The sequence below is a fragment of the Lycium barbarum genome, chromosome 5 (assembly GCF_019175385.1).
Source record: "Lycium barbarum isolate Lr01 chromosome 5, ASM1917538v2, whole genome shotgun sequence".
In the NCBI taxonomy this organism is placed as follows: domain Eukaryota; kingdom Viridiplantae; phylum Streptophyta; class Magnoliopsida; order Solanales; family Solanaceae; genus Lycium; species Lycium barbarum.
The window spans coordinates 13,027,373-13,099,461 of NC_083341.1; the positions used below are offsets into that span (position 1 = coordinate 13,027,373).

Consider the following 72,089-nt stretch of genomic DNA (forward strand, 5'->3'; position numbering starts at 1 on the left):
ACCACCTCATACGTTTCTTCTTCCACTGGACTCACATTTTGAATAAGTGATAACATGCCTGGTCTCTTACTCTGCCGGAACCTGATATTAAAGGAATTAAATAGAAAGATTAAGAAAGTCAATCACCTTTATATCATAATTACGCAAGACGCAAAATAATATATAATCAAGGACTACATATACATGTACTACAGAATTCCCAATTTATAATACTGAAAATTCAAGCAATGAAAAGTAAAAGAAAATAGAAAGCTATGGTTGGTGGGTAAAAGTAGTGATATGGGTATTTATCAATCCATCTGCTTCGTAACTTCCCCTACAATCACTCTTAATTAACTTCCCTTAAATATTTCTTAAATCTAAAATTAGTTTCTTTTAAAACTGAAAGAATAACAAAAAATGTGTGTTTAACCGTGGGAGAATGCATAAAAAATTTACGGAAAGTGGGATCTAAAATTCAGCAATTTGAAATCTAAATCTAAAATAATGTTTTTTAAAAAAACATAAAGAGTAAAAAACAAAAACTTGTGTTCTAATAAGCAACATCAAAAACCAGTTTTTGCTAAACAAATAAAAAGTGTTGATGTATGTAATTGTTTTTGATTAATTTTAAAAAATGATTATCTAAATTTAATTAATATTTAAATTTAAAAACTTAATTAATTATTAGATAACCTAAATAATACTTTTAATGATAAATAGATATCCACATAGATATAGAGTATCAGGTTAGGAGGATAAGTGATTCCTATATTTTCTCCACATTAGATTAAATTACGCGGTTAATTTGAAGAGAAACTGATTCCTATATTCTCTCCACATTACTTTTATCAATTGTAGTTTTTATTTTGTTATTTTTATTTTGTATTTTTAAATTTGAATTTTTCTGACGATGACACTTGCATCATATCGTCGTTTGCCTCTCCTATTTTATATTGAAAGATTTAATAAAGTTATATTTTAATATAATAATTCCATGCTCGAAATTTTTGAGTCTCTCTTAGTCATTTAAATTGATTGTTACTCTAGAATAAATGTAATAACTTTGAAACATATACATTGCTAAGAATTTTTTTATTGTGAGTACTTTATAAAGGAATTCCTACTGTTTTAAATATGAAAAATGGAAATGATTCCTTGCTTTATGCGCAAATGTTTGTAAGCAACCCTTCAAGCATTTATTGGTTTCACATTGAATCTCAACTGAAACATCAATATCAAGATAAACTTGATAAAGCTTGTCTAGACTCCTCTTCTCTGTATGTCCACTACAGCCTTATGTCTAGCTTCGTCCTTAAGATTAATCCATCTTTCATGAACTAAATTTGGTTTTGCACTTTCTCATGAAATTACCTTCTCATCACTTCATCTGTTAGTTTCGTGACCAATGCTTATCCCTCCACCCATAACATGCATGTATACCTCCAAACTGAAAGTCAATACTTCACAGGCAAAAACTTTAACTTTCATATTAATAATGGTCGCATTTTTTTACAAAATGGACGGAATAAAAAAAATCGAGAAAAATCAACAACGTAAAATCTTTAAGCAAAAGATACCAACAACAACAACAACAACAACAACAAGCCCAGTATAATCCCACTATGTGGGGTCTGGGGAGGGTATAGTGTACGCAGACCTAACCCCCACCTTGAAAGGTAGGGCGACTATTTCCGAAAGACCCTCGGCTCAAGAGAGGAGACAAAGAGAGGAAAAGACAAAAGGTTAGATATGATCAAGCGTATCGAAAACAATATGAAAGCAAGGAATAACAAAGCAAGAAAGTCATGGTAAAAGGAGAATTAACTGCTATAGATAACTATGAAAATGAAAACAATGAAAGTAAATAAGTCATTATAAACCAACAGATACTCGCAGAAATCAAGAGACAAGAAACTATAGAACAACATAACTACTCTTAAGGGGGGATAGACGCAACTACCTACTATCCTTCTACCCTAATATGAGTCCTCCATACCCTCCTATCTAAGGTCATGTCCTCCGTAAGCAGGAAATGCGCCATGTCCTGTCTAATCACTTCCCCCCAATACTTCTTCGGCCTACCTCTACCTCTTTTGAAACCGTCGCTGGCCAATGATAACGTCCAAATACACTCCTCAAAGAGAAAATGTACACGGTTGTATGAAATATATTTACCCAACTATGAGTCGGGGTCGATCCCACAGGGAACAATATGCTAGGCGATTAAGAAAGTAAGGAACTTTCACCAACTACGCTAAAGCCAAACGATGGATAATATTTTGGGTTTTTGAGAAAATTATGACTAATGCGGAAATGTAAACTAGCCTAGAAAGCAAGTAAAATGATCAATGGCCACAAGTTTGGATACAAAGGAAATTACACTCAAGTAACGATCCAATGTATTTCACGATTTTACAACTAAGAACGGGTTTATGTCAATAGATAATGATATCTAAAATCTCATTGAAAGGCTTCCAACCAAATCAATGAATTTCACTCTAAGCTTTTCCAAGCCTTAGAGTGTGATATTAGGCACAATCAATTTAACCTCAAGTAACTATCCTCTTCCGAGCTCAAGTTATTAGATGAGTTTAATGACCCAAATTCTTGTTAATTAATCTTTCCCAACTTAGATTTCCTTTTCCAAGCTCAATCTAAGTAAATGGGTGAGTCCTAGGGTTATCTAATCCCTTTGGAAACATTCAAGAACGAGATTAATTAAATCAACAAAGACCCACTTCAATAGCAATAAGAATCATTCAATACATAAGCAAAACAAGAGTTTCAATCCAAACTTTAATCAAGAATATTTTCATAAACAAGATTCAAGTCTAGAAATGAAATACAACACACTAAAATATTCAATACAAAATAAGGAATTGAAGAAAGGTTTAAGAATTATCTCATTAAAGTGCTCCAATCTTCTCCTCCAATGGTGTAGGTGAAAACCCTAGCCTCCAAAACTTGCAAAATGGCAAAAGATGTGTTTAGAAAACCCTAGTTTTCTTTTTATAGGAACTGGAATGGAAGAAATCGTCAAAACCCAAGTTCTGGTCGAACTGGGCAAAAATTCCTTCTACGCGAACGCGCCACGTATCTGCGTGAACGCGTAGAATCACGCTCTTCCTTCAGCGCGGTCGCTTGTCGTTCCTGCGTGAACGCGTCGGCGCGAACGCGCAGAGTATTTTTCCACGAATTTTTCCAGAATGTCCAATTGTTTCCAGTTTTGCAGTTTTTTTGCTCTTTTTTGCTTGTTTTCCACACTTTGGCTCTAGGGACCCCGTATTACCTGAAACATACTAAAAAACACGTAAAATAACATAGACTTGCTTAAAAAAAAGTTAAACTTATAGCCGAAAAGCGTCGATTGTGGCGTAAAATCATGCCACATCAACACCCCCAACTTAAAGTATTTGCTTGTCCTCAAGCAAGCCATACAAAACAACGACTCAATCTAATACCTAGATATCATAGAGTAACAATGTCTACATTGGTTTTGACTCTGAACTACCGGCATGCATGTTTTCCTTTACACGACCACCCTAACTTTCTACTTTGAAGCAATATGCACAACTCAAGAACACTACGACTAACAATGAAGCTTCAATGAATGACATTACATTATCGAACATATTATGGTGCACACAAACGCTACTTTAGGCGGTTATTTTATTTTGTTCAATTCTCATCCTTATGCCCTCACATAGACCAAAGAATGTCCCAACACACATATATACGACAAGAATGGGACGAAGATGAAAGAGAAGAGAAAAACACTCAATACTCACAAAGAATTCATATCTACACATGCAAATACCATAGGCTTGCCCTTATTTTCTATGTTCTCATCCTAGGCTCGTTCGGTTGTGATCACGTTAGGACTTGTTTCGGCTTGTAATGTAGGTTTAGGGACGGGTCGGATACTTTTTGGATATTAGTGACTCACCCTCCTTGAACACTACAACATCTTGTCACCTTAATTCGCCTCTTTTCTTTCCACCCTTTTATTTTCTTTCAGTTTTCGACCTCGATGTGGTTTTACTTCTAACCAACTTACAAATCTTTTTGTGTTACAATTTTCTGATTTTTTTTTATTATATATATATATATATATATATATATATATATATATATATATATATATATATATATATATATATATATATACGCAACTACCACATCGAATCTCCACTAGCAAACTCCACCACCCCCAACTTATGTTTTTAACATCTACTCCACATTTTAATTCACCCCCAGCTTAGGCATTTTGCCTCTTCTAACTAGTAGCATCAAGGAGGGAACGGGTGCGAAGATGGATTAATTGCACAAAGGGTAAAGTTTCATAATTTTCTAGCCAAGAAAAAGGTCAAAAGGCTCAAAAAGGGAAACTAGGGGTATGTAAAACTTTTGGTAAGGCTTATTTAGGCAAAGTGACTATTTCAACAAAGAAAGCCTAAGATCATCTCACAACCAAACTAACTTTCAGATTTCATACAAGACCAACCAGGCAAGTTCTAGATTATACATGCATAAACAGAATCAAACTAACAGCTCACACACACATTGGCATAAGGACAATTATTTTTACACTTGTGACCTCCTAAGTAGTCATTTGTCACACACAATACCCCAATAATAATAATGTCATATAAAGAATCAATCATGTTAATCAATCCTGTTCTAAGTATGCATTTTTCAAAATTTTGAGGGATCCAAAATTTCCAACAAACCACAATACATGCTATTAGTTACCAAGTAGTACCAAATAAGACAAAATTACTCTACTCAACCTAAGTAACATCCTAAACATGCCAGTTTCAACAAAATAAAACCCCCCTCAGGAAAAGAACTTTGGCAAAGAAAAGCCGAGGAGGTTCCTAAACACCTATTTACCATACAACGATACCAGGTAACCACCCCCAACTAAAAAACTTGCAGTGTCCTCACTGCATTACATCAACATACAAAAACATATTTTTTTAAGCCTACCTGCCAGCGCGGAATGCTACAGTCATCTCTGCTCCTCCTCAGAACTGGAGCTGCTGGGCTCTTGCAGGACAAAATCTTCCTCATTTTCCTCCTCTTCATGCTGTGCTCCGTACACACTCCTCAGAATACTCATCATCTTGTTCAAAAATTTGCTTTGCTTCTTGGCGTGCTCTCTTGCCTTTTTCTGCCTCCTCTCTATCTTACCCTGCTTTTCCTTTATATGCTTCATGTCCTCCACCACACCTGCTAATGTCGGACCACCAGGACCAGAGGGAGCTGTAGATGTGCCTTCTCCATGTGGGCCCGAAGGGAGACTAGCCACTAGCTGTTGAATCCTATTGTCCACCCCATGGACCTGGGTGGAGATATACTGAAAAGGCCTGGTGGCTTCTTGCAGTGGTGGCAAGATTGGTATACCCATGGGAGGAGCAGGTGCCCCACCAGTCGAATCTGATGCAGTAGAGGTGAACTGCCCAAATGACGGGGCTGCTACATCAATCCTCCTTTTCTTCTGCACATTCCTGGGCCCTCTCTTCTTCAATGGATGAATCGGTCCACCGGGGCCCTTTTCTTTGTCACCTGGCCTTGTGGGCACCCCATCAGTGGCGCACAAATAAGTGATCAACGACGGGAAGAATAGACTCTTAGTCCTTTCAAGCACCACCTCCCGTATTTCTCGCATAATAAGCCTCCCCACATCAACCGGCAATCCTTCCATCACAACACAAATTAACTTAGCCCTCTCAAGGGGCACCTCTTAGTCATGTTTAGAAGGCATCACCCTGGATGTCACAATATCTAGCCAAGTTTTGGCCTCAGCAGTAAATTCTGTGGAGTCAATCTTCCTTTGGATTGTGGTCAACCACTTTGGTTGCTCCCCACCGTGAAGGTGGGTCACAAACCATTGTTGCCTCATTTGTTCATACCTCTGTGCCATCTCACTGTTGTCACCATCCTGCAGATTGTAATAGGCATTGATTCGAGAAGAATTGCACAGGATATCTACACCTCTGACTTTGACAATTGCCCGATGTGTAATGTCTGCCTCTGCAGCATTTGCATAGAATTCTCGCACAAGGGTATAATTTGCCTTGATTGGTTCATCTGCAAAGCGTATCCATCCGCTTGTTACCAGCCATTCATAGAATTCGGGCATCTTTTCTTCCAAATTTTCTGTTACGATGCCCCTTTCTTCGATGAAGCTCTTTCCCAGCAGTCTATCATAGAGCTTCGAACATTTTGCTGACTGAAAGGTGGTGGTGTCGTAGTATTCAATCAAGGGCACTTGGGAAACATCGGATGTTGAAGCCATTTTTCAAGCGTAAGTACCTACAAAACAAAAGCAATACATATGAATACCTAGAACGATGTATAATGAGGCAATTAGGGCAAGGAAATTGGTCACAGAAGTTTTGAGCAGCTCTGTGCAAGCATTCTGATTGTGAGCTGCCATATTTTCTTCAGCGCGTTCGCGCAATAAGGCGGCGCGTTCGCGCTGTTTCACCTTTGTTTTTCAGCGCGTTCGCTCAAATAATGGACGCTTTCGCGCTACATTAATTCATATTTTCTGCGCGTTCGCGTAATGTGTCAGCGCGATCGCGCAGTGGCGTTTCAAATTCTCAGAAGCATTTTCACAAACAGGTTATGGGCATGATTTTTGGGGTTTCGATTCAACGATTTTAAGCCTGTATTTTTCCCCATCTTTTTCATATATCAGCACCCAACTCTCAACTCACATCCCTCAACAACAAACAACAATTTATATGACAAGAAATTTCAACAATTTTATCAAGTTTTTATGGTTAAACAAGTGAAAGTCAAAATTTTCTTCCACAAATCTAACATGAAGAGATGATAAAAACAACCCTATGAACAAGAGAATGAGAGAATTACATACCTTGTGGTTGCAAGTTGAAGAATTTTTCTTAAAATTTTGAAGTTGGGGTTGAGAGGAAAGTTAGGGAAATAGGAGGAAAATGGGGGTTTAACCCCCTGGTCTTCTATTTTGTAACAGAAAAACGCGCGTCTGCGCGTTCGCGCAGAGTATTTTTTTTTAAGCGCGTTCGCGTCATTATATTGCGCGATCGCGCAGAGGTAATTCAGACCCCTTTTTTGCAGAATCAGAAAATAAGTGCAGAAACTAGTCTAACAAATTATAACTCATGTTTCAGCAGCAGCTACTGGTTTGTGGCTGCTCTGAAAACCCAACCTGCTCAAAATAATTCTAAAAATTTTGAAACTTTGCAGATTAGTCACAAATCATGAACTAAACTATTCTAAAAAATTAAATTTCAAAAAAAATGATTTAAAAATTTTAAAACGATGGGTTGCCTCCCACCAAGCGCTTAAGTTAACGTCGCGGCACGACGGTTACTTGTACCACTTTTCCTTCCATTTGGAAGATATGAATTTGCGCCCCAACTTTGAATCAAGATTATGATGACGCTCATGGGGCAACAACAACAACAACAACAACAGCCCAGTGAAATCCCACATCTTGGAGTCTGGGGAGGGTATAATGTACGCAGACCTTACTCCTACCAAGGTAGGATGGCTGTTTCCGAGAGACCCTCGGCTCAATAGAAGCATAAAAAGGGGGTCAGATAAGGTTAAAAGATTTAAAACGATATTGCAATGAAATAATGCAAGCGACACAGTAAAACAGGATAATCAAGGAATTCAAAGCGATATGGAAATGCAAATCACGAAAGCGGCACAGATAAAATAGAGTAATCAAAGTACAGAAAGTAGCAAATAATAACATAAATCAAAGCACAAGAAATTATAATGCGCTAATGCGCCTACTAATAAGGAAAGATAACGAGACTTATATACTAGCCTTCTACCCTAATGTGGGTCCTCCACACCTTCCTATCTAAGGTCATGTCCTCGGTAAGCTGTAACTGCGTCATGTCCAGTCTAATCACCTCTCCCCAATATTTCTTTGGCCTACCCCTACCTCTTCTGAAACCATCCATGGCTAACCTCTCACACCTCCGCACTGGGGCATCTATGTCTCTCCTCTTCACATGCCCAAACCATCTCAGTCGCATTTCCCGCATCTTGTCTTCCACCGAGGCCACTCCCACCTTATCCCGAATAGCCTCATTTCTAATCCTGACGCTCATGGGGTGGTGGTAGAAAAACAAAGAGGCCAACTCTCGAATGTCGCATTTTGCACTTTTTGGCCTTTGAGTGAGGAATGCAATTTTGTCTTCTTGGCATAGCAAACTTTAAAATAAAAACGCTTTTTTCTTCATATCCAAAATTCTCCATTGGCTTGTTTGGTTCAACTTCCATATCATCAACCAAGCACAATGTTGAAAAATGGTTCGAATGTGGTCCAACGCGCTCAAATTTCAAATTTGCATGAATTTTGACATCCTTACCCATAAATGAACTAGAGTCTTCAAAAATGATTTCATGAACTTTTTTATGCAACTCTAGTATCATTTCTTCAATCTCGGCATCATTCACTATTTTTGGATTTGTTGGTTGGTAATTTATCATTAGCTCTTGAAAATCACTAGTGATCACTTCTTCATTGGAAACCAACTTAAAATTATAATCCATGGCCCTTTGATATTGAGCATTAGATGCTTCAATCTTTGCATTCAATTCGGCCTCCAATTTCCGGATATCAATTTCAAGTAGCTTCATTTCTTGACTTTGCTCAACATGAATTTTTAGAAATTCTTCCATCATCCATGAAATGCCTTCACGGTGATTTCCATAGGCTTCAAGTTGTTGAGCTTGATTCATTAGCCAATCTTGGCTCAAAATTTCCATTTTGTCAAGATTTTCTTCATTGTGAGAGTCGTCCAACTCTTGTAAAAATCCATCCATGGTGAGATACACCTTTTGGACAGTTTCATCATCTCCATGTTGTACTTCTTCCCACAATTTGGTCAAGACTTGTCCATATTTTTCATTCCTCCCCATTATGCTTTCCAAGATTTTCTCAATTTCTTCTTTTTGAGAATTGGAGATTTCTTCTTCAAGATTTTGCTCTTCTTCTTCAAGTTGAACCATTTCTTCAATTTCACAACTTTCGTTGTGGTCACAAGAACTTTCGGGCTCATCGTGAAAATTTGAAATCTCTTCTTCAACCAATTCATTTTGAGGAGTAGACACTTCCATGACAATTGAGGAATTGGCATCCTCAAATGAATCATTCATTCTTGTCAAAGCTTCTCCATTTTCTAAAATGGATTGTTGGACGAGCTTTCGCTCTTCCTCCATTTTAGCTTCCCGATCTTAGTATGTTTGGAGCATTGCCATGATGCCTTCATATCCGGCACTTTGTTCTTCATTTGCCATGTCATTGTCCCTGTCAAGCTCAAAAGCACAACTAGCATTTTCGTTAGAACAACTTGGGGGAGGGGAAGCGAAATAATTGGGACAATCACCCCAATGTCCACCTTGACCACCACATATATTACAAATACTCTCATCATAGGATTGAGACGGTGCACACATCTCTCTCCCGGGAGCATATTCACAATCTTGCCAAAAGTGGGGTCCTTCACAATATGGACATGGGTCATCAAAATATGGATTGCAACCATCAAACCCATTTTCATTCCAAGATGCCATGTTTGTTTGTTTTTTAGATAAAATAAAGCAATGAAAGTTTGACCCAAAGCAAATTAGCTTAAATCCCAAACTAACTCAAATACGCCAAATTGCTCCCCGGCAACGGCGCCATTTTTGATAACGTCCAAATACACTCCTCAAAGAGAAAGTGCACACGGTCGTATGCAATATATTTACCCAACTATGAGTCGGGGTCGATCCCACAGGGAACAATATGCTAGGCGATTAAGAAAGTAAGGAACTTTCACCAACTACGCTAAAGCCAAACGATGGATAATATTTTGGGTTTTTGAGAAAATTATGACTAATGCGGAAATGTAAACTAGCCTAGAAAGCAAGTAAAATGATCAATGGCCACAAGTTTGGATACAAAGGAAATTACACTCAAGTAACGATCCAATGTATTTCACGATTTTACAACTAAGAACGGGTTTATGTCAATAGATAATGATATCTAAAATCTCATTGAAAGTCTTCCAACCAAATCAATGAATTCCACTATAAGCTTTTCCAAGCCTTAGAGTGTGATATTAGGCACAATCAATTTAACCTCAAGTAACTATCCTCTTCCGAGCTCAAGTTATTAGACGAGTTTAACGACCCAAATTCTTGTTAATTAATCTTTCCCAACTTAGATTTCCTTTTCCAAGCTCAATCTAAGTAAATGGGTGAGTCCTAGGGTTAGCTAATCCCTTTGGAAACATTCAAGAACGAGATTAATTAAATCAACAAAGACCCACTTCAATAGCAATAAGAATCATTCAATACATAAGCAAAACAAGAGTTTCAATCCAAACTTTAATCAAGAATATTTTCATAAACAAGATTCAAGTCTAGAAATGAAATACTACACACTAAAATATTCAATACAAAACAAGGAATTGAAGAAAGGTTTAAGAATTATCTCATTAAAGTGCTCCAATCTTCTCCTCCAATGGTGTAGGTGAAAACCCTAGCCTCCAAAACTTGCAAAATGGCAAAAGATGTGTTTAGAAAACCCTAGTTTTCTTTTTATAGGAACTGGAATGGAAGAAATCGTCAAAAACCAAGTTCTGGTCGAACTGGGCAGAAATTCCTTCTACGCGAACGCGCCACGTATCTGCGCGAACGCGTAGAATCACGCTCTTCCTTCAGCGCGGTCGCGTGTCGTTCCTGCGTGAACGCGTGGACTTAATAATGCGCGTCGGCGCGAACGCGTGGGATACCTGCGCGAACGCGCAGAGTATTTTTCCACGAATTTTTCCAGAATGTCCAATTGTTTCCAGTTTTGCAGTTTTTTTGCTCTTTTTTGCTTGTTTTCCACACTTTGGCTCTAGGGACCCCGTATTACCTGAAACATACTAAAAAACACATAAAATAACATAGACTTTCTTAAAAACAAGTAAAACTTATAGCCGAAAAGCGTCGATTGTGGCGTAAAATCATGCCACATCAGCCAACCTCTCGCACCTCCGCACCGGGGCATTTTCATCTCTCCGCATCACATGCCTAAACCATCTCAGCCTCGCTTCCTGCATCTTGTCTTCCACTGAGGCTATTCCAACCTTGTCTCGGATGACTTCATTCCTAATCCTATCACTCCTAGTGTGCCCACACATCCATCGCATCATTCTCATTTCCGCCACTTTTATCTTCTGAACATGAGATTTCTTGACTGGCCAACACTCCGCCCCATACAACATAGCTGGTCTAACCACCACTTTGTAGAACTTGCCTTTAAGTTTCGGTGGCACCTTCTTGTCACACAACACTCCGGAGGCAAGCCTCCATTTCATCCATCCTGCACCAATACGATGTGTGACGTCATCATCAATCTCCCTATTTTCTTGTATAATAGACCCAAGATACTTGAAACTATGTTTCTTCTGTATGACCTGGGTGCCAAGCTTCACTTCCACGTCAGCCTCATGTACTATATCACTGCACTTGCACTCTAAGTACTTTGTCTTGGTCCTACTTAACTTGAACCCTTTAGACTCCAGAGTTTGTCTCCAAACCTCCAGCTTAGCGTTAACCCCGCTGCGAGACTCGTCAATCAGGACTATGTCATCTGCAAATAACATACACCATGGCACCTCACCTTGAATTTGCCGCGTCAATCCATCGATCACCAAGGAGAATAAAAATGGGCTAAGAGTTGATCCCTAATGCAGCCCCATCACCACTGGGAAGTGCTCTGAGTCTCCTCCCAAAGTCCTTACCCTGGTCTTGGCCCCATCATACATGTCCTTGATCGCCCTAATGTACGCCACAAGTACACCTCTAGCCTCCAAGCATCTCCATAGAACCTCTCTCGGCACTTTGTCGTATGCCTTTTCTAGGTCGATGAATACCATGTGCAAGTCCCTCTTCCTCTCCCTATATTGCTCCACCAGTGTCCATACAAGATGAATAGCTTCTATAGTTGAGCGCCCCGGCATGAATCCGAACTGGTTCTCTGAGATAGACACGCCTCTCCTCACCCTCATCTCCACCACCCTTTCCCACACTTTCATAGTGTGGCTTAGCAGCTTGATCCCTCTGTAGTTGTTGCAACTTTGAATGTCGCCCTTGTTCTTGTACAATGGAATCATTGTACTGCATCGCCATTCTTCGAGCATCTTAGTCATCTTAAAGATGACATTAAAGAGTCGCGTTAACCATTCTAAACCTGCCCTGCCTGCAGTCTTCCAAAATTCCCCCGGAATCTCATCGGGCCCGGTCGCTCTTCCCCTACTCATCCTACGAACAGCACCCTTAACTTCTTCAACCTTTATATTCCTACAATATCCAAAATCACGACACCTTTCGGAGTACTCCAAATCTCCCAACACAATATCTTTGTTCCCTTCATCGTTCAAGAGTTTGTGGAAGTACGACTGCCATCTCCGTCTAATGAGGGCATCCTCCACTAGTACCCTACCATCCTCGTCCTTGATGCACTTCACCTGATCCAAGTCACGCGCCTTCCTCTCCCTCGCCTTGGCTAGTCTGTACAACTTCTTAACCCCGCCTTTGTCCTCTAGTTCTGCATACAGGCGTTCAAAAGCCGCTGTCTTTGCCGCCGTAACCGCTAACTTTGCCTCCCTCCTCGCCATCTTGTACAATTCCCTATTCGTTCGCCTCTCTTCATCATCCTTGCTGTCTACCAACTTCGCATACACCACATTTTTTGCTTCCACCTTCTCTTGAACTCCTCCATTCCACCACCAGTCCCCTCGGTGCCGACCACGGCTACCCTTCGAGACCCCCAGCACCTCTCTAACTACTTCCCTAATGCAACTGGCCGTCCTATCCCACATATTGGTCGCCTCCCCACTACTCTCCCAGGATCCCATAGATCTCAGCTTCTCCCCCATCTCCAGGGCACCCGTCATGGTCAAACTCCCCTATTTGATCCTAGGCCTGTCGTCCGCGACCCTCTTTCTCTTCCTCATCTTGATTTCCAAATCCATCACCAAAAGCTTATGCTGGGTCGTTAGAAAAGATACCAAATATAGAAAAGAGATAAAAAATTATCTCACAATAATATAAATTTTTTGAAAAACAATTAAATGCTTATAGCCTCAAGCAAGATCTGTTTTCCATTAAATCCATTCTCTAAACACTAGCCATATTATCAATTCCATTAACACTGTGTTACACTTTCTCCTGTCATCATTTCTGTTTATAACTCCTGTTTTCTACTGGTACTATTTGATCGAAAAATTTTCAACCTAAATGTGATGAAATGTTTTGCCTTATAATTTTTGTATTTGAATAAAGAAATCGCCCAACTTACCAACTTTTTTAAGAGAAACGAAAAAACAGCGGATTTATAATCGTAATCATTATTTGCAAAGGATTTTCTTTTTCCAAAGCTATGTTGTGAATGCAGTGTTCAACCTCCTCATACGTTTCTTCTTCCACTGGACTCACATTTTGAATAAGTGATAACATTCCATCAACATGCCTGGTCTCTTACTCTGCCGGAACCTGATATTAAAGGGATTAAATAGAAAGATCAAGAAAGTCAATCACCTTTATATCATAATTATGCAAGACGCAAAATAATATATAATCAAGGACTACATATACATGTACTACAAAATTCCCAATTTATAATACTGAAAATTCAAGCAATGAAAAGTAAAAGAAAATAAAAAGCTATGGTTGGTGCGTAAAAGTAGTGATATGGGTATTTATCAATCCATCTACTTCGTAACTTCCCCTCCAATCACTCTTAATTAACTTCCCTTAAATCTCTCTTAAATCAAAAATTAGTTTCTTTTAAAAACTGAAAGATTAAAAAAAAGTGGGATCTAAAATTCAGTAATTTGAAATCTAAATCTAAAATAATGTTTTAAAAAAAAAACATAAAGATTAAAAAAAAAATGTGTGTTCAAATAAGCAACATCAAACCAGTTTTTTCTAAACAAATAAAAAGTGTAGAAAGATGTACTTGTTTTTTATTAATTTAAAAAATGATTATGTAAATTTAAATATTATTTAAATTAAAAAAAAACTTAAATAATTATTAGATAACCTAAATAATATTTTTAGTAATATATATCCACATAGATATAGATTATCAGGTTAGTAGGATAAATGATTCCTATATTTTCTTCACATTAGATTAAATAACTTGGTTAATTTGAAGAGAAACTGATTCCTATATTCTTTCCACATTACTTTTATCAATGGTAGATCTTATTTTTTTATTATTTTGTATTTTAAAATTTGAATTTCTCTAGCGATGACACTTGTCATCATATCCCACTACCCTTAAATCTCTCGTAAATATAAAATTAGCTTCTTTTAATATTGAACGAATAAAAAAAATGTGTGTCCTACTGTGGGAGATTGCAGCTACAATTTAGGGAAAGTGAGATCTAAAATTATGCAATTTGAAATCTAAATCTAAAATAATGTTTTTTTTAAAAAAAACATAAAGAGTAAAAAACAAAACTTGTGTTCTAATAAGCAACATCAAAAACCAGTTTTTTTCTAAACAAATAAAAGTGTAGGTATATGTAATTGTTTTTGATTAATTATAAAAAATGATTATCTAAATTTAAATATTATTTAAATTCAAAAACATAATCAATTATTAGATAACCCAAATAAAAAATTTTAAATAGATATCCACATAGATATAGATTATCAGGTTAGGAGGATAAATGATTTCTACATTTTTTCCACATTTGATTAAATTACGCGGTTAATTTGCAGAGAAACTGATTCCTATATTCTCTCCTCATTACTTTTATGAATTGTAGCTTTTATTTTTTTATTTTTTATTTTGTATTTTTCTGGCGATGACACACTTCATTATATCGTCGTTTTGCCACTCCTATTTTATATAGATAGATTTAATAAAATTATGTTTTAATCTAATAATTTCATGTTTGAATGTTTTGAGTCTCTTAGTCATTGAAATTGACTGTTACTCCATAATAAATGTAATAACTTTGAATCATATGCACTGCTAAGATATTTTTTTATTGTGAGTACTTTATAAAGTAATTCCCACTATTTTAAATATGAAAAATGGAATTGATTCCTTGCTTTATGTGCAAAAGTTTGTAAGCAACCCTTCAGGCATTTATTTGTTTCACATTGAATCTCAACTAAAACAGCAATATCATGAAAAACTTGATGAAGGTTGTCTAGACTCCTCTTCTCTGTATGTCCATTACAACCTTATGTCTAGCTTCGTCCTTAAGATTAATCCGTCTTTCATGGAATAATTTTGCTTTTCACTTTCTCCCGAAATTATCTTCTAATCACTTCATCTGTTAGTTTCCTGACCAATGCTTATCCCTCCACCCATAACATGCATGTATACCTCCAAAATGAAAGTCAATACTTCATAGGCAAAAACTTAAATTTCATATTAAAAATCGTCGCATTTTTTTACAAAATAAATGCAATAAACAAAATAAGAAAAATCAACAACTTAAAATCTTTAAGCAAAAGATTCCAAATATAGAAAAGAGATAAAAAAAATTCTCACAAAAATATAAATTTTTTGAAAAACAATTAAATCCTCATAGCCTCAAGCAAGATCTGTTTTCCAATTTTAAATCCATTATCTAAACACAAACCATATTATCAATTCCATTAACACTCATCACACTTTCTCTTGTCATCGTTTCTGTTTATAAACCCTGTTATCTACTGGTACTATTTTATCGAAAATTTACAACCTAAATGTGATGAAATGTTTTGTATTATAACTTTTTGTATTTGAATAAAGAAATCACCAAACTTACCAACTTTTTTTAAAGAAACGAAAAAACTGCAGATTCAAAATCCTAAACATTCTTGGCAAATGATTTTCTTATTCCAAAGCTATGTTGTGAATGCAGTGTTCAACCTCCTCATACGTTTCTTCTTCCACTGGGCTCACATTTTTAATAAGTGATAATATTTCATCAACATACCTGGTCTCTTACTCTGCCGGAACCAGATATTAAAGGGATTTAAAGGAAAGATCAATAAAGTCAATCACCTTTATATCATAATTATGCAAGATGCAAAATAATGTATAATCAAGGAACTACATATACATGTACTACAGAATTCCCAAGTTACAATACAGGAAATTCAAGCAATGAAAAGTAAAAGAAAATAGAACGCTATGTTTGGTGGATAAAAGTAGTGATATGGGTATTTATCAATCCATCTGCTTACGACCCAATTCGCAAGTCGTGGTGGCACATACACTATCCCTCCGAGTAGGCGAACCACATTACTAATAACAAGTTAAATAAGTGGTAAATCAAATAAGAATAAGTTATCAAGTCTTAAATACTTATCATAACTAGAAATGTCACGACAACCCCAAAATCTAGTCAGAGGGCACAAGAGCACTAACATAATACGGAATAGAAGTCTGAAATACCCGAAGGCTACATATTGTCTGTCGAAATAAAAACAGAAATAAATAGGGGAGGAGGTCCTTCAGGGGCCACGGATGACCAAGTAGCTCACCCTAAATGACTGAAAGATGTCACCCTCGCCTATCAGCCACGGGGTGTAGAATTGGAACCTGGATCGTACTCTGCATTCAACAAAAGTGCAGCAAAAGTAGTATCAGTACAACACTTGTACCGGTAAGCATCATAGGCCGACAATGATTAGATAACGCATGAACAAGTTGAAACCAACAAGTACCATATAGAGCAAACAGGTATGGTCACGTATCATATACAAGTAAAGTGTAAAGGAATCATGAAATCAACCAAGACAGATATAATTCACCAAATGATCAGTCAAATATATGAGTGGATGAATGCAATGCAATAGTCACATCTCTCACTCCACTCTCGTACAAACATGCTAAGGGCAGTGCCTCAAAGCCATGACCCATAGGGGACCCGCGAAGTCCATGTACCACTCGTGTCTTCGGCAGAAACCTCGGAGGCTATTAATCACTCTCAATCTCCGGCAAAGACCTCGGAGTCTCTCTGTCACTCTCCATCTCCGACAAAGACCTCGGAGTCTCTCCGTCACTCTCAATCTCCGACAAAAACCTCAGAGTCTCTCAATCACTTAGCTCACCATCATCACAAGAATAATATGGAAAGCACGTCATGCATGATATCAGTCTCAACAATATCACCAATGAACAATCAACAAATACAAGTCATAATAATGTTATCATTCCTTTTCATATGATGAGGGAGCTAGTATATGACAGAGATGCAAACAGGTGATAATCACAGAAAATAACGCATAAGGCGACAAGCCCACATAACAGCTGACAAAGCCAACCTAATTGGAATCCACCTCCACTTCATGCACGAAGGCCTATATGCTATCCCCGTCACTTTCTACAACTACATACGATTCTCTAATCAAAGTCTAACTAAAGTAGACCGTAACCTACCTCAATGCCGAGCAGGTGCCACGAACAATCAAACTAATGCCTTCCCTTTGCGTAGAGCCTCTGAATGATCAAAATCTATCAAATATGCGATCTACGTTAGAATACGAATCTAAGGACACCCATATTGCTATATTTATACTCAAAACCCAAAAACGCGCCCGAAAAGTGACCTCAGGCCCACAAGGGCAAAACTATAATTTTATTAAAAAACTGACATACAATAGCCTAAAGTTTATGATTCTCAAAAATCATTGAAATCCGATCACGAATGATATTTTTTTTTTCTTGTTATAAGAAATTAATCATGTATGTAATTAGTTAAATGTTGAATTGTAGTGAGAAAATAAAAATGATTAACTAAAGATTAAGTGGGTAACTAGTGGGGGACAGCCTTTCCACGCATGACTATTAAGTAAAGAAGCAACAAACTCATGTACGTATATATTAATTTGGTGGCCATCATTAGTCTTGACAATTTATAAAGGCTAGGGGTGGGCCCACATAGAAAGAAAAAGAGGGTTTCATTTTAATTGCACTTTGGAAAGTTGCTAATTTTCTTAAACAAATCAACAAAGTTTCTATAATTCCTAACAGGAATATGATTCCATCTAGAGCAAGCCACGTGATTTTTATTTATGGTAGCAACAATTTTTACTCCAAATGCATAATAGCAAATTCCACATTTTACTTGAAAACTCGTTTCCATGGAAAACCCACCAATTTCTAATCTAAACTCATGGATGATATCGCTAAATAATGGATGATATCACGAGGAAATATTTAATTTAAGATTAGAAACTTACCCCCGGTATCATCATCCAAACTCAATTTGTGGAGGTCATAACCAATCAATTTAACATTACATCCCAAAGCTAACATTTGAAAAAAATAAATGTACCCCTTTTTATTTTTCCCATGAATACGAACTGGCAGACCAACAATTCACCAGTAACTTCTCAAAGCTTTTCATTTTGCAAATTAGCAACAACACTACCACCCCCACTAACTATCGAAATTAGTTCCTTGGAATATACAACAAAAAGTTGACACGTCATAGGTAGAATTCAGGGAGAAATTACCACAAGTGCTAAAAACTCAAACTACTAATACAAAGGACAGAGCAAACATGCATATACATGGGAATGGGAAAATAAGCAAGCATTGAAGCAAATGTATAATGCAAGAACACATCCTAATTTGGAATAGAAATCTTACAATTTCTCTGGCCTGTTTCCTTCTCTTTCTATCTTTTGCCTTCTTTCCGTGTAAATAAAAAACAAACCTTCCACTTAATTCCTCTTTTATTCCTGGCAATATCATAAAAGTGGCTTGCCCACTTCATTTATTTCTAATTGAGTACATATTATTGTCAACTCTCCTTGGGTTACGTAAGACCACCAAATGGTGGGCTGGCCTACTTTATTTATTTATTTATTTTACATTTCAAATGTCACTCATTCCTGACATCATAATAAAAGTGGCTTGCCCACTTCATTTATTTCTAATTAACTACATATTTTTGCCAACTTTTACGTGAGACCACTAAATAGTGGGCTGGTCCACTTTTTTCCTTTTACATATCAAATGTCTTCCTAAGACATCAATTGCCCTTTCACCAGATGTAATATATCATTAGTCCTCAAATTACTTCACTCTATTTATCATCTCATATAAACTATAACATGTATTAAAATCATATAAATAAATACAATATAGTCCCATACCCTTTTCGTAGTTTTAAAGTGCTAAACGACCAAACGGGTCATTACATCAGATACCAATCAAACAATCGCTCGTCCTCGAGCAACTAGGGTAAAGGTGGACAAAATGAGGTACCTGAACTGTCGAACAACTGAGGATATCTACTCCGCATATCTGCCTCGGTCTCCCAAGTGGCCTCCTCAACCGGACGGTTCTTCCACTGCACCTTGACTGAAGCAATATCCTTGGACCTTAACTTTCTCACTTGCCTATCTAGGATTGCTACCGGCTCTTCCTCGAAGGATAGATTCTGATCTAATAGTACCGAATCCCACTGAATGATATAAGACCCGTTTGAATGGTACTTCTTCAGCATGGAAACATGGAATACCGGATGAACACCTGCCAAACCTGGTGGCAAAGCCAACTCATAAGCCACCTCGCCAACACGACGAAGAATATCAAAAGGGCCAATAAACCTCGGGCTCAACTTGCCCTTCTTCCCAAATCGCATCACACCCTTCATGGGTGAAACCTTCAATAGGACCTGCTCCCCAACCATGAACTCCATATCACGAACCTTCCGGTCAGCATACTCCTTCTGCCTACTCTGAGCTGCCAGAAGCTTTTCCTGAATAAGTTTCACCTTATCCAAAGACTCCCTGAGCAAAGATGTACCCCAAGGTCGAACCTCAAAAGCATCAAACCACCCAATAGGAGAACGAACCCTCCTACCATATAAAGCCTCGCATGGCGCCATATCAATACTGGAATGCTAGCTATTATTGTATGTGAACTCTGCCAAGGGTAAGAATTTGTCCCAATGATCACCAAAATCAATAACACAAGCCCTCAACATATCCTCAAGTACCTGAATAGTCCTCTCGGACTGACCATCTGTCTGGGGGTGGAACGCGGTGCTATGATCTAACTGAGTTCCCAATTCCTTCTACAAAGTCCTCCAGAAATGGGACGTAAACTGAGTGCCTCTGTCGGAAATGATGGAAATAGAAACTCCGTGCAATCGCACTATCTCTCGAATGTAAATCCTAGCCAACTTCTCTGCATTATAAGTAATCTGAACTGGAATGAAGTGTGCAGATTTAGTCAACCTATCCACAATAACCCAAATCGAATCAAACTTGCCCAAAGTCTTTGGAAGACCAACGACGAAATTCATAGCAATCCTTTCCCATTTCCATTCAGGAATGGGCATCCTCTGAAGCACACCACCTGGTCTCTGGTGCTCATACTTAACCTGCTGGCAATTCGAACACTGGGCAACAAACTCCACAATGTCTCTCTTCATTCTACCCCACCAATAGTGTTGCCTCAAGTCATGATACATCTTTGTTGCTCCTGGATGAATGGAGTATCTGGAACTATGAGCCTCTTTCAAGATCAAAGGAATCAAATCACCAACTCTAGGAACGCAAATGCGCCCCTTAATCCTTAAAACACCTTCATGATCAAGAATAGCCTCTTTGGCTTCTCCACTTAGCACTTTATCCCGAATCTTGCACAATTTCACATCCTCAAACTGCTGGGCCCTAATCTGCTCTAAAAGTGACGACCTTGCCTCCACACAAGCTAGAACCTTACCAGGTTCTGAAATATCGAGCCTCACCATAATATTAGCCAAACACTGAACCTCCATAGCTAACGGACGCTCTCCCACAATCAGACGCGCTAAGTTGCCCATACTCACTGCCTTTCGGCTCAACGCATCATCTACTACATTAGCTTTTCCCGGATGATAAAGGATAGTAATATCATAATCCTTGAGCAACTCCATCCATCTACGCTGCCTCGAGTTCAAATCTCTCTGACTAAACACATGCTGAAGGCTACGATGATCTGTGAAGACCTCACAATGAATTCCATACAAGTAATGCCTCAAAATCTTCAAAGCGAAGACTACTGTGGCCAACTCCAAGTCATGAGTGGGGTAGTTCTTCTCGTGAACCTTCAACTGTCTCGAAGCATATGCGATCACCTTACCCTCTTGCATCAACACACATCCCAATCCAATGCGTGAAGCATCACAATAAACAGTAAAGTCCTTTCCCTCCACCGGTAAGGCCAAAATCGGGGCTGAAGTCAATAAAGCCTTAAGCTTTTGAAAGCTCCCCTCACACTCATCGGACCACTGGAAAGGCACATTCTTCTGAGTCAACCTAGTCAAATGGGAAGCAATAGATGAAAATCCCTTCACAAATCGGCGATAATAACTCGCAAGGCCTACAAAGATCTGAATCTCAGTCACCGAAGTAGGTCTGGCCCAATCTCTAACCGCCTCAATCTTCTTGGGATCAACCATAATCCCACCTTTGGACAAAACATGTCCCAAAACTGTTACGGAACTGAGCCAAAACTCGCACTTTGAAAACTTGGCATACAATTTTTTCTCCTTCAACAGGCCAAGCACGATCCTCAGATGCTTTTCATGATCTTCCTTACTCCGAGAGTACACCAGGATGTCATCAATAAACACGATCACAAATGAATCCAAGTAAGGCTTGAAGATCCCATTCATCAACTCCATAAAGGCTGCAGGGGCATTAGTAAGCCCAAAAGACATCACCAAGAACTCATAATGACCATAACGGGTCCTGAAAGCGGTCTTCGGAACATCCTCCGCTCGAATCTTCAACTGATGATAGCCTGACCTTAAATCAATCTTAGAAAAGATCGACGCACCCTGAAGCTGGTCAAATAAGTCATCAATGCGGGGTATGGGATACTTATTTCTGATTGTAACCTTGTTTAATTGCCGATAATCGATACACATCCGCATGGTACCATCTTTCTTCTTCACAAACAGAACGGGAGCACCCCAAGGAGAAATATTGGGTCTAATAAATCCTTTGCTCAACAAGTCTTGCAACTGCTCCTTTAACTTTCTCAACTCTGCCAGAGCCATCCGATAGGGTGGAATAGAAATAGGTCGGGTGCCTGGCTCCAAGTCAATGCAAAAGTCAATATCTCGATCAGGCGGCATACCAGGCAAATCTGTAGGGAAAACCTCTGAGAACTCACGAACAACTGGCACTGACTCTAGGGAAGGAGTATCCACACTAGTATCCCGAATATGAGCCAAATATGCTAAACATCCCTTATCCACTAACTTCTTTGCCCGAAGAAATTATATGATCTTCTTAGGTGATGGACTAGGAGTACCCTTCCACTCTAACCGCGAAATACCTGGCATGGTCAACGTGACTGTCTTGGCGTAACAGTCTAAAATAGCATGATAGGGAGATAACCAATCCATGCCCAAAATAATATCAAAATCCACCATATCCAAAATAACCAAGTCTACCCACGTATCATACCCCATAAATGTGACTACACAAGACCTATAGACCCGATCTACTATCACAGAATCTCCGACAGGAGTAGAGACGCGAATAGGTACATCAAGCATATCACAAAGCATATCCAGAACCGTAGAGAAATAAGTGGACACATAAGAGAAAGTAGAACCCGGATCAAATAAAACAGAAGCTGGTCGGTGACAAACTGAAATAATACCTGTGACAACCGCATCAGAGGCCTCGGCCTCTGGTCTACCCAGAAAAGCATAGAAACGGGCACGTCCACCCTCGGACTGTGTGCCTCCACGACTACCACGTACTGCCTGAGATCCTCCTCTCACTGACTGAGCGCTGTCCCTACCCGACTGATGACCACCTCTGCTAGGCTGATGGCCACCCCTGCCAGACTGCGAACCCCCTCTACCAGAATATCCTCCTCCTCTAGCTGGCGGTGCTGGAGGCCTAGATGTCTGAACTCTAGAACCTTTCCTGGATCTAGGACACTCTCTCACGTAATGTCCTGCCCCACCACACTCAAAACATGCTCCTCTGGATATAGGCTGTTGAACTGTCATAGAAGAACCAGAATACCCTCCGCGGTCTGAAGGTCGAGAGTAAGAACCTCGGGAAGTCTGCTCAGAACTGTGCCCATTAAAACCTGAAGAACCACCTGCTAAAGCCTGTAGTGATGAATGGATGGGACGACTGTAGGGATGATGACGAACCCTGTCATGGTGTCCCCCACCTCTAATAGGACCTCTGAAACTGTCAAATCTACGAGCTTTCTTGTCGTCACCCCCACTATGTGCCCGACCCATCTCTGACTCGACCCTCCTGGCATGCTCTAGAACTGACTGAAATGAGGCCCTAGAAGCCTCCAACTGTAAGGTGGCCAGCCGAAGCAGAAGGTCCAAACCCTTCACAAATCTCCTCACTCTCTCAGCCTCTGTGGGAAGTAATGCCGTCGCATAACGGGACAACGCGAGAAATCTGGTCTCATACTCCGCAACCGACCTACCCCGCTGCTCCAATGTCGAAAACTCATCCTTCCTGTTGTCTCTCAGAGTACGAGGGACATACTTCTCCAGGAACACCTGGTAGAACTGGGTCAAGGTCAAAGGTGGCGATCCAACTGGTCGGCACTCCATGTATGACCTCCGCCACTACTTGGCATCCCCAACTAACTGGAAGGAAACATAATCGACCCCGTGAGACTACACCCAACTTATGAAGCATCTCATGGCAGCTAACAATAAACTCATATGCATCCTCCCCGGGAGTACCATAGAACCAAGGAGGAGACATTTTGATAAATCCCTCAAACAATTTTCGCTCCTCACTGGTCAACACTGGCCCATCCATAGACCTTAGAGCAAAATCAGGCGTTGGAGCAGCATCAATACGGGCAGCCACTGCTGCTGCCGGCAATACCCTCGATGTCCGAAATCCTGAAGCAACAGTAGCATTGGGAGTATGACCTCCCACTCTAGTCTGCGAGCCATCTGGAGCAACTGGAATCATGCCCGCCTGAGCCAAACTGTCAAAGTACCCCAACACTCGAAACACGGCCTCCTGAAAATCAGGAGTAGCAGCGACCCCAGGCTGTGCCTCAGCAGCCCTAATCTCCTCTTCCGGAATGTCGTCAAGCTCCGGAGTCAAATCTCTGTCAAGGTCCTGAGCAGGTGCTGGTGCTTGGTTCCTATCTGGATTAGTTGCATGGCCTCTGCCCCTGCCACGTCCTCTGCCACGTCCCCTGCCTCGCCTACGGACAGCTGCTCGGGCAACGGGTATGGATGCAGGTGTTGGTGCAGGTGCAGGTGCAGGCTCTTGGCCTCCAGTAGCGGTCGATCGCGTCCTCACCATGTATAAGGGAACATAGAAATGAGGTTAAGATACCGATCTGAACAATCTCGCACGAAAAGAATGAACCAGATACCAATCGGATTGAACTAGCATGAAAAGAGAAAAAGAAGTGGAGTGTTTCCTAGATGTCCTATAGCCTCTCGAGGATGGGTACGGACGTCTACGTACCAATCCGCAAGACTCTACTTGTTATATCCCGTATTGTTTTTACGTCGGATTATTTGTAAGCTGAGGTGGGGCCCACACATCGAGATTTTTTTTGGACATCTGAAAAGTCATATGAATCACATATGTGAAGTTAAACACAACTCAAGAAGGACCCTTGGGCCAAATCAAAGTGGAAGTCCTCCAAACGAATATTTTTAAGAAAACGTTTTCGGGTGATCTGACTTCTAGGGGCAAAAACGGTATTATAAGTTTGAAATTTGGAAAAATACTCAGAAATAGAAGTTGTAGATAATTGAATTAGCTTTCCAACCATAGGTCGTGGGTTCCCAGGTGACATCAGTACAAGGAGATATGGACGTTTTAAGATCGAAAGGACAGTGGGCTAGGCCCAACTCGGGATCAACCGAGTTGGCCCAAAAAAATAAAAAATAAACGAATTTAGGCCCAAAAGTGAGGGTGGTCGGCCATACCTGGCCCAACCCATGTCACTTAATTAATTTTTCATGTGATAAATAAGACTAGAAGGGATCATTAGTCTTAGAAACTTCAAGAAAATTTGAGAAAGAGAAAAACAACAAAAAGAAGAACAAAAGCTTAAAGGCCATACGGCCATAGCTTGCAAATTTTTGCCCTTTGAAATCTTTCTCCAAAAATTATTTTCTTGTGGTATTTCTACTAATTCAAGGGTCCTTTACAACTTGGTGTAATTATTTTGGAAGAAAGAGCACTTGTTTCTTCAAGTTGACAACTTGGTCAAGTGAAAAAGATTGTAGAAAAAGGTAAGAATTAATCCCTTTTTATTATGTTATGAAGGTTGGTTTATGTTGTAGTATGTAGAAATGAGTAGAATTTATGGAAATATGGAAGTTTACAAAGTGGGTGTGCATATATGTAAGTGGACATATATGTATATTGTTGTATAAATAATATGAGTTGAATTTTATGTTGTATTCTAGTTGTGGTTATGGTGAAATTTATATTGGAAATGGAAGAAAATGGTTCAAGTTGGCATGGAAAATTATTGGGAATAGTTATAGGAAATTATATGATTTTAATGAAGTTTTTATGTAATTATAGAAGTGGAGTTTTAAATGTGAATTATTATGTTAGTTGGTGAATTTGGAAGGATAATAGTCCATATTGGCATGAAAGATTGGTTGTTAAGTGGTTATGAGAAGTTTTGTGATTTTATGGTAGATTTATGTAATTATGAAAATGAGATTATTAAGGTGCAAATTATGATTATGGTTGATGAAATTGGAAGATGGAAATATGTTATGAATATGTAGATTGAAGATTAGAAGTTTTGGATGGATTATGGTTTTGGTGGAAAGTTTGTATATTTTGTATATCTTGTGAATAATTGGTAGAAACGATATGAAATGCTTCCGAATTATATTGTAATGATCTTGATTAGTAATGAATGTAAAAACATTGAGATTGGTTTGGAAATGTGAAGTTGGAATGAAAGCTATTGCATTATGTTGGAAAGAAGACTAGTTGTGTTATGTTGTGTTTTGTAGTCATGGTTGTTGTCATTGTGTTGATAGTTTGGCCGGGTTGAATTCCCGGATTGTTGTTGATAAAAACATTGGCTAAGTTGAATTTTGGGGATGGTGTATTTATAGGGGAGATGCTGCCCAAATTTTTGTAGACAAGTATTGGTTAAGATTGAAATCTTAAAGCCTTACAATTAACATTTGGTAATTGTGACCAAATTGTAGATTTTGGCGAACTTGAAACTTGATTTTGGAGACGTGTATGAAGTGGAAAAGGTATGTAAGGCTTCACCCTTTCTTCTATGGCATGTCTTAAACGTAATAAGTTGGGTACGAGCCTCGGGGACAACTCTATTTCCCGGAATCCGCACTTAAAGTTTCCCCTTTTTCATTCAGTAGAATTGAATTAGAAATTGTGTAAAATATTGGAGAAACTTCCTAAACATCTAGAACTGGCATAAATATGACCCGACTACCTTAAAACCCTCACAAGTGACGTCATGAAATATAATGTACGTAAATTTGGTACGCCGCCTCATTTGACCCGAGGTGGGCCCATTGTTCCCGGATTTTCCCTATTGCTCCGTTTGACTTATTTTGGGAGTAGAATCCAAAGGAAACTTTTGATCCTCGTTCCGATTATCAAACGATAAGTACTGTACCATTCTAATGGAAATATGTATATGTATATAAAATATGTATATGTATATAAGATATGTAAAAGTATATAAGACATGTATATGTATATAAGATATATATATGTTTATAAAATATGTACATGATATACGTATATGTATACGATGAAAGATCCAGAGCGCTATAGACGCTGATATATGTATATGATACACGTATATGTATATGATAAAAGATCCAGAGCGTTATAGTCGCTGATATACGTACACGATACCAGTATATGCATATGATAAAAGATTCAGAGCGCTATAGACGCTGATATATGTACATGATGTATGCATATGTATACGGGGAAGATGGGAATAAGGGCAGAGCGTTATACACGCATATCCACCTGATCAGTTGGCATTACATGACATGATATCGTCCCGGACGCGGGATGCCCGGACGCGGGATGTGTATTTATGGCTAAATGGATCGGCTGTCGACGCCTCGGCAATATGACATGTTCTATTTTTATATATATATGAACAAGAAAAGATTTTCAACGGAAAGCTAAGCTATGATATGATACGCTATGATACGCTATGCCATGATATGATACGCTACGACAAGCTATGCTATGATATGATAAGCTATGCTATGATATGACAAGTTACGCTATGGCATGATACACTATGACACACTATACTATGACATTGACATGATATAACACGATACGACATGCTGTAGTAAGACATGACATTACACGATATAATATGCCATGATAAGACACGATAGGATACGACCTGATATGCCACGATAGGATACGACCTGATATGCCACGATAGGATACGATAGGGCACGATAGGACACGATACGACAAGATACGACATAATATAAGTTCTATTTTCTACGTTCATGGAGGGGAAACGTTTTTAAAAGGGAAAGACAAGCCATGCATGATAGCCGCCCAAAAAGGGGCCTTCCTATGTACAGGTTACTTTCTTGCCTCGTTATATGTCCTGTGACTCCATGATATTATTAATCGCACTCTATGTTATTGCTTGCATTGTCTTCCATGCCTTACATACTCGGTACACTATTCGTACTGACGTCCCTTCTTGTGGACGCTGCGTTTCATGCCGCGCAGGTCAGCAGACAGGTGGACGTGATCCTTAGAAGCTCTACCAGCCGCACTTGACAGCGCTCCAGTTGTTCCGGAGCCTCACTCCAGCGGTACTATTTTATGCATATACATTCGGGCTTGGTAGCACCCCGGCCCTTTCTATGTATAAGTGTACTATGTCTAGAGGCTCGTAGACAGATACGTACAGTCAGTCAGGTACAGATATATGTATAGTGTTTTGGCATGTTAATATTGTTGTACAAGGTAATAACGGAGTTTATTAGTTTATGTTCAAGGAAAAAAAATGGCTCGGTTTACACGGCTTGCTAAGAGGTACAGGTAATACGATAGATAAGGGGTGCTCGGTACAAGTATCGGGTACCCGTCGCGGCCCCTAGTTGGGTCGTGACACTACTAGACATTGCTCTTGTACTCATTAGACCAATTAACCTAGAAGCTCTGATACCAACATGTCACGACCCAATTCGTAAGTCGTGATGGCACCTACACTATCCCTCCGACCAGGCGAACCACATTACTAATAACAAGTTAAATAAGCGGTAAATCAAATAAGAATAAGTTATCAAGTCTTAAATACTTATCATAACTAGAAATGTCACGACAACCCCAAAATCTGGTCAGAGGGTACAAGAGCACTAACATAATACAGAATAGAAGTCTGAAATACCCGAAGGCTACATATTGTCTGTCGAAATAAAAACAGAAATAAATAGAGGAGGAGGTCCTTCAGGGGCTACGGATGACGAAGTAGCTCACCCTGAATGACTGAAAGATGTCACCCTCGCCTATCAGCCACAGGGTGTAGAATTGGAACCTGGATCGTACTCTGCACTCAATAAAAGTGCAGCAAGAGTAGTATCAGTACAACACTTGTAGCGGTAAGCATCATAGTCCGACAATGATTAGATAACGCATGAAGAATTTGAAACCAACAAGTAGCATATAGAGCAAACATGTATGGTCACGTATCATATACAAGTAAAGTGTAAAGGAATCATGAAATCAACCAAGACAGATATAATTCACCAAATGATCAGTCAAATATATGAGTGGATGAATGCAATGCAATGCAATAGTCACCTCTCTCACTCCACTCTCGTACACACATGCTAAGGGCAGTGCCTCAAAGCCATGACCCATAGGGGACCCGCGAAGTCCATGTACCACTCGTGCTCTCCGGCAGAAACCTCGGAGGCTGTTAATCACTCTCAATCTCCAGCAAAGACCTCGGAGTCTCTCTGTCACTCTCCATCTCCGGCAAAGACCTCGGAGTCTCTCTGTCACTCTCAATCTCCGGCAAAAACCTCGGAGTCTCTCAATCACTTAGCTCACCATCATCACAAGAATAATATGGAAAGCACGTCATGCATGATATCAGTCTCAACAATATCACCAATGAACAATCAACAAATACAAGTAATAATAATGTTATCATTCCTTTTCATATGATGAGGGAGCTAGTATATGACAGAGATACAAACAGGTGATAATCACAGAAAATAACGCATAAGGCGACAAGCCCACATAACAGCTGACAGAGTCAACCTAATTGGAATCCACCTCCACTTCATGCCCGAAGGCCTATATGCCATCCCCGTCACTTTCTACAACTACATACGATTCTCTAATCAGAGTCTAACTAAAGTAGACCGTAACCTACCTCAATGCCGAGTGGATACCATAAACAATCAAACTAATGCCTTCCCATTGCGTAGAGCCTCTGAATGATCAAAATCTATCAAATATGCGATCTACGTTAGAATACGAATCTATGGACACCCATATTGCTATATTTATACTCAAAACCCAAAAACGCGCCTCGAAAAGTGACCTCAGGCCCACAAGGGCAAAACTGTAATTTTATTAAAAAACTGACATACAATAGCCCAAAGTTTATGATTCTAAAAAATCATTGAAATCCGATCACGAATGATATTTTTTTTTTTGTTATAAGAAATTAATCATGTATGTAATTAGTTAAATGTTGAATTGTAGTGAGAAAATAAAAGTGATTAACTAAAGATTAAGTGGGTAACTAGTGGGGGACAGCCTTTCCACGCATGACTATTAAGTAAAGAAGCAACAGACTCATGTACGTATATATTAATTTGGTGGCCATCATTAGTTTTGACAATTTATAAAGGCTAGGGGTGGGCCCACATAGAAAGAAAAAGAGGGTTTCATTTTAATTGCACTTTGGAAAGTTGCTAATTTTCTTAAACAAATCAACAAAGTTTCTATAATTCCTAACAGGAACATGATTCCATCTATAGCAAGCCACGTGATTTTTATTTATGGTAGCAACAATTTTTACTCCAAATGCATAATAGCAAATTCCACATTTTACTTGAAAACTCGTTTCCATGAAAACCCACCAATTTCTAATCTAAACTCATGGATGATATCGCTAAATAATGGATGATATCACGAGGAAATATTTAATTTAAGATTAGAAACTTACCCCCGGTATCATCATCCAAACTCAATTTGTGGAGGTCATAACCAATCAATTTAACATTACATCCCAAAGCTAAAAACCCAAACTACTAATACAAAGGACAGAGCAAACACGCATATACATGGGAATAGGAAAATAAGCAAGCATTGAAACAAATGTATAATGCAAGAACACATCCTAATTTGGAATAGAAATCCTACAATTTCTCTGGCCTGTTTCCTTCTCTTTTCTATCTTTTGCCTTCTTTCCGTGTAAACCAAAAACAAACCTTCCACTTAATTCCTCTTTTATTCCTGGCAATATCATAAAAGTGGCTTGTCCACTTCATTTATTTCTAATTGAGTACATATATTGTCAACTCTCCTTGGGTTACGTGAGACCACCAAATGGTGGGCTGGCCTACTTTATTTATTTATTTATTTTACATTTCAAATGTCACTCATTCCTGACATCATAATAAAAGTGGCTTGCCCACTTCATTTATTTCTAATTAACTACATATTTTTGCCAACTTTTACGTGAGACCACTAAATAGTGGGCTGGTCCACTTTTTTCCTTTTACATATCAAATGTCTTCCTAAGACAACAATTGCCCTTTCACCAGATGTAATATATCATTAGTCCTCAGATTACTTCACTCTATTTATCATCTCATATAAACTATAACATGTATTAAAATCATATAAATAAATACAATATAGTCTCATACCCTTTTCGTAGTTTTAAAGTGCTAAACGACCAAACGGGTCGTTACATTAACTTCCCTTAGATCTTTCTTAAATCTAAAATTAGTTTCTTTTAAAACTGAAAGAATATAAAAAAACACGTGTGTTTAAACGTGGGAGATTGCATAAACAATTTACGGAAAGTGGGATCTAAAATTCAGCAATTTGAAATATAAATCTAAAATAATGTTTTTAAAAAAACCATAAAGAGTAAAAAACAAAAACTTGTGTTCTAATAAGAAACATCAAAAACCAGTTTTTGCTAAACAAATAAAAAGTGTTAATATATGTAATTGTTTTTGATTAATTTTAAAAAATGATTATCTAAATTTAATCAATATTTAAATTTAAAAACATAATTAATTATTAGATAACCTAAATAATACTTTTAATGATAAATGGATATCCACATAGATATAGAGTATCACGTTAGGAGGATAAATGATTCCTATATTTTCTCCACATTAGATTAGATTACGCGGTTAATTTGAAGAGAAAATGATTCGTATATTCTCTCCACATTACTTTTATCAATTGTAGTTTTTATTTTATTATTTTTATTTTGTATTTTTAAATTTGAATTTTTCTGACGATGACACTTGCATCATATCGTCGTTTGCCTCTCCTATTTTATATTTATAGATTTAATAAAGTTATATTTTAATATAATAATTCCATGTTCGAAATTTTTGAGTCTCTCTTAGTCATTTAAATTGATTGTTACTCTAGAATAAATGTAATAACTTTGAAACATATACATTGCTAAGAATGTTTTTATTGTGATTACTTTATAAAGGTATTCCTACTATTTTAAATATGAAAAATGGAATTGATTCCTTGCTTTATGCGCAAATGTTTGTAAGCAACCCTTCAATCATTTATTTGTTTCACATTGAATCTCAAATGAAACATCAATATCAAGAAAAACTTGATGAAGCTTGTCTAGACTCCTCTTCTCTGTATGTCCATTACAACCTTATGTCTAGCTTCGTCCTTAAGATTAATCCATCTTTCATGAAATAAATTTGGTTTTGCACTTTCTCATGAAATTACCTTCTTATCACTTCATCTGTTAATTTCGTGACCAATGCTTATCCCTCCACCCATAACATGCATGTATAGCTCAAAACTGAAAGTCAATACTTTACAGGCAAAAACTTTAACTTTCATATTAATAATGGTCGCATTTTTTTTTACAAAATGGACGGAATAAAAAAAATCGAGAAAAATCAACAACGTAAAAAGTGTAGAAAGATGTACTTGTTTTTGATTAATTTAAAAAATGATTATGTAAATTTAAATATTATTTAAATTAAAAAAAACTTAAATAATTATTAGATAACCTAAATAATATTTTTAGTAATATATAGATATCCACATAGATATAGATTATCAGGTTAGTAGGATAAATGATTCCTATATTTTCTTCACATTAGATTAAATAACTTGGTTAATTTGAAGAGAAACTGATTCCTATATTCTTTCCACATTACTTTTATCAATGGTAGATCTTATTTTTTTATTTTTTTATTTTGTATTTTTAAATTTGAATTTTTCTAGCGATGACCCCTGTCATCATATCCCACTACCCTTAAATCTCTCGTAAATATAAAATTAGCTTCTTTTAAAATTGAACGAATAAAAAAAATGTGTCTCCAACTGTGGGAGATTGCACCGACAATTTAGGGAAAGTGGGATCTAAAATTATGCAATTTGAAATCTAAATCTAAAAAACATAAAGAGTAAAAAACAAAACTTGTGTTCTAATAAGCAACATCAAAAACCAGTTTTTTCTAAACAAATAAAAGTGTAGGTATATGTAATTGTTTTTGATTATTTATAAAAAATGATTATCTAAATTTAAATATTATTTAAATTCAAAAACACAACCAATTATTAGATAACCCATATTAATATTTTTAATAATAAATAGATATCCACATAGATATAGATTATCAGGTTAGGAGGATAAATGATTTCTACATTTTTTCCACATTAGATTAAATTCCGCGATTAATTTGCCAAGAAATTGATTCCTATATTCTCTCCTCATTACTTTTATCAATTGTAGCTTTTTTTTATTATTTTTTTTATTTTGTATTTTTCTGGCGATGACACACTTCATTATATCGTCGTTTTGCCACTCCTATTTTATATAGATAGATTTAATAAAATTATGTTTTAATCTAATAATTTCATGTTTGAATGTTTTGAGTCTCTTAGTCATTGAAATTGATTGTTACTCCATAATAAATGTAATAACTTTGAATCATATGCACTGCTAAGATTTTTTTTTTATTGTGAGTACTTTATAAAGGAATTCCCACTATTTTAAATATGAAAAATTGAATTGATTCCTTGCTTTATGTGCAAATGTTTGTAAGCAACCCTTTAGGCATTTATTTGTTTAACATTGAATCTCAACTAAAACAGCAATATCAAGAAAAACTTGATGAAGGTTGTCTAGACTCCTCTTCTCTGTATGTCCATTACAAACTTATGTCTAGCTTCGTCCTTAAGATTAATCCGTCTTTCATGGAATAATTTTGCCTTTTCACTTTCTCCCGAAATTATCTTCTAATCACTTCATCTGTTAGTTTCTTGACCAATGCTTATCCCTCCACCCATAACATGCATGTATACCTCCAAAATGAAAGTCAATACTTCAAAGGCAAAAACTTTAATTTCATATTAAAAATCGTCGCATTTTTTTACAAAATAAATGCAATAAAAAAATCAAGAAAAATAAACAACTTAAAATCTTTAAGCAAAAGATACCAGATATAGAAAAGAGATAAAAAAAATTCTCACAAAAATATAAATTTTTTGAAAAACAATTAAATCCTCATAGCCTCAAGCAAGATTTGTTTTCCAATTTTAAATCCATTATCTAAACACAAACCATATTATCAATTCCATTTACACTCGTCACACATTCTCTTGTCATCGTTTCTGTTTATAGACCCTGTTATCTACTGGTACTATTTTACCGAAAATTTACAACCTAAATGTGATGAAATGTTTTGTATTATAACTTTTTGTATTTGAATAAAGAAATCACCAAACTTACAAACTTTTTTTAAAGAAACGAAAAAACTGCAGATTCAAAATCGTAAACATTCTTGGCAAATGATTTTCTTGTTCCAAAGCTATGTTGTGAATGCAGTGTTCAACCTCCTCATGCATTTCTTCTTCCACTGGGCTCACATTTTGAATAAGTGATAACATTTCATCAACATATCTGGTCTCTTACTCTGCCGAAACCAGATATTAAAGGGATTTAAAGGAAAGATCAATAAAGTCAATCACCTTTATATCATAATTATGCAAGATGCAAAATAATGTATAATCAAGGAACTACATATACATGTACTACAGAATTCCCAAGTTACAATACCGAAAATTCAAGCAATGAAAAGTAAAAGAAAATATAACGCTATGTTTAGTGTATAAAAGTAGTGATATGGCTATTTATCAATCCATCTGCTTCGTAACTTCCCCTACAATCACTCTTAATTAACTTCCCTTAAATCTTTCTTAAATCTAAAATTAGTTTCTTTTAAAACTGAAAGAATATAAAAAAAAACGTGTGTTTAACCGTGGGAGATTGCATAAAAAATTTACGGAAAGTGGGATCTAAAATTCAGCAATTTGAAATCTAAATCTAAAATAATGTTTTTAAAAAAACCATAAAGAGTAAAAAACAAAAACTTGTGTTCTTATAAGCAACATCAAAAACCAGTTTTTGCTAAACAAATAAAAAGTGTTGATATATGTAATTGTTTTTGATTAATTTTAAAAAATGATTATCTAAATTTAATTAATATTTAAATTTAAAAACTTAATTAATTATTAGATAACCTAAATAATAATTTTAATGATAAATGGATATCCACATAGATATAGAGTATCAGGTTAGGTGGATAAATGATTCTTATATTTTCTCCACCTTAGATTAAATTACGTGGTTAATTTGAAGAGAAACTGATTCGTATATTCTCTCCACATTACTTTTATCAATTGTGGTTTTGATTTTATTATTTTTATTTTGTATTTTAAATTTGAATTTTTCTGACGATGACACTTGCATCATATCGTCGTTTGCCTCTCCTATTTTATATTGATAGATTTAATAAAGTTATATTTTAATATAATAATTCCATGTTCGAAATTTTTTAGTCTCTCTTAGTCATTTAAATTGATTGTTACAATAGAATAAATGTAATAACTTTTAAACATATACATTGCTAAGAATTTTTTTATTGTGAGTACTTTATAAAGGAATTCCTACTATTTTAAATATGAAAAATGGAATTGATTCCTTGCTTTATGCGCAAATGTTTGTAAGCAACCCTTCAAGCATTTATTTGTTTCTTATTGAATCTCAACTGAAACATCAATATCAAGAAAAACTTGATGAAGCTTGTCTAGACTCCTCTTCTCTGTATGTCCATTACAGCCTTATGTCTAGCTTCGTCCTTAAGATTAATCCATCTTTCATGAAATAAATTTGGTTTTGGACTTTCTCATGAAATTACCTTCTTATCACTTCATCTGTTAGTTTCGTGACCAATGCTTATCCCTCCACCCATAACATGCATGTATACCTCCAAACCGAAAGTCAATACTTCACAGGCAAAAACTTTAACTTTCATATTAATAATGGTCGCATTTTTTTACAAAATGGACAAATAAAAAAATCGAGAAAAATCAACAACGTAAAATCTTTAAGCAAAAGATACCAAATATAGAAAAGAGATAAAAATTTATCTCACAATAATATAAATTTTTTGGAAAACAATAAAATCCTTATAGCTTCAAGCAAGATCTGTTTTCCAATTTTAAATCCATTATCTAAACACTAGCCATATTATCAATTCCATTAACACTGTTACACTTTCTCCTATCATCATTTCTGTTTATAACTCCTGTTTTCTATTGGTACTATTTGACCGAAAATTTTGCAACCTAACTGTGATGAAATGTTTTGCCTTATAATTTTTGTATTTGAATAAAGAAATCGCCCAACTTACCAACTTTTTTTAAAGAAACGAAAAAACAGCGTATTTAAAATCGTAATCATTATTGGCAAATGATTTTCTTGTTCCAAGGCTATGTTGTGAATGCAGTGTTCAACCTCCTCATACGTTTCTTCTTCCACTGGACTCACATTTTGAATAAGTGATAACATTCCATGAACATGCCTGGTCTCTTACTCTGCCAGAACCTGATATTAAAGGGATTAAATAGAAAGATCAAGAAAGTAAATCACCTTTATATCATAATTATGCAAGACGCAAAATAATATATAGTCAAGGACTACATAAACATGTATTACAGAATTCCCAATTTATAATACTGAAAATTCAAGAAATGAAAAGTAAAAGAAAATAGAAAGCTATGGTTGGTGGGAAAAAGTAGTGATATGGGTATTTATCAATCCATCTGCTTCGTAACTTCCCCTACAATCACTCTTAATTAACTTCCCTTAAATCTCTCTTAAATCTAAAGTTAGTTTCTTTTAAAAACTGAAAGATTAAAAAAAAGTGGGATCTAAAATTCAGCAATTTGAAATCTAAATCTAAAATAATGTTTTTAAAAAAAACATAAAGAGTAAAAAACAGAATATGTGTGTTCTAATAAGCAACATCAAACCAGTTTTTTCTAAACAAATAAAAAGTGTAGAAAGATGTACTTGTTTTTGATTAATTTAAAAACTGATTATGTAAAACTTAAATAATTATTAGATAACCTAAATAATATTTTAAGTAATATATAGATATCCACATAGATATAGATTATCAGGTTAGTAGGATAAATGATTCCTATATTTTCTTCACATTAGATTAAATAACTCGGTTAATTTGAAGAGAAACTGATTCCTATATTCTTTCCACATTAATTTTTTCAATGGTAGATCTTTTTTTGTTTTATTTTTTATTTTGTATTTTTAAATTTGAATTTTTCTAGCGATGACACTTGTCATCATATCCCACTACCCTTAAATCTCTCGTAAATATAAAATTTGCTTCTTTTAAAATTTAACGAATAAAACAAATGTGTGTCCTACTGTGGGAGATTGCAGCGACAATTTAGGGAAAGTGGGATCTAAAATTATGTAATTTGAAATCTAAATCTAAAATAATGAATTTTCAAAAAAACATAAAGAGTAAAAAACAAAACTTGTGTTCTAATAAGCAACATCAAAAACCAATTTTTTCTCAACAAATAAAAGTGTAGGTATATGTAATAGTTTTTGATTAATTATAAAAAATGATTATCTAAATTTAAATATTATTTAAATTCAAAAACATAACCAATTATTAGATAAGCCAAATAATATTTTTAATAATAAATAGATATCCACATTGATATAGATTATCAGGTTTGGAGGATAAATGATTTCTACATTTTTTCCACATTAGATTAAATTACGCGGTTAATTTGCAGCGAAACTGATTCCTATATTCTCTCCTCATTACTTTTATCAATTGTAGATTTTATTTTTTTATTTTTTATTTTGTATTTTTCTGGCGATGACACACTTCATTATATCGTCGTTTTGCCACTCCTGTTTTATATAGATAGATTTAATAAAATTATGTTTTAATCTAATAATTTCATGTTTGAATGTTTTGAGTCTCTTAGTCATTGAAGTTGATTGTTACTCCTTAATAAATATAATAACTTTGAATCATATGCACTGCTAAGAATTTTTTTTATTGTGAGTACTTTATAAAGGAATTCCCACTATTTTAAATATGAAAAATGGAATTGATTCCTTACTTTATGAGCAAAAGTTTGTAAGCAACCCTTCAGGCATTTATTTGTTTCACATTGAATCTCAACTAAAACAGCAATATCAAGAAAAACTTGATGAAGGTTGTCTAGACTCCTCTTCTCTGTGTGTCCATTACAACCTTATGTCTAGCTTCGTCCTTAAGATTAATCCGTCTTTCATGGAATAATTTTGCTTTTTCACTTTCTCCCGAAATTATCTTCTAATCACATCATCTGTTAGTTTCCTGACCAATGCTTATCCCTCCACCCATAACATGCATGTATACCTCCAAAATGAAAGTCAATACTTCATAGGTAAAAACTTAAATTTCATATTAAAAATCGTCGCATTTTTTTACAAAATAAATGCAATAAAAAAATCAAGAAAAATCAACAAGTTAAAATCTTTAAGCAAAAGATACCAAATATAGGAAAGAGATAAAAAAAATTCTCACAAAAATATAATTTTTTTGAAAAACAATTAAATCCTCATAGCCTCAAGCAAGATCTGTTTTCCAATTTTAAAACCATTATCTAAACACAAACCATATTATCAATTCCATTAACACTCGTCACACTTTCTCTTGTCATCGTTTCTGTTTATAAACCCTGTTATCTACTGGTACTATTTTACCGAAAATTTACAACCTAAATGTGATGAAATGTTTTGTATTATAACTTTTTGTATTTGAATAAAGAAATGACCAAACTTACCAACTTTTTTTAAAGAAACGAAAAAACTGCAGATTCAAAATCGTAAACATTCTTGGCAAATGATTTTCTTTTTCCAAAGCTATGTTGTGAATGCAGTGTTCAACCTCCTCATACGTTTCTTCTTCCACTGGACTCACATTTTGAATAAGTGATAACATTTCATCAACATACCTGGTCTCTTACTCTGCCGGAACCAGATATTAAAGGGATTTAAAGGAAAGATCAATAAAGTCAATCACCTTGATATCATAATTGTGCAAGATGCAAAATAATGTATAATCAAGGAACTGCATATACATGTATTACAGATTCCCAAGTTACAATACAGGAAATTCAAGCAATGAAAAGTAAAAGAAAATAGAACGCTATGTTTGGTGGATAAAAGTAGTGATATGGGTATTTATCAATCCATCTGCTTCGTAATTTCCCCTACAATCACTCTTAATTAACTTCCCTTAAATCTTTCTTAAATCTAAAATTCGTTTATTTTAAAACTGAAAGAATAAAATAAAAAAAAACGTGTGTTTAACCGTGGGAGATTGCATAAACAATTTACGGAAAGTGGGATCTAAAATTTAGCAATTTGAAATCTAAATCTAAAATAATGTTTTTAAAAAAACCATAAAGAGTAAAAAACAAAAACTTGTGTTCTATTAAGCAACTTCAAAAACCAGTTTTTGCTAAACAAATAAAAAGTGTTGATATATGTTATTGTTTTTTATTAATTTTAAAAAATGATTATCTAAATTTAATTAATATTTAAATTTAAAAATTTAATTAATTATTAGATAACCTAAATAATACTTTTAATGATAAATAGATATCCACATAGATATAGAGTATCAGGTTAGGAGGATAAATGGTTCCTATATTTTCTGAACGTTAGATTAAATTACGCAGTTAATTTGAAGAGAAACTGATTCATATATTCTCTGCACCTTACTTTTATCAATTGTAGTTTTTATTTTATTATTTTTATTTTGTATTTTTAAATTTGAATTTTTCTTACGATGGCACTTGCATCATATCGTCGTTTGCCTCTCCTATTTTATATTGATAGATTTAATAAAGTTATATTTTAATATAATAATTCCATGTTCGAAATTTTTGATTCTCTCTTAGTCATTTAAATTGATTGTTACTCTAGAATAAATGTAATAACTTTGAAACATATACATTGCTAAGAATTTTTTTATTGTGAGTACTTTATAAAACAATTCCTACTATTTTAAATATGAAAAATGGAATTGATTCCTTTCTTTATGCGCAAATATTTGTAAGCAACCCTTCAAGCATTTATTTGTTTCACATTTAATCTCAACTGAAACATCAATATCAAGAAAAACTTGATGAAGCTTGTCTAGACTCCTCTTCTCTGTATGTCCATTACAGCCTTATGTCTAGCTTCGTCCTTAAGATTAATCCATCTTTCATGAAATAAATTTGGTTTTGCACTTTCTCATGAAATTATCTTCTTATCACTTCATCTGTTAATTTCGTGACCATTGCTTATCCCTCCACCCATAACATGCATGCATACCTCAAAACTGAAAGTCAATACTTCATAGGCAAAAAGTTTAACTTTCATATTAATAATGGTCGCATTTTTTTACAAAATGGACGGAATAAAAAAATCGAGAAAAATCAACAACGTAAAATCTTTAAGCAAAAGATACCAAATATAGAAAGAGATAAAAATTTATCTCACAATAATATAAATTTTTTGAAAAACAATTAAATTCTTATAGCTTCAAGCAAGATCTGTTTCCAATTTTAAATCCATTATCTAAACACTAGCCATATTATCAATTCCGTTAACACTCTGTTACACTTTCTTCTGTCATCATTTCCGTTTATAACTCCTGTTTAATACTGGTACTATTTGACCAAAAATTTTGCAACCTAAATGTGATGAAATGTTTTGCCTTATAATTTTTGTATTTGGATAAAGAAATCGCCCAACTTCCCAAATTTTTTTAAAGAAACGAAAAACAGCGGATTTAAAATCGTAATCACTATTGGCAAATGATTTTCTTGTTCCAAAGCTATGTTGTGAATGCAGTTTTCAACCTCCTCATACGTTTCTTCTTCCACTGGACTCACATTTTGAATAAGTGATAACATTCCATCAACATGCCTGGTCTCTTACTGTTACGCCCCAAAACCCACCCTAGACGTGACCGGCATCCGACGTCATGAACAACATCGGAAGAACCTAAACGACACAATAATAATACTTGAACCCGCCAGGTTCAACATTCGCCTCTAACAATTTATAAATTAAATGTAACACATCATGAACACATGAATTAAATCAGTGGAAGTCTTTATAAGTAAATAGTCATAAACGTGGAAAACACGCATTAAGTCGTACGAGACTTTGACAATCTATCCACAATTTTGACAACTATCTATGGAGCTTCTAAGAGACATAACAATCGTCAAACTTCGGGACGCAGCCCGGAAATCTAGAATAATAAATGAAACAGGAAGTGTCCCACGAACAAGGATGTGGGCTCACCAAATCAGCAGCAACAGTAAGTTCTCTTAAGCGTCGAAAGTATCAAGAACCTGCTCTTCTTCGTTACCTAACATACCATAAAAAACAACAATGTTATGCCTAAGTACTTTCGTACTCAGTGAGTGCCTCGGGGACAACAAGTATTATAAAAATAAAATATAATAATACATAAAGAAATCAGTTCTGAAAGGATAATATAAAAACAATCATTCCCCTTTTGTGATTGTTAATATCATTTGCTAAGCAGTTTACAAAGCCATTAATCGATATAAAAACAGGTATTCAGCATATGTATCTCAATAAGAATTGTCAAAATCGATTACAAAGCCTTTTGTCAACTTATAACTTCAAATATGCCTTTCTAATCAATTAAGATTGTCAACAACAGTTCCATGAGAGAATAAGAATATCACACATGCCAATACAGGCCCAAGAATCAATCATATCGCGCATAGCGCACCACACCGGAACATATAATTTTCGGTGACCATTCATCCTCCCGAATGGCTAGGCATAAACATAACAATAAAGTCCATGGCATAGAAGCCAATTCACAAATTGTCTCAAAGCAGTCACACCATCAATAACATTAAAGTTCATTACGCATATCGATCAACGAAAGACATATTAACTTAACTCCTTACCATTTACCATGCCAAGCATTTCACTTACGAATTCACTATCACCACAAGCCACTCACAGGCAACAAGATACAAAGCAAACCACTCATAGGCAAACTAATCAATCAATCGTTACTCCGGGTTAGGAAACCACGGAGGCTAATCGTCCTCTGCACTAGCACAACAATAGATACTCCGGGCTAGGAAGCAACGGAGGCTAATCGTCCTCTGGACTAGCACAACAATAGATACTCCGGGCTAGGAAGAAACGGAGGCTAATCGTCCTCTGGACTAGCACATCAATAGATACTCCGGTCTAGGAAGATACGGAGGCTAATCGTCCTCTGGACTAGCACAACAATAGATACTCTGCGCTAGGAAGCAACGGAGGCTAATCGTCCTCGGGACTAGCACAGCAATAGATACTCCGCGCTAGGAAGCAACGGAGGCTAATCGTCCTCTGGACTAGCACAACAATAGATACTCCGGTCTAGAAAGATACGAAGGCTAATCGTCCTATGGACTAGCACAGCAATAGATACTACGCGCTAAGAAGTAACGGAGGCTAATCGTCCTCTGGACTAGCACAGCTTGCCCATACAGGACCAAACACAAACAAAATACAAATCATGTCATATTACCAAATTATCAATCATGGCTTAGAGCCGAATCTCACTTCTCAAGTCATCATCTCAAATAGAGGCATTTCAAGTTACAATCGATTGAGAATGTTATTTAAATATCTTATTCAATTTCAAGTTTAAGAAACCCATTTAACAACAAAACAAGTTGAAGGTCCAACCTTTAGAAGATTAAGTCCAATCATCCAATAATGGGGAAAAGCGAGTTTCACAAAGTAGTATAGTTCGTGTAAGGTTCGATGCGGGCTTGACCCTACACACGCATGACCTTGTCTAAAAGAAATCATCTTTGTAGTCAAATTATCATTACGGACCATTATGCCATATTGAAAGGATAAGTCATTCCAACCAATGTTTGAAAACGTATAACTTCTTTACGAAAGATTTCCATGTCTTAAATCATCAATGAGAATATCATTACCAACCCTTAACCATCATTATTAAGCATATCTTATAGAGGAAAACATTCATAATATCACATACATATATAGGGTTTGCTACAATCTAGGTTTAATGTGGGTTTGTCCCCTCACACACATTAACCACCATTTAAACATGAATTAGAGTTCAAGGAACATGAAAAAATTGCTTTTCCTTTCACTCATTAAATGATCTTGAATAATATTTATACTTCCAAACTCAAGAACAATAACTTATCAACAACATCAACAACAATATCAACAATTATTTTATATCAATATACAACTAATCCTATCCATTTAATCATACCAAAACAGCCCACAAATCATCTGATATCCAAAAATTATATCCGAGCTTTCAATGTCATTTTCTCTATTCTAACCCGTCAAATCTATCAATGATAAGGGTAAGAACATTATTAAAATCTTAGACATACCTTATATAAGCATCCCCCAAGTTCAATTTTTAGCTTAGAACGACGGCAACAACTTGTTCTACACTTTATCCTTCACGAGCCTCGAGATTCGGGGCCTCGAACTTGATCGATTCTCCACTTTCTCTCTCTAACTATCCTATCTCTCTCTCTCTATAAGAATTCTGAACCTTTGGTATGAGAAATGAGGCTGCTAGGGCTGAACATTTCCCTTATATAGCAAGGGAAATGGGCCTGACCCGATTTGGAATCGGGTTGGGCCAACATCTTGACCTTTTTGCCTTAAAACGTCTATATCTCCTTATCCAGATGTCACATGCAGGCCCACGACCTATGGTTGAAAAGGTATTTCAATTATCTACAACTTTCATTTTATCAGGTTTTCCAAATTCCCAAATAATAATGGGGTTATGGCCTCCCGAAGTCAGATCACCCGAAAACGTACTGAACGGACCAAAGGACGCCTCCAAAGGATGGTCCGTAACACGAAGGACGGCCCATCCTTTGGGACCGTCCCTTAGTGAAAATTTCCAGTGAGTTCTGGAAATTTTTGAGATGTTACGGCTTCATGTTACGGCCCGTAACGCGTGTTACGGCTCGTAACGTGGAGCGTAACACAGGCCAACTTTCCAGCGCAGACAGTCTTCAGTAAAATGGTCATAACTCTTTGGAAAAAACGTTTCTCGGGCTGGGATACCTACCGTTGGAAAGCTATTTCAAATATATACAACTTTCATTAAGGACGGTTTTTCAAATTCTCAACACATTTTCACTAAAATCGCCCAGAAGACAGACCTACCAAAACTTAGGCGAATTTAAGAGCCCTTAAGAACTTCACTAGTTGGTTTGACTTCAAAACGACCATTTTCCACCCGAATTCATCAAGAATGGATTCATGTAGATAAATTATCATCTTAACACTAGATATTTACATATTCACACCTAGTTCAAGTTTACGGGGTGTTACACTTACTTTGCCGGAACCTGATTGTTACTCTAGAATAAATGTAATAACTTTGAAACATATACATTGCTAAGAATTTTTTTATTGTGAGTACTTTATAAAGGAATTCCTACTATTTTAAATATGAAAAATGGAATTGATTCCTTACTTTATGCGCAAATGTTTGTAAGCAACCCTTCAAGCATTTATTTGTTTCACATTGAATCTCAACTGAAACATCAATATCAAGAAAAACTTGATGAAGCTTGTCTAGACTCCTCTTCTCTGTATGTCCATTACAACCTTATGTCTAGCTCGTCCTTAAGATTAATCCATCTTTCATAAAATAAATTTGGTTTTGCACTTTCTCATGAAATTACCTTCTTATCACTTCATCTGTTAGTTTCGTGACCAATGCTTATCCCTCCACCCATAACATGCATGTATACCTCCAAACTGAAAGTCAATACTTCACAGGCAAAAACTTTAACTTTCATATTAATAATGGTCGCATTTTTTTTTACAAAATGGACGGAATAAAAAAAATCGAGAAAAATCAACAACGTAAAATCTTTAAGCAAAAGATACCAAATATAGAAAAGAGATAAAAATTTATCTCACAATAATATAATTTTTTTGAAAAACAATTAAATTCTTATAGCCTCAAGCAAGATCTGTTTTCCAATTTTAAATCCATTATCTAAACACTAATCATATTATCAATTCCATTAACACTCTGTTACACTTTCTCTTGTCATCATTTCTGTTTATAACCCCTGTTTTCTTCTGGTGCTGTTTTTCCGAAAATTTTGCAACCTAAATGTGATGAAATTTTTTGCATTATAATTTTTGTATTTGAATAAATAAATCGCCAAACTTAACAATTTTTTTTAAAGAAACGAAAAAACAGCGGGTTTAAAATCGTAATCACTCTTGGCAAATGATTTTCTTGTTCCAAAGCTATGTTTTGAATGCAGTGTTAAACCTCCTCATACGTTTCTTCTTCCACTGGACTCACATTTTGAATAAGTGTTAACATTCCATCAACATGCCTGGTCTCTTACTCTGCCAGAACCTAATATTAAAGGGATTAAATAGAAAGATCAAGAAAGTCAATCACCTTTATTTCATAATTGTACAAGACGCAAAATAATATATAATCAAGGAACTACATATACATGTACTGCATAATTCCCAAGTTATAATACTGAAAATACAAGCAATGAAAAGTAAAAGAAAGTAGAACGATATGGTTGCTGGATAAAAGTAGTGATATGGGTATTTATCAATCCATCTGCTTCGTAACTTCCCCTAATATCACTCTTAATTAACTTTCCTTAAATCTCTCTTAAATCTAAAATTAGTTTCTTTTAAAACTGAAAGAATAAAAAAAAAACGTATGTTTTACTGTGGGAGATTGCACAAACAATTTAGGGAAAGTGGGATCTAAAATTCTGCAATTTGAAATCTAAATCTAAAATAATGTTTTAAAAAAAAAACGTAAAGAGTAAAAAAACAAAAATGTGTGTTCTAATAAGCAACATCAAAAACAATTTTTTTCTAAACAAATAAAGAGTGTAGAAATATGTAATTACTTTTGATTAATTTTTTAAAATGATTATGTAAATTTAAATATCATTTATATAGATATCCACATAGATTTAGATTATTAGGTTAGGAGGATAAATGATTCCTATATGTTCTTCACATTAGATTAAATTACTCGATTAATTTGAAGAGAAACTGATTCCTATATTCTCACCACATTACTTTTATCAATTGTAGTTTTTATTTTTTTATTTTTTTATTTGTATTTTTATATTTGTATTTTTCTGGCGATAACACTTGTCATCATATCCCACTTCCCTTAAATCTCTCTTAATTCTAAAATTAGTCTCTTTTCAAATTGAAAGAATAAAAAAAGCGTGTGTTCTAATGTGGGAGATTGCAGCGACAATTTAGGGAAAGTGGGATCTAAAATTATGTAATTCGAAATCTAAATCTAAAATAATGTTTTTTGTAAAAAAAAAAAAACATAAAGAGTAAAAAACAAAAATGTGTGTTCTAATAAGCAACATCAAAAACCAATTTTTTTCTAAACAAATAAAAAGTGTAGATATATGTAATTTTTTTTGATTAATTTGAAAAAATGATTATCTAAAATTTAATATTATTTAAATTCAACAACTTAACTAATTATTAGATAACCCAAATAATATGTTTAATAATATATAGATATCCACATAGATATAGATTATCAGTTTAGGAGGATAAATGATTCCTATATTTTCTCCACATTAGATTAAATTATGCAGTTAATTTGAAGAGAAACCGATTCCTATATTCTTTCCACATTACTTTTATCAATTGTAGTTTTTATTTTTTATTTTGTATTTTTTAATTTGAATTTTTCTGGCGATGACACTTGTCATCATATTGTCGTTTTGCCTCTCCAATTCTATATAAATAGATTTAATAAAATTATATTTTAATCTAATAATTCCATGTTTGAATTTTTTGAGTCTCTTAGTCATTGAAATTGATTGTTACGCCAGAATAAATGCAATAACTTTGAAACATATACACTGCTAAGAATTTTTTTTATTATGAGTACTTTATAAAGGAACTCCTACTATTTTAAATGTGAAAAATGGAATTGATTCCTTGGTTTATGGGCAAATGTTTGTAAGAAACCCTTCAAGCTTATTTAGAGATAATTTATTTGTTTCAGATTGAATCTCAACTGAAACAACAATATCAAGAAAAACTTGATGAAACTTGTCTAGACTCCTCTTCTCTGTATGTCCGTTCCAACCATATGTCTAGCTTCGTCCTTAAGATTAATCCGTTTTTCATGGAATTTTTTTTTTTTTACTTTCTCCTGAAATTATCTTCTCATCACTTCATCTGTTAGTTTCCTGACCATTGCTTATCCCTTCACCCGTAACATGCATGTATACCTCTAAACTGAAAGTCAATACTTCATAGGCAAAAACATTAACTTTCATATTAAAAATGGTCGCATTTTTTTTACAAAATAAACGCAATAAAAAAATGGAGAAAAATCAACAACATAAAATCTTTAAGCAAAAGATACCAAATATAGAAAAGAGCTAAAAATTTATCTCACAAAAAATATAAAATTTTGAAAAACAATTAAATCCTTCTAACCTCAAGCAAGATCTGTTTTCCAATTTTAAATCCACTATCTAAACGCTAACCATATTATCAATTCCATTAACACTCGCCACACTTTCTCTTGTCATCGTTTCTGTTTATAAACCCTGTTATCTACTGGTACTATTTTACCGAAAATTTACAACCTAAATGTGATGAAATGTTTTGTATTATAACTTTTTGTATTTGAATAAAGAAATCACCAAACTTACCAACTTTTTTTAAAGAAACGAAAAAACTGCAGATTCAAAATCGTAAACATTCTTGGCAAATGATTTTCTTGTTCCAAAGCTATGTTGTGAATGCAGTGTTCAACCTCCTCATGCGTTTCTTCTTCTACTGGAGTCACATTTTGATTAAGTGATAACATTCCATCAACATGCCTGGTCTCTTACTCTGCCGGAAACTGATATTAAAGGGATTTAAAGGAAAGATCAAGAAAGTCAATCACCTTTTATCATAATTATGCAAGACGCAAAATAATATAGAATCAAGGAACTACATATATATGTACTACAGAATTCCCAAGTTATAATACTGAAAATTCAAGCAATGAAAAATAAAAGCAAATAGAACGCTATGGTTGGTGGATAAATGTAGTGATATGGGTATTTATCACACCATCTGCTTCATAACTTCCCCTACAATCACTTTTAATTTACATCTCTTAAATCTCTCTTAAATCTAAAATTAGTTTCTTTCAAAACTAAATCTAAAATATTGTTTTTAAAAAACATAAAGAGTAAAAAACAAAAATGTGTGTTCTAATAAGCAACATCAAAAACCAGTTTTTTCTAACAAATAAAAAGTGTAGAAATATGCAATTGTTTTTGATTAATTTTAAAAAATGATTATCTAAATTTAAATATTATTTAAATTCAAAAACTTAACTAACTATTAGATAACATAAATAATATTTTTAATAATATATAGATATCCATATAAATATAGATTATTAGGTTAGGAGGATAGATGATTCCTGTATTTTCTCCACATTAGATTAAAGTACTCGGTTAATTTGAAGAGAAACTGATTTCAATATTCTCTCCACATTACTTTTATCAGTTGTAGTTTTTCTTTTTCTTTTTTATTTTGTATTTTTAAATTTGATTTTTCTAGCGATGACACTTGTCATCATATCGTCGTTTTGCCTCTTCTATTCTATATAGATAGATTTTTGGCCATGATTTTTTTTCTGAAACAAGAGGTTATACAGCAGCCCAGTGCTAGATTCTTTGCTCCAATCAAAATCGAAAATGGTGTGCATTATCTCGCTTAAACAGTGTTGATAGAATTCTCAGGGCAGATGAAATTTACGAGTTTGCCCATTTTAAGCTTATACTAGCTTCATAGTATATGTCTGTTATGAACCTTACCTCGTCTGACTCTGCGAAGAAACCTTCATATAGGGAAATGCTCGTGCTTTTAACTGATTTTAAGCTTATAGATTCATTGTATATATGAAGAAAAACGTTAGTTGTTGCAGATAATAAAAAGGATGACTTTGAAAATGGGTGGATTTACTTTTTAAATTAAATAGTATATGTGGCCAATCATAATATGTCACATGGCTTTTTAAAATTGAAAAAAAACATAAAGTTTAGGGTGTTAGTTTGAGGGGGTATTTTTGAGAAAAATAAAATAAAATAAATAAATAGGTTAAGGGTATTTTTAGACCAATAGATGGATGAAGGGTGTTTGTGAGCCTTTTTCCCATACGTTAGGGGTATTTTCGGCCTTTTTCTAATTAATATATAACATAATGTTTTTGGAAAAACTTACATATATGCATAGACAGAAAGCAGTGAGTATCACTGTCAAGGAGAAAAAGGACAATAGTTAGCATAGATACTTGTATTTGCTTAGCGTATTAAAAGTTGTAGAAGCTAAGTTGTCTATAACCTTTTAAGACACTACAACAACAACAACAACAACATCCCAGTGAAATCCCACATCGTAGTGTCTGGGGAGGGTAGAGTGTACGCAGACCTGACTCCTACCAAGGTAGGACGGCTGTTTCCGAAAGACCCCCGGCTCAATAAAAGCATAAAAAGAAGTCAGATACGGTTAGATAAGGTTAAGAGATTCGGATAAGAGATTTAAAGCGATATGGAAATGAAATAATGCAAGCGACACAGATAATACAGGATAATCAGAGCACAGAAAATAACCGATAATAGCAGAAATCAGAGCAGATGACACAGGATAACCAAAGCACAGGAAATAACACATAATAACAGATAATAGCAGAAATCGGAGCACAAAAAATTATATTGCAATAATGCGACTACTAATAAGAATGGATAACGAGACTATCTACTAGCCTTCTACCCTAATTTGGGTCCTCCAAACCCTCCTATCTAAGGTCATGTCCTCGGTAAGCTAACCTTTTAAGACACTATGAGTGGAATATATTCATGCAAAGTTACCAGCTTAATACCTATAACAATACCTGGACTTGTAATGTTTTGTAAAGTCCATCCTTCAACTCCCAGTTTTCGGAGTAAATTCCCTAAAAGGTCACTCGTGTATTGAGAATAGTCTACAAATATCACTTTTGTTTCTTTTAGGATTAGAATATCACATAACTATAACTATTTTCCTCAGAATATACTAAACACAAAAAACTCTCCTAAACACAAAAATCTCTCCTTCTCTCCTAGTTGGCATGCCATGTCACATAAGATTCTACTTGTTTAATAAAATAGGAATAATTGCACAAACCTACCCTCAAGTAAAGCCTTATAACACTAACTTCTCTTGTGGTTTCTAATTTTACTCTCACCTCTCTTATTTTCACCTTTATGTAACCAAACTCCTTGTAATGATAAAACGTATCCAATATTTCAAAGTTGCCCTTTCTTGGCTTTATATTCAATATTTAATTGTGGGACGAAAATATTTAAAATATATTACTTTAGAATTAAAATATTCGACCTAGAGTGATTCATTGGGCACAACTTCTCATTAGATGCATTATTTATTTTCTTGTAAATTACAGAACTTGCTAATTGTTATACAACTTAAACATATTAAAGTTTAGATGTAATATTTTCAGTTACATATGCAGATGTAATTTTTTTAGTTACGTATGTAATATTTAAGTACAAAAAATGTTAATTAGTTTAATATAAAAATACAGTTTACTACTAGAGAAATAAAATATTGTTTGGTGTATAGGTGCCAAAAATCTAATTTTTATATTTGAACATGATTTATTTTTCGGAAAAGGGCCAAAATTACCCTTGAACTTTTGATGAGTCGTGAAATTACGCGATATTCGATGCTAATTCCTTAAGTTTTTGTGACTCTTTAAGCACTTTTGTTGTTACTTTTTGTGTTTTTATATTGTTTTGTAGGAAAAGATGCCCGGAGAGCATAACGGAGCAAAACGGACCAAAATAGAGCAAAAATAGAACAAATCCATGTTTCTGGCACCACATGTGGTGCAGCATGTTGAACATGCTAGCAGCATCTGCTGCAGCATTTGCTGCCAGTGAAAATGGCACCATATGCTACTCGCAGAGTGCAACATATGGCGCAGCATGTTGCACATGCGAGCAGCATGTGGTGACAGAGAAAATGTCACCACATGCTACGGTTTTGGCACAACATGCGAATAGCATGTTGTGCAGCATGTTGTGCAAGAGGGTATTATGGTCCAGATTTTGTTCCCGTTTTTGGAATAATATAAATACTCTTTTAGGGTTTGTAATAGATTATCTTTGGCAGTTTTTCATCAAGTTTGGAGACTAGGTTTCTACACCACACTTTGGGGTTGAAGATTTGAAGATTTGGTTGAGTATTTCTTAAACCTTTAATTCATTTCTTCAATTCCTTGCTTTGTATTGTATATCTAAGTGTGTAGCTTTCTATTCCATAACTTGAATCTCGTTTATGAAAGTATTCTTGATTAAAGTTTGGTTTGAAACTCTTGTTATGCTTATGTATTGAATGATTCTTATTGCTATTGAAGTGGGTCTTTGTTGATTTAATTAATCTCGTTCTTGAATGCTTCCAAAGGGATTAGCTAACCCTAGGACTCACCCATTTACTTAGATTGAGCTCGGACGAGGAAATTTAGGTTGGGAAAGATTAATTAACAAGAATTTGGGTCATTAAACTCATCTAATAACTTGAGCTCGGAAGAGGGTAGTTACTTGAGGTTAAATTGATTGTGCCTAATATCACACTCTAAGGCTTGGAAAAGCTTAGAGTGAAATTCATTGATTTGGTTGGAAGACTTTCAATGAGATTTTAGATATCATTATCTATCAACACAAACCCGCTCTTAGTTGTAAAATTATAAAATACGTTGGATCGTTACTTGAGTGTAATCTCCGATTATCCATGCTTGTGGCCATTGATCATTTTACTCGCTTTCTAGGTTAGTTTACATTTCCGCATTAGTTAGAATCTTTCTCAAAAACCCAAAATATTATCTATCATTTGGCTTTAGCTTAGTTGGTGAAAGTTCCTTACTTTCTTAATCGCCTAGCATATTGTTCCCTGTGGGATCGACCCCGACTCATAGTTGGGTAAATATATTGCATACGACCGTGTACACTTTCTCTTTGAGGAGTGTATTTGGACGTTATCAAAAATGGCGCCGCTGCCGGGGAACAATTTGGCGTATTTAGGTTAGTTTGGGATTTAAGCTTGCTTGCTTTGGTCCAAACTTGTGAATATTAGTGTAGTTGTTTTCTTTGCTTGATTTTATTTATATATATATATATATATATATATATATATATATATATATATATATATATATATATATATATATATATATATATAAACATGGCATCTTGGAATGAAAATGGGTTTGATGGTTGCAATCCATATTTTGATGACCCATGTCCATATTGTGAAGGACCCCACTTTTGGCAAGATTGTTAATATGCTCCCGGGAGAGAGATGTGTGCACCGTCTCAATCCTATGATGAGAGTGTTTGTAATATATGTGGTGGTCAAGGTGGACATTGGGGTGATTGTCCCAATTATTTCGCTTCCCCTCCCCCAAGTTGTTCTAACGAAAATGCTAGTTGTTCTTTTGAGTTTGATAGGAATAATGACATGACAAGTGAAGGACAAAGTGCCGGATATGAAGGCATCATGAGAATGCTCCAAACATACTTAGATCGGGAAGCTGAAATGGAGGAAGAGCGAAAACTCGTCCAACATCCGTTTTAGAAAATGGAGAAGCTATGAAAAGAATGAGTGATTCATTAGAATATGCAAGTTTCTCAATTGTCATGGAAGTGTCTACTCCTCAAAATGAATTGGTTGAAGAAGAGATTCCAAATTTGAAAGATGAGCCTGAAAATTCTCGTGTCCACAACGAAAGTTGTGAAAATGAAGAAATGGTTCAACTTGAAGAAGAAAAGCATAATCTTGAAGAAGAAATCTCCAATTCTCAAAAACAAGAAGTTGAGGAAATTTTGAAAAGCATAATGGGGAGGAATAAACAATATGGGCAAGTCTTGACCAAATTGTGGGAAGAAGTTCAACATGGAGATGATGAAACTATCCAAAAGGTATATCTCACCATGGATGGATTTTTACAAGAGTTGGACGACTCTCACAATGAAGAAAATCTTGACAAAATGGAAATTTTGAGCCAAGATTGGCTAATGAATCAAGCTCAACAACTTGAGGCCTATGGAAATCACCGTGAAGGCATTTCATGGATGATGGAAGAATTTCTAAAAATACATGTTGAGCAAAGTCAAGAAGTGGAGCTACTTGAAATTACTATCCAAAAATTGGAGGCCGAATTGAATGCAAAGATTGAGGCATGTGATGCTCAATATCAAAGGGCCATGGATTGTAGTTTTGAGTTGGTTTGCAATGAAGAAGAGGTCAAGATTGATTTTGGTGAGCTAATGGTGAATTGCCAACCGACCAATCCAAAAATAATGCAAGATGCCAAGATTGAAGAAATGATACTAGAGTTGCATAAAAAAGTTCATGAAATGGTTTTTGAAGACTCTAGTTCATTTTTGGGTGAGGATGTCAAAATTCATGCAAATTTGGAATTTGAGCGCGTTGGACCTCATTCCAACCATTTTTCAACATTATGCTTGGTTAGTGAAATGGAAGTTGAACTAACCGAGCCTATGGAGAATTTTGGAGATGAAGATCAAAGCGTTTTCATTTTGAAGTTTGCTATGCCAAGAAGACAAAATGGCATGCCTCACTTACGGGCCAAGAAGTGCAAAATGCGACACCTGAGAGTTGTCCTCTTTGACTTACTACCACCGCCTCACGAGCATCACCGGAATCTTGATTCAAAGTTGGGGCGCAAATTCATATCCTCCAAGTGGAGGGAAAAGTGGTAATGGTAACCGTCGTGCTGCGACGTTAACTTAAGCGCTTGGTGGGAGGCAACCCATCGTTTTAAAAGTTTTAAATCGTTTTTGAAATTTTATTTTTTAGAATAGTTTAGTTTATGGTTTTTGAGTAATCTGCAAAGTTTCAGAGTTTTTGGAGTTGTTTTGAGCATGTCGGATATCCGGAAAGCCCCCAAAACCAGTAAAAGCTGCAAAAAAATGTTTTCTGGTGTCATAACACGCGATTCGCATGTCATACATGCGAATCACATGTAGTGTCGCACATGGTGACAGAGAGAGCAAAAAAAAAAAAAAAAAACTTTTTCTGGTGACATCACATGCGACTCGCATGTAGGGTCGCATGTCATGCCAGTAATTTTTTTTTTCCTTTCTATGTTTATGTTTTGTTTTGATTATGTGCAGCGAGGACGCTGCAATGTTTAAAGTTGGGGGTGGCACGTGGTAGCGCATTATATTTTGAAACTTGCTCAAAATTTCTGAAAATTTTGTTCTTTTGACATGTTGTGGATTAGTCACTCTTATTATTTTATTTTCTTTGAGGAAAAATGTGAAAACTCTTGGCTTGTTTGGTACTAATAGAGTTAGTCTCTTGCATGTGAAATTGAAATGCGAATACCCCTCCAAATTGTTTTGTGAAAGTTAAAAAAACAAGGTGCATAGGAAAGAATGATCTTTGTGACAACTTTTTGGCTCATTTGTTGACTCTTTACCTACTAGTTGTGTTTACTTTGGATTATGAGATATTACACTAGTTGATCCATCTAGACTGGTTCATATGCCATGTGTGGTGAGTGTTTGTTGAATAAATCTTGTGTTTACTTTTATCATCTAGAACTTGCCTGGTTAGTCATTCAATGATAATTTTGATTATGTTGGTTGGAGAGATGACCTTGGGCTATCTTTGTGATTTTTGAAAAAGCCTCTTTAGCCTTTCTAGCCTACCATTGCACAAATAATATCACTAGTAACCCCATTTGAGCCTACAACCTTTTCTTTTGTTGCCACACTACAAGCCTTTACCTTTTTTGATGAAGAGTCTCTCTTTTGAACCTTTCCCTCCGTGAACATGAAATTGTGAATTTGAGGCCAAAAGCCTAAGTTGGAGGTGTTAGTGTTGGTTGAGAGTGGCGAAGGTTGGTGTTGTGGAAAAGTCAAAAGAAAGGAAGAAAATTTGAAAAATACAATAAGGTTGCAAAATTTTTGTGCAAATAAATAAATAAATAATTAATAATAAAAAAATTGAATAATTGGGGAAACTAGTATGCAAAGGAAGGAGTGATGTTTTGAAATGAAGAGGAAAGTGGACAAAAGGTATGTGTAGTGTTCAAGGAGGGCGTAGTCACTTGTATCCCAAATACTTATCCTACCCTTCCCTAAGCCTACATTACAAGCTTAAAAAGTCCCTATGTGATCTCCAACTGAATGTTCTTGAGTTAGTGATGATTGAAAATAAGGGCAAGCTTATGGTGTGATATTTGTAAGCACTAGAATTTCTTTGTTGAGTGTAAGTGACTTTGTGTATTTGTCCCTTGCGTTATTGTTGTGAATATAGTGATTTTGGGACTTTCTTTCTTGTGAGGGCATATGGATTACGATAGATTGATGATGTTGAAAAATCCAAAGTTGAGTCAACTGAGCATATCTGGTAAGCTAGTAGTTTTGAGTCACTTATTGAGGCTTGAGTGTTGTTGCTTGATGGTTTTAAATCTCTATTGCACTCTTGAAATTGTATTTTGAAATGAGGGAGTTATTTGGTTGAAGCTTCACATGCTTGTAGCCTAATTGTTGGTACCAACCAAAGTCATGTTTTTGTGCTTAAAGTGGTTCCTCATTGAGATTTTTGTTTTGATTTGCTTGAGGACAAGCAAAGACTTTAAGTTGGGGGTGTTGATGAGTTGTGAAATTACGCGATATTCGATGCTAATTCCTTAAGTTTTTGTGACTCTTTAAGCACTTTTGTTGTTACTTTTTGTGTTTTTATATTGTTTTGTAGGAAAAGATGCCTGGAGAGCATAACAGACCAAAATAGAGCAAAAATAGAACAAATCCATGTTTCTGGCACCACATGCTAATAGCATGTGGTGCAGCATGTTGAACATGCTAGCAGCATCTGCTGCAGCATTTGCTGCCAGTGAAAATGGCACCATATGCTACTCGCAGAGTGCAGCATATGGCGCAGCATGTTGCACATGCGAGCAGCATGTGGTGACAGAGAAAATGTCACCACATGCTACGGTTTTGGTACAACATGCGAATAGCATGTTGAATATGCGAATAGCATGTTGTGTAGCATGTTGTGCAAGAGGGTATTATGGTCCAGATTTTGTTCCCGTTTTTGGAATAATATAAATACTCTTTTAGGGTTTGTAATAGATTATCTTTGGCAGTTTTTCATCAAGTTTGGAGACTAGGTTTCTACACTACACTTTGGGGTTGAAGATTTGGTTGAGTATTTGTTAAACCTTTAATTCATTTCTTCAATTCCTTTCTTTGTATTGTATATCTAAGTGTGTAGCTTTCTATTCCATAACTTGAATCTCGTTTATGAAAGTATTCTTGATTAAAGTTTGGTTTGAAACTCTTGTTATGCTTATGTATTGAATGATTCTTATTGCTATTGAAGTGGGTCTTTGTTGTTTTAATTAATCTCATTCTTGAATGTTTCCAAAGGGATTAGCTAACCCTAGGACTCACCCATTTACTTAGATTGAGCTCGGAAAAGGAAATTTAGGTTGGGAAAGATTAATTAACAAGAATTTGGGTCATTAAACTCATCTAATAACTTGAGCTCGGAAGAGGATAGTTACTTGAGGTTAAATTGATTGTGCCTAATATCACACTCTAAGGCTTGGAAAAGCTTAGAGTGAAATTCATTGATTTGGTTGGAAGACTTTCAATGAGATATTAGATATCATTATCTATCAACACAAACCCGCTCTTAGTTGTAAAATTGTAAAAAAAGTTGGATCGTTACTTGAGTGTAATCTCCGATTATCCATGCTTGTGGCCATTGATCATTTTACTCGCTTTCTAGGTTAGTTTACATTTCCGCATTAGTTAGAATCTTTCTCAAAAACCCAAAATATTATCTATCGTTTGGCTTTAGCTTAGTTGGTGAAAGTTCCTTACTTTCTTAATCGCCTAGCATATTGTTCCCTGTAGGATCGACCCCGACTCATAGTTGGGTAAATATATTGCATACGACCGTGTACACTTTCTCTTTGAGGAGTGTATTTGGACGTTATAAAAAATGGCGCCGCTGCCGGGGAACAATTTGGCGTATTTAGGTTAGTTTGGGATTTAAGCTTGCTTGCTTTGGTCCAAACTTGTGAATATTAGTGTAGTTGTTTTCTTTGCTTGATTTTATTTATTTATATATATATATATATATATATATATATATATATAAATAAAATTAAAAAAAAAACATGGCATCTTGGAATGAAAATGGGTTTGATGGTTGCAATCCATATTTTGATGACCCATGTCCATATTGTGAAGGACCCCACTTTTGGCAAGATTGTGAATATGCTCCCGGGAGAGAGATGTGTGCACCGTCTCAATCCTATGATGAGAGTGTTTGTAATATATGTGGTGGACAAGGTGGACATTGGGGTGATTGTCCCAATTATTTCGCTTCCCCTCCCCCAAGTTGTTCTAACGAAAATGCTAGTTGTGCTTTTGAGTTTGATAGGAATAATGACATGACAAGTGAAGGACAAAGTGCCGGATATGAAGACATCATGACAATGCTCCAAACATACTTAGATCGGGAAGCTGAAATGGAGGAAGAGCGAAAACTCGTCCAACAATCCATTTTAGAAAATGGAGAAGCTATGAAAAGAATGAGTGATTCATTAGAATATGCAAGTTTCTCAATTGTCATGGAAGTGTCTACTCCTCAAAATGAATTGGTTGAAGAAGAGATTCCAAATTTGAAAGATGAGCCTGAAAATTCTTGTGTCCACAACGAAAGTTGTGAAAATGAAGAAATGGTTCAACTTGAAGAAGAAAAGCATAATCTTGAAGAAGAAATCTCCAATTCTCATAAACAAGAAGTTGAGGAAATTTTGAAAAGCATAATGGGGAGGAATAAACAATATGGGCAAGTCTTGACCAAATTGTGGGAAGAAGTTCAACATGGAGATGATGAAACTATCCAAATGGTATATCTCACCATGGATGGATTTTTACAAGAGTTGGACGACTCTCACAATGAAGAAAATCTTGACAAAATGGAAATTTTGAGCCAAGATTGGCTAATGAATCAAGATCAACAACTTGAGGCCTATGGAAATCACCGTGAAGGTATTTCATGGATGATGGAAGAATTTCTAAAAATACATGTTGAGCAAAGTCAAGAAGTGGAGCTACTTGAAATTACTATCCAAAAATTGGAGGCCGAATTGAATGCAAAGATTGAGGCATGTGATGCTCAATATCAAAGGGCCATGGATTGTAGTTTTGAGTTGGTTTGCAATGAAGAAGAGGTCAAGATTGATTTTGGTGAGCTAATGGTGAATTGCCAACCGACCAATCCAAAAATAATGCAAGATGCCAAGATTGAAGAAATGATACTAGAGTTGCATAAAAAAGTTCATGAAATGGTTTTTGAAGACTCTAGTTCATTTTTGGGTGAGGATGTCAAAATTCATGCAAATTTGGAATTTGAGCGCGTTGGACCTCATTCCAACCATTTTTCAACATTATGCTTGGTTAGTGAAATGGAAGTTGAACTAACCGAGCCTATGGAGAATTTTGGAGATGAAGATCAAAGCGTTTTCATTTTGAAGTTTGCTATGCCAAGAAGACAAAATGGCATGCCTCACTTACGGGCCAAGAAGTGCAAAATGCGACACCTGAGAGTTGTCCTCTTTGACTTACTACCACCGCCTCACGAGCATCACCGGAATCTTGATTCAAAGTTGGGGCGCAAATTCATATCCTCCAAGTGGAGGGAAAAGTGGTAATGGTAACCGTCGTGCTGCGACGTTAACTTAAGCGCTTGGTGGGAGGCAACCCATCGTTTTAAAAGTTTTAAATCGTTTTTGAAATTTTATTTTTTAGAATAGTTTAGTTTATGGTTTTTGAGTAATCTGCAAAGTTTCAGAGTTTTTGGAGTTGTTTTGAGCATGTCGGATATCCGGAAAGCCCCCAAAACCAGTAAAAGCTGCAAAAAAATGTTTTCTGGTGTCATAACACGCGATTCGCATGTCATACATGCGAATCACATGTAGTGTCGCACATGGTGACAGAGAGAGCAAAAAAAAAAAAAAAAAACTTTTTCTGGTGACATCACATGCGACTCGCATGTAGGGTCGCATGTCATGCCAGTATTTTTTTTTTCCTTTCTATGTTTATGTTTTGTTTTGATTATGTGCAGCGAGGACGCTGCAATGTTTAAAGTTGGGGGTGGCACGTGGTAGCGCATTATATTTTGAAACTTGCTCAAAATTTCTGAAAATTTTGTTCTTTTGACATGTTGTGGATTAGTCACTCTTATTATTTTATTTTCTTTGAGGAAAAATGTGAAAACTCTTGGCTTGTTTGGTACTAATAGAGTTAGTCTCTTGCATGTGAAATTGAAATGCGAATACCCCTCCAAATTGTTTTGTGAAAGTTAAAAAAACAAGGTGCATAGGAAAGAATGATCTTTGTGACAACCTTTTGGCTCATTTGGTGACTCTTTACCTACTAGTTGTGTTTACTTTTGATTATGAGATATTACACTAGTTGATCCATCTAGACTGGTTCATATGCCATGTGTGGTGAGTGTTTGTTGAATAAATCTTGTGTTTACTTTTATCATCTAGAACTTGCCCGGTTAGTCATTCAATGTTAATTTTTATTATGTTGGTTGGAGAGATGACCTTGGGCTATCTTTGTGATTTTTGAAAAAGCCTCTTTAGCCTTTCTAGCCTACCATTGCATAAATAATATCACTAGTAACCCCATTTGAGCCTACGACCTTTTCTTTTGTTGCCACACTACAAGCCTTTACCTTTTTTGATGAAGAGTCTCTCTTTTGAACCTTTCCCTCCGTGAACATGAAATTGTGAATTTGAGGCCAAAAGCCTAAGTTGGAGGTGTTAGTGTTGGTTGAGAGTGGCGAAGGTTGGTGTTGTGGAAAAGTCAAAAGAAAGGAAGAAAATTTGAAAAATACAAAAAGGTTGCAAACCTTTTGTGCAAAAAAAAAATTAAATAAATAATAATAATAAAATTGAATAATTGGGGAAACTAGTTTGCAAAGGAAGGAGTGATGTTTTGAAATGAAGAGGAAAGTGGACAAAAAGTATGTGTAGTGTTCAAGGAGGGCGTAGTCACTTGTATCCCAAATACTTATCCTACCCTTCCCTAAGCCTACATTACAAGTTTAAAAAGTCCCTATGTGATCTCCAACTGAATGTTTTTGAGTTAGTGATGGTTGAAAATAAGGGCAAGCTTATGGTGTGATATTTGTAAGCACTAGAATTTCTTTGTTGAGTGTGAGTGACTTTGTGTATTTGTCCCTTGCGTTATTGTTGTGAATATAGTGATTTCGGGACTTTCTTTCTTGTGAGGGCATATGGATTACGATAGATTGGTGATGTTGAAAAATCCAAAGTTGAGTCAACTGAGCATATCTGGTAAGCTAGTAGTTTTGAGTCACTTATTGAGGCTTGAGTGTTGTTGCTTGATGGTTTTAAATCTCTATTGCACTCTTGAAATTGTATTTTGAAATGAGGGAGTTATTTGGTTGAAGCTTCACATGCTTGTAGCCTAATTGTTGGTACCAACCAAAGTCATGTTTTTGTGCTTAAAGTGGTTCCTCATTGAGATTTTTGTTTTGATTTGCTTGAGGACAAGCAAAGAATTTAAGTTGGGGGTGTTGATGAGTTGTGAAATTACGCGATATTCGATGCTAATTCCTTAAGTTTTTGTGACTCTTTAAGCACTTTTGTTGTTACTTTTTGTGTTTTTATATTGTTTTGTAGGAAAAGATGCCCGGAGAGCATAACGGACCAAAATAGAGCAAAAATAGAACAAATCCATGTTTCTGGCACCACATGCTAATAGCATGTGGTGCAACATGTTGAACATGCTAGCAGCATCTGCTGCAGCATTTGCTGCCAGTGAAAATGGCACCATATGCTACTCGCAGAGTGCAGCATATGGCGCAGCATGTTGCACATGCGAGCAGCATGTGGTGACAGAGAAAATGTCACCACATGCTACGGTTTTGGCACAACATGCGAATAGCATGTTGAACATGCGAATAGCATGTTGTGCAGCATGTTGTGCAAGAGGGTATTATGGTCCATATTTTGTTCCCGTTTTTGGAATAATATAAATACTCTTTTAGGGTTTGTAATAGATTATCTTTGGCAGTTTTTCATCAAGTTTGGAGACTAGGTTTCTACACCACACTTTGGGGTGGAAGATTTGAAGATTTGGTTGAGTATTTCTTAAACCTTTAATTCATTTCTTCAATTCCTTGCTTTGTATTGTATATCTAAGTGTGTAGCTTTCTATTCCATAACTTGAATCTCGTTTATGAAAGTATTCTTGATTAAAGTTTGGTTTGAAACTCTTGTTATGCTTATGTATTGAATGATTCTTATTGCTATTGAAGTGGGTGTTTGTTGTTTTAATTAATCTCATTCTTGAATGTTTCCAAAGGGATTAGCTAACCCTAGGACTCACCCATTTACTTAGATTGAGCTCGGAAGAGGAAATTTAGGTTGGGAAAGATTAATTAACAAGAATTTGGGTCATTAAACTCATCTAATAACTTGAGCTCGGAAGAGGATAGTTACTTGAGGTTAAATTTATTGTGCCTAATATCACACTCTAAGGCTTGGAAAAGCTTAGAGTGAAATTCATTGATTTGGTTGGAAGACTTTCAATGAGATTTTAGATATCATTATCTATCAACACAAACCCGCTCTTAGTTGTAAAATTATAAAATACGTTGGATCGTTACTTGAGTGTAATCTCCGATTATCCATGCTTGTGGCCATTGATCATTTTACTCGCTTTCTAGGTTAGTTTACATTTCCGCATTAGTTAGAATCTTTCTCAAAAACCCAAAATATTATCTATCGTTTGGCTTTAGCTTAGTTGGTGAAAGTTCCTTACTTTCTTAATCGCCTAGCATATTGTTCCCTGTGGGATCGACCCCGACTCATAGTTGGGTAAATATATTGCATACGACCGTGTACACTTTCTCTTTGAGGAGTGTATTTGGACGTTATCAACTTTGGAAAATAGTTCATCCATACCCTTCGTTAAACTTTATGGCCAATTAGACCCTTACCGTTATACTATGGGGTCAATTATACCCTTATGTCTAACAGCTGCCACGGGGCATTATCCCAGCCCTTCAAAATTATTTTCCCCATAAATAATTTTTTACCAACTAAAATAACCCAACCAGACCCGATTTATTTTTCCAGCCAAGGGGTAATGGGTTGGGTCCGTATCACTTTGGCTGGAAAAAAAAATCGGGGCGGGTTGGGTTATTTTAGTGGTTAAAAAATTATTTGAGGGGAAAATAATTTTGAAGGGCTGGGATGATGTCACGTGGCAGCTGATACGCCCAAATTACACCTTTGAGATCAGGAGTAAGCGGTCGTTGTCAAATATAGAACCCAACAAGGTTGGGGTCGAATCCCACAGAGAATACAATGAAGAAATATACTCGATAAGTGTAACACCCGACTGTTAGTCTATATTTCAAGGGGAAAGGAAATATAATAAAAGTTTGATTGTTGTTTGTTCATTAATAACTGAGAATGTTTATAAGGTGTAACCAATTGGTAAATGGGACTAAGGTTGTGGTTCCAATGGAAAGTAATGCGATTGGGTATCAATTCAACTTATTTACATGCCTAGGTGCATTAAGCCAAGGGTCACGCGATTCTTGCCAAAAGTTTTCCAACCAAATCAGCAAATTTCATCCTAGGCTTTTCCAAGCCCTAGAATGTTTTATAAGAGAACACCCATGTAGCCTCAACTAGCTTTCCTATTCCTAGCTCAAGCTATTAGATGGATTTAATGACCCACATTGTTGCTATTAACTCGTTTCCTAACTTCTACTTTCTTTTCCAAGCAAAGTAATGGTATTAAGGCACAAGTAATGTTGTACACCATCACAAGACATTAATGCTTGAAGAGTTAATAGAAAACACCATTAGCATAAAAATGTAGTATGAATATGAAACCCAATCACATAACTAACACATTGGATCCCACAACCTTAGCTGAAAGATTAGCTAATGATATTCATTAAAAGTAAATCAATCAAGTAAAATGTATTCATAAATCTTACAAAAGTGTTGGATAGAAGATGACAAAGCCAAAAGAAATCTCTTAAATACTTCACCAACCAACAATAAATGAACTCCACAAGAGTCTATGCTAAAAACTGCAGAATAATCTCCAATCCAAAACCCTAGCAATCTATTTATAGCATGTCCAAAACGGGAACAATTTCCAGACAAAAATGCCCCTGTGCATAGCGTGCGATTCGCACATAGTGTCGCATGTTCAACCCGCGAGTCGCAGGTTTCACCAGACCATCGCAGGTGTCGCATCTTCAGTTATTTGTTGAGCAGCATCCGCGACACCAGACGCGATTCGCATGTTACACCTGCGACTCGCAGGTGGTGTCGCATGTGGTGTCTTATTTGGTCCTCTCTGTCAACAGGTGATGCACCACCTGCGACTCGCATGTGGTACCTGCGATTCGCAGGTGGTGCCATTGTTCAGTTCTGCTGGGTTTTTGCTTCATTTTGCTTCGTTTTGCTTCAAATTGCTTCAAGTTGCTTCCGGCACATGTTATTCTACAAATTGACACAAAAACACGAGAAACGACATCAAAAGCACTTGGGGATTTACAAAAGACTAAGTAATTGGCGTCGAATGAGCCGTAATTTCACGACTCATCAACACCCCCAAACTTATACTTTTGCTTGTCCTCAAGCATGTAAAACAGAACTACCATATATGCCAATTGCTAGGTACTACAATGATGATCGCAATCAGCCAAAACATAATTGTTCCAAATACGAGTTCCCCTCCCTCTTGTTGCGATACATGGTGCCTTTCCTCAATAGGCGAGCATTAACCAACTGATGCACTTGATGACACAATGTTATTCTATCTTTAAAAGAAATGGCTTCAAATGAGGCGTCAAGAAGTAATCTTTCATTGAGCCTAGTAATCCACATGCCCTCACAATAAGACCAAAGAAAGTCCCACAAACACATATTCATGAATAGCAACTTGGACAAAAGACGAGTAAGGAGAGAACCACTCACACTCAGAAAAGAAAATGTACAAGTACAAAAAATGTGGTGCCATAAACTTGCCTTTTAAGTATTTCTCCACTAATATAAACACACTTTGTTCAAAATCAATTAGGACTTGCGGGTCATAGTTAAGGTTCGGGGTTAAGGTAGGGTAAAATTTGGGTAAGAGTGACTTGACGTCTCCCTAAGCATTTCCGAATACGCTTCCTTCACCTAATCCGTTCCTTCTGAAGCATTTAAGCATTATCCGCCAATTCGTTCGTCCTATTGCCAATATCATTATTTCTTCTCTAGTTTTCCATTTATTTCTTACATCACTACCATTATTCACACCTTTCTCTACACAAATATCTACATATACATTATTTATTTATTTTTTTAGCTACCACCCCCAAACTTAAGCGCTTAGCCAATTGTAGCGTATTCCATTTGCTTAGGGAGATAGGATGCAAAAAGGTGGCTAAACAAGGGCAAAAGGAATGGGGCCTGTCACAAGGGTGTAATGAAAGAAAAGAAAAACAAAGTTACGGCTCAAAAATGGGTTAACTAGGATATTAATGCAATGGGTAGGAATTTTTAGGTTTAGTGGCGGTCCAAAGAGCGCCTAATATCCTTTTTCAAACAAGTGTAGTTTAGTATTTCGCCTTGAGACACTTTCCGGGCAAGTTCTAGATCACAATTATGCACAAGACTAGAACAATAACCTTTCACACACATGGCACATGGATTACTTTGATATCTTCTAACTACTTCTCAACCCATCATTCTAGACTTGCAAAACATTTGTGTGTCACAGAATGAGTCATGTTAGTGTTGCTCCTCCCCTCTGAGTACATATGCAAGAATTTTTGGGAGGGGTGTGGTCAAAATACGATGGAAAAACAAAATAAGAAAAATTTATAAATTTAAAAACCGATCAACCATCACTATTATACTTGGCAATTACAAACTACAAGTGCACAAACTTAAACATGAGCTATCCTAAAACAATAAAAACAAACATATGACCTATCCTACAACAATAAAAACAAACATATGCAGCGTGAGCTATCCTACCCCCAACAAAAGGAATATGCAGTGTCCCCAATGCATCAAAATGTAGTACAAGGGATGAGTAACTCACGATGGACGCATCAGGCGTCCGATGGCGACTGATCAGCAGGGAGGACCTCCAACGGAGGTACGATCAATGGAAGCGGGGTAGTGTCACCCTCCAGCCCGGGTGTCAGTATCTCAGGCCCTACAGACGGGGGCAATGGTGTGTCAGCTGGAGGAGCGGTGGATGAACTGGCCTCACCCGCCCTCGGGGGTCGAGATGCCCCCCCTGGATTTCCTGCTTGCCTCTAGGGACTGCTGCATCGCCACATATGTGTCAATCTCATCCTCAGCGATACCAGCAGCCCGGGCGGAAGTACGTGCCTCCTCAACAGCTGGGTCAACCTCCAGCTCCTCATCAAACTCTTCATCACTTTATTCATCCTCTTCTTCCTCAGTGTCTTCTTCCTCCCCAGTTAGCTCCACCACTCATTTTCCCGAAGGCATGGCAGGTGCTGTGGGCCCAGTAGAGAATAAGGAGGCACCGAAAGGTATAATGGGTGCACTGAGCTCAATGTCGGGGACCTGTAATACTCGAATGTCCTCCTTGACCTTAGCTAGGTCCGCCCGAATGGCTGGAAGGCCGCCTACACTGCCCCTCTCAATCTGCTCCAACCGACGATCAATGTGGCGAACATGCTCCTTAATTTTGTCCTGCTCCGCCCTAATATCTGTGATTGCCTGAGTGTAGGGTGCCATGGCTGCCTCAATTGCCTCTTTCACAAAATTGGGAAGCCTCTCAACCAACCAATTAACTTTAGCATCTGCTGCCCGGAGTACTCGCATACCTTCGGTAGACACTCCACGGGTTGCTGTGGTGGATGGCGGAACCGTGTCAGTGGGAACTGTAGTGGAAGAACTTGGAGGGTCAGACCTCGGTACTTGAGGGGCAGTGGTGGGATCTGTCTCCTCATCATCGGTGGCCAAGTCTTCGGGCTCAAGAATATGAGCATCAAGTGTTGTTCCCGAAGCTCCTGGCTCTGTGCTCACCCGCTTTCGCTTCCTAGTCCCCGGTTCTAATTTGGTGTAATCAATCATTTGATCAGCCGGTAAATTCCTGTCCACCCGAGGAATATCACGAACCTCTTTCCTGCGGCATAATGTAGTGATCAAACAAGGAAAAGGGAACGATGTGTTCTTTTGAGTGGACCTATTCTTGATCTCGTCTCGGATAATTACCCCCACATCGACAAGGTACCCGGACATGAGTGAAGCAATGAGAATACACTTTGCAATAGGTATGTCAGTGCTATGCTTGGAAGGACTCACCCGCGATGATACTAAGGATAACCAAAACTTGGCTTCGCAGTTGAAAGTGTTCTTCTCAATCGGGATAGATGGATCCAGCCATGGTGGAGTCCCTGAGGCAATCATTGAAGCTACCCACTCTCATTGCTCCTCCGGGTTTTCCATCTTCAATTCATATTCAGAACTAACCGGAGGCCAACCTTCAACAGGGTCTGTTTCGCTGCGTTGCTCATATAAGATCGATCAATCAATCTCCTTCCCCCGAACCGGAACCCAACAGAGATGCTCCATGTGTTTCTTTGGTGTGCGGCGCGTCCTTTTAACATTCAATGTAGCCGCATAAGCTGCATAGAATTCCATTACCAGGGACGGACAGTATTCAACAGGCTGCATGAAATAGGTCCATCTCAAGGCCTCAAGCTTGCGAATGATGCCCGGACATTGATCTTGCAGCCCCTGTAGAGTGACCCTCTTTTCGACAATGAGGCCCCGGACTGGATTCCCATCAGGTTTAATTGTATTCCAAGTCTTATACAGCTCCCTGGATCCAAGCATGGTGAACCGTTGCTCCATTGCCTCCCTTCGTTGACCTCTGGTGACGGCATCCTCAGGATCAGTGGAGAAAGCCCCATATGTCCCCTCTTTATACTGGGGGACGGGATCAACCGGTGCCTTTTCTTTTCTCATAGAGGTGGAGGTTTGTCGTGTTGCTCGTCTTCCTCCACTTTGAGGTTGATTTGATCGAACCATCCTGCACAACATACAAAAATATATCCATTATTTATGGTGTTCGTTTAGCAACAATAAAGAGGGATATATAAGAAAAACACACACAAAAAAAACAAAGTATTGAAGGGTGGAACCACCTGCGAAACATCACATGTGATTCGCATGTGTGACCTGCGACTCGCGGGTAGTGTTGCGGATGATGCCAGAAAACTAGTTCTTCACTGTCAACACCTGCTGCAGAAGGTGCGATTCGCATGTCAAACATGCGAATCGCGGATGCTACTCGCAGGTGAGACACTTAATTTCATTTTCATTCATTTTTTTTTGTTTTACACACGACACAGATGAAAACACACTAGAACATATTTACGTACTTTTTTCCTTTAATAGCGTTGTCACCCCGTCGATCACTGGGAAAACCTATTCAATTACCCGCACCTATGTTCGATGGTTGTCCCTCACAAAAGACAATGAAACTTCGTAACTCAGAAGGCATCACGGGTTGTGCCATGGGTACTCAAGAATTCCCCATTTTTGGCGACTGATCATATTTCCACAACATCCAAACACTCACTGGGTCGTTTAGGCATTACATCACACAAGTTGTGAGTGTACCTCAACTAAAAGGTCTTACAACAAATGGGTACTCAAGAATTCCCCAGTCACTATCTAATTCGTCACCAACAATCACTTCCTAGAAGGACTACACAAGCATGGGTACTCAAGAATTCCCCATTGTTCATCAATTTCCAACAACCCATTTAACACATAAGATAAATCTACCCAAATAACTAATTACAACAAGTGGTATGTCTTGATAATGACGTGTAATTGAGCAATTAGTAGATACCAACTAATGTAAAGAAGAGAACAGTCGACATACCTTGAGAGTAGATGAAAGTAGAAAACTTTGAAATCATTTATTTTTAAGGAAAAAGGAAGTAATCACCAGTTAGGGTTTTTAGGAGTTGATTAAAGATGATTGAAGTGAAATGGAATGATATAGGAGGAATTAAGGAAAAGGGGGAGAGGAAGAGTGAAGATCATAACTGATAAGAACAGTCGTTACCTTCTTTTATTTAAAAGAAACGAATCGCGTCGGGTCGGGTTGACCCGCGACTTTTCACTTACCTGAACAACATGCGACTCGCGGATGATGTCGCATGTGTAACATGCGAGTCGCATGTTGTGCCATTCCATCGCAGATGCTGACAGAGAGTTTGGCTCTTATGGATTGAATTTTGGCATCACCTGCGATTCGCAGGTGAATTCGCGGACATGACATGCGAATCGCGGATGATGTCGCATGTCATGCCAATTTGCATTTTTCAAACTCTTCTTCTTTGTACACACACTTGATTCCTACACACTTGGACACACATCAAAAACATCACAAAAGTAAAAAATAACAATACATGAAAATAAAACTTGGGTTGCCTCCCAAAAAGCGCTTGATTTTACGTCGCAGCACGACGTTGATACCTGTTCAGCCCTTTCATGGCTCATTGAGGAGGAAAACCTCAATAATTTTTACTTCATTCTGAGATCCCCAGTAATGTTTCACCCTTTGCCCATTCACTTTGATTTTATTACCACTTGGGCAAACAAGTTTAATTGCTCCGGATGAGAACACTTGTGTGATTTCAAACGGACCAGACCATTTGGATTTCAACTTTTCGGGAAACAACCGGAGCCTGGAGTTGAACAACAATATGCGATCCCCGATGCTGAACTCTCTTTCCAAGATCTTCTTGTCATGGAAGTGTTTCATGCGGGCCTTATAGAGTGCAGAACTCGCATATGGTTTCAGTCGAAATTCATCGAGCTCGTTAATCTGCTCCAACCTTAAGTTTGAGGCGTCACCCCACTCTAGATTCAACTTTTTCAAGGCCCACAACGCCTTATGTTCGAGTTCGACCGGAAGATGACAAGCTTTTCCAAATACCAATTGATATGGAGACATGCCAATTGGGGTCTTGTAGGCTGTTCGGTATGCCCATAGAGCATCATAAAATTTCTTCAACCAATCAGTCCGGTTAGCATTCACTGTTTTGGAAAGTATGCTCTTGATCTGTCTATTTGAAACCTCAACTTGGCCACTTGTTTGGGGATGATACGGGGTGGCAACTTTATGCTTGACCCCATACTTCTCAAGAAGAGTCTTGAATAATCGATTGCAGAAATGAGAGCCCCCGTCACTAATGATTGCCCTCGGAGTTCCGAACCTTGAGAAGATAACTCTTTTTAGAAATGCAGTGACGCTTCTTCCTTCATTGTTGGGGAGCGCTACGGCTTCCACCCATTTGGACACGTAGTCCACTGCCACAAGAATGTACTTGTTGTTGTAGGAGCTTACAAATGGACCCATAAAATCAATGCCCCATACATCGAACAATTCAACTTCGAGAATCGGTGTCATTGGTAGCTCATGCCTTCTTGATATGCCTCCATGCCTTTGACATTGACTACAAGCTTTTACAAAGTCATTAGCATCTTGATGAATTGTCGGCCAATAAAAACCACTTTGAAAAACCTTGGCTGCCGTTCTTGAGCTACTATGATGTCCACCAACCGGTGATGAGTGACAGGCTTTGATGATGGGCATCATTTCTACTTCGGGTATGCACCTCCTTATGATGTTGTCGGCGCAAACCCTGAATAGATATGGCTCGTCCCTATAAAATTTCCGGGCATCACTCAAAAACTTCTTCTTTTGGTGGAAGTTCAAATCTACCGGCATAATGTCACTTGCATGGAAGTTAGCAAAATCGGCATACCACGGGATCATGTCATGCGACCCTGCCATTACTTGTTCATCCGGAAATGACTCATTGATTTCTAGGCCATCTAATGGACGCCCCCTTCTTCAAGACGAGACAAGTGGTCTGCCACTTGATTTTCACATCCCTTTCTATCTTTGACTTCAAAGTCAAACTCTTGTAAGAGAAGGACCCAACGTATCAACCTCGGTTTTGCATCTTTCTTTGTCACGAGGTAACGTAAGGCTACATGATCGGTGTGAACAATCACATGGGTGCCCAATAAATAAGCCCGGAACTTCTCGAAGGCAAACACAATATCCAACAACTCTTGTTCTCTAACAGTGTAATTCATTTGGGCACCGTTCAGAGTCTTGCTCGCGTAGTAAATTGGGTGAAAGATCTTATCACGCTTCTGGACAAGAACAACCCCCATGGCAAAGCCACTTGCATCACACATCAACTCAAAGGGTTGAGACCAGTCCGGGGCAATGATGATAGGAGCCGATGTGAGTCTCTCTTTCAAAGCCTCAAATGCCTTCAAACAAGCATCATCAAATACAAACTTCGACTCCTTCTCCAACAACTTGCATAGAGGGTTGGCTATTTTCGAGAAATCCTTGACAAATCTTATATAAAACCCAGCATGCCCAAGGAAGCTACGAACACCTTTAACGGAAATTGGAGGGGGAAGCTTAACAATAACCTCAATTTTAACTTGATCGACTTCAAGCCCCTTTTCCGAAATCTTGTGCCCCAAGACGATGCCTTCTCTAACCAAGAGGCACTTCTCCCAATTTAGAACCAAATTTGTCTCTTCACATCGTTTCAATACTTGGGAAAGATTCTGCAAGCATTCATCAAAGGAATCCCCAACCACGGAAAAGTCATCCATGAAGATTTCAATGGACTCCTCAACCATATCGGAGAAAATAGACATCATGCAACGTTGAAATATTGCGGGTGCATTACATAACCCAAAAGGCATTCTCTTAAAAGCAAAGGTCCCATAAGGACAAGTGAAGGTAGTTTTCTCTTGGTCTTCGGGAGCAATGGTGATTTGATTGTACCCGGAATACCCATCAAGGAAGCAATAATATTCTCTGCCCGTAAGCCTATCAAGCATTTGATCCATGAATGGCATTGGGAAGTGGTACTTTTTGGTCCACTTATTCAGCTTCCGATAATCCATGCAAACACGCCATCCGGTAACCTTGCGAGTGGGAATCAACTCATTTTTATCATTCGCAACCACGGTGATCCCACCCTTTTTTGGCACGCATTGAACCGGACTCACCCATGAGCTATCCGAAATGGGGTACACAACCCCGGCATCTAACCACTTGATTATCTCAACCTTTACGACCTCTTGCATGGGAGGATTTAACCTCCTTTGATGTTCAACGCTTGGCTCACAGTCTTCATCAAGCTGAATTTTATGTGTACAAATACTGGGTGGAATCCCTTGAATATCTGCAATACTCCACCCGATAGCTTTTTTGTATCTTCTCAAGATCACCATCAACCTTTCTCTTTGCTCATCCGTCAACCGGGCACATATAATCACGGGCAATGTGTTGTTGAGTCCAAAAAACTCATACCTCAAATGTAAAGGAAGAGGTTTGAGTTCCAAAGTAGGAGGCTCAATAATTGAAGGTTTTGCAGGAGGAGTTACTCGGTTTTCCAAGTCAAGATCGAGTCTCTTTGGATTGAGGTGGTAAGACCCCATTCCAATCAATGCATTGACCATCTCCTCAAATTCTTTTTCGTCGTCCCATTCATAGTTCATTATCACCACCGCTAACATATCACCTATATGCTCATGTTTTATGGTTGTATCCATTGCTTCATCAATTGTGTCGATAACCGACACAACACTCATATCCGCCGGTTGCTTCATTGACTTGCAAATATGGAAAGTGATCTCTTCATCGTTCAATCTAAATTTCAGATCACCTCTTTCCACATCCACGAGGGCACGCCCCGTGGCTAGGAATGGTCTTCCCAAGATTATGGGAACTTCAAAGTCAACTTCACAATCCAAGATCACAAAATTGGTCGGAAAAATAAATTGATCCACTCTTACAAGCACATCATAAAGAATACCAATGGGCCTCTTTACGGTTCTATCTGCCATAAGTAATCTCATCGTAGTAGGATGGGGGGTGCCCAATCCCAACTTGTTGAATATAGAAAGCGGCATCAAATTGATGCTTGCTCCAAGATCACATAAAGCTTTAGCAAACTTGTATTTACCAATGGTGCATGGGATTGTGAATGCTCCGGGATCTTCTTTTTTGTGCACCAAAGCTTTGGTGACGATTGCACTACAATGATGAGTGCCCCCCAATGTTTCAATGTCAGGACTCCTTCTTTTGGTCACGAGATCTTTCATGAACTTCGCATAACCGGGCATTTGTTCAAGTGCCTCAACCAATGAAATATTTATTGA

The 72,089-nt window shown here is 36.6% G+C and overlaps 2 long non-coding RNA genes and 1 pseudogene across 2 annotated transcripts; 1 reads left to right on the forward strand and 2 right to left on the reverse strand.

The window, feature by feature from the left end:
• Positions 1–16,022: 16,022 nt before the first annotated feature.
• LOC132642301 (uncharacterized) lies at positions 16,023–18,803 on the reverse strand. The gene is made up of 3 exons (XR_009583094.1): positions 18,635–18,803; positions 17,420–17,494; positions 16,023–16,591 (listed from the first exon to the last, which is right to left on the reverse strand). It is a non-coding gene; the product is annotated as an uncharacterized LOC132642301 (long non-coding RNA).
• Positions 18,804–24,952: 6,149 nt separating this feature from the next.
• Positions 24,953–27,979, forward strand: LOC132642302 (uncharacterized). The gene is made up of 2 exons (XR_009583095.1): positions 24,953–25,247; positions 27,733–27,979. It is a non-coding gene; the product is annotated as an uncharacterized LOC132642302 (long non-coding RNA).
• Positions 27,980–68,373: 40,394 nt separating this feature from the next.
• Positions 68,374–72,089, reverse strand: part of LOC132639208 (uncharacterized) — a 6,736-nt pseudogene continuing 3,020 nt past the window's right edge.